Raw genomic sequence first — 72,089 nt, forward strand, 5'->3', positions numbered from 1 at the left:
CAGTTGGGCAGGTCATCCCACTTCTCTGATGCCCTGGGCCCCTTCCATTATGGATGTGGACATGCTTTGTGAGGCCCCTGAGGCCAGTGGAAAGAGTGTTGTTACTGAGATAAATGCAAGTACATTAGAGAAATGCTTTCTTTCCTCTGTTGATTTTGTTGGACATGAGTGTAGCAAACAGACAAATGCAACCACTTCTGCTCACGCTGAATTTTCAATCTTACAGACTTCCAATTGGTTGTCAGAATCTTCTTTGTAGATAAATAGGAAAGAGGGGCTCAGTGCTTGAATCCCGAGGAAGTAAGCCTGACATATATAATAGCCAATGAGACCAAGCTTCTAGGAAATGAATTGATGGAGGGTCTGTAATAAGTGCTGGTCTATATTTGGCAGGTCTCCTGTTTATATGTCTTTCTCCCTGACAAAGCTCAACCCCTCAAGGACAGAAATGTGGACTTATTCATCCTTGGATATTCTTTTCCTTGCAAGCACCTGGCCCTGGCGTTGGCTATAGTTGGTGCTCAATAAATGTTTGGTGAATTAATGGACAAACGATGGGAGAAACATAAAACCAATGAGGTGGAATTTAATTCCACCGCCTGCAAATCAGAATCCAACGGCAAATGGAGGTCATTTTCACCGAGATCTATCTCAGCATCAGTGCAGTTAATCAGAACACAGCAATTTTTTCATAAGTGCAAGACAGATTTTATATATATACATATATATTTTCCCCCACCGGGCCCCTAAATAGCATCCTCTTCAACTAATTTCAAAACCAAATGGGATGCTTGAAACACCAAATCGAATGCTGATGTGGGCTGGCGCGTGGCTAATTCACAAAGGCTGAATCTTCACAGCCATGACAAAGTCAGGCGTGGCCAAAAGAGGGAGTGGAATTGATGGGGAATCCTTGCAATGATAAAAAAAGTGCCTCCAATTTTCCAGCAGACTGTTCTAACCAGGTTCTCTGAAACTGGACATCCACAAAACATGATTCTTCCCAAGTGGACACAAGTTGGCAGTAGATTGCATGGCAGAATTGTAATGGAAGTGAATGTATCTATCACTTCACAACTCAATCACTTTCCAGGAGTCCAGTCTCTTGCAGACCTGGAGTTGGAGTTTCTCTGATGTTCCCTGGTCTGTAATGTAGTACAGTAGCTGTTCTCTTCAAGCATATACAACCCCCACCCACAAGATTGCCCCCTTTGGTGGTTTTGGAGAAGCCCAGTGCAGGGGATGAGTTCATGGGTGGTCTCTGGCCTCAGGTTCTCTGGGCAGAAATCAAGATTTAACCCCTGCCATCAGCAAGGAAGTTGCTAAGGTATCTTAGGAAGGGAGACTTAGCTTCTCTGTCCATTAGGAAGTGGCTATCAAATGAAGGCGATGTTAATTATGTCCTTTCAAAGAGTCGCTCTAAGTATTATATGGGTGCATGTCAGAGAAGTAGCTAGAACATTCCTGAGCATGCTGGAAACATGAGTGAGTTTTTTACTTGTGCACTAAAGTCTTCAGTGGCTACTATCTATGTAGACCATGTTCAATGTGACATTTTAAATAAAATCATTGAACTTCCATGTGTATCTTAGCAAAAATAAAACAACAAATACAATCAAATCATAATCTTGAGTGTCATCCCAAATGACAGAAACTGCTGTCCCCAGGGATAAAAGGAGGTGTAGTTCCACCCCACAAAGCCACACATGTACCATTGAATCTCACTCATGCCAGACTAACAGAAAAGCTAGTACATTTCATGCAGCTGAAAAAAAATTTTTACTTGCCACCTTGAAGGTAAGCAAATAAAAAACAGTGAACTTATCTCTCTTGTCTTCTACTTTTTAATTTGTTATTAAAGCAACATTACATTGTCTTATAGTAAAACAAACATGGACTGAAGGTGGGCTGAGAGAAAATAAAACCCATAAGTGACAGGTTACAGGGACCTAAAATAAAGATTCTATTGAATTTCTGCTTCAGACTCGCAATCCATACATAGTTTTCATACCTCTGCCCTTTGTATGTTTTGGACTTACGAAGGTGCCAGGCTAGGAACCTGTCAAGGATTCCCTGGAGGAAGCCCTGAACTGGGAGGAAGTCCTAAGCATATCCAGATGGCCCCAAGACCAACAAGGAAAAAAAACTATTAGAAAACAGAAATGATGCAAAATATATTGCAAATACAAGCTTCACCTTTTAGTAGATTAAGCAGACAGAATCACTAGATCAGATGGCCAAGAGTATTCAAGAGGGGCTCCTTCCCTTCTTCAGCTTCCCTGGCTGGGACTTTATCAGGGACAGATAATAGCCACATTCAGGGAACATCTTTCCTTGGGAACTGAGGTGAAAGATGCTCCATAGGCCTGTGGGATTCTCACTCTCATTTTACTCTTTTGCAAAGTATCACATCACGTTACATATTTATTTTATTTTATTTTTTGGAGCAATACCTGACAGTATTCAGAAGTTACTCCTGAATTGGTGTTCAGGAATTATTCCTGGTGAGCTTAGGGACCATATAGGATACCAGGAATAGAACCCCAGTGGCTACATGTAAGGCTATGGCCTACCCACAATACTGTCACTTTGGCTAGCCAGATCATGTGAGTTGAGCAATGAGTTTCTCTGACTCTGCTGAAGTGAGAAACAAGGTGAGTTCCAGGAAACTCCTTCTATACATGCACTGGGATGCTATGTGTTCCCAAACTCCTAGCTTCTCTTTCACAAAGTCCTGGATCAAAGAGGTAAAATTTGCTAATATATCCCCAGTAGGGGATAAAAAAAAAAAAAACACTTGAAAATGAGCAAGGAAGTGATTCAACTCAGGATTTGGGGAGTTCATTTCAGTACAGTGAGCCCTGATGTTTCTAGAATTTAATGGAAGCTGAAGGACCCCATCGGCAAGCCCCAGATCCCAGGTCCATATGCATGTATAAAACCGGATCACCCACAGATCATGTTAAACAGATCCAGGAGGTTCCAGTATGTAAACCCCAACTTGACAGATAAAGTATTTGGTTGATCAACCTGCTTCTAGGAATAGAATCTTCTAGAACCTTCCCAGCCATAAGGTTGCTTCCTCTTGACGCGTTGCCCTCCTCATCACCCCTGTCCTTTACAATACTTCAAATTTCTTTCCAGCCTACTCTCCTGCTTCTGTAACCCTGGAGCATAGAGATTTAATTGTTGGTTCAGGAAGGGTGAATTAATCAACTCCATTTGCCTCCTCATTGATTAAGGAAGCAAATCAGGACACATTCTCCAAGGTGTACAGCAGCAGAGATATAGACAAGACAGAATGGGGAGACCTTCCCCCACCCTTTATGAGGTAGTGTCTCCTGGATCTGGCAACTACGCCCAGACTCCTAAATTTAATGATGGACTGTAGGGACTTGGGTGAAAGATGGTATTACAAACAGGAGGGCTTAAAGCTACAATTTCAAAATGCTTGGGGAATTTCTTTGAAAACCAAGATAAATGCAGAAGGTTTTGAACCTTATCCCCCACCCCCAATTTCCTCTGCCATGCTATTTGAATGCAGGAGGCTGAGCTGAACACAGGTTGAAATTCAGAGAATGAACTTGGGAATGGACAGAGTGTACTGGGAACTGCTCATTATCTGCCTCATGTCTGTCATTCTATTTTGCTTTCCTCATTGTATATAAGTGCTTTTATATAAAGAGAATGCCTGGCATTTATTTGTTTATTCAATCTTTGTGGCATATTGTCTACCATAAAAACAGGAAAATGATGCACAGAAAATTAAACAGCATGCCTAAAGTCATGCTCCCAAAGTTGTCAGGATTGGCAAAGACATAAGTTTAATTTCTAGGTCCTGAGTTCAAGCTGTTCATTAGAAAACAGAACTGGCTCTATTCCCAGCCAGAGGGATGTTCTGTTCTTCATTTATTTAAATCAATCAAAGCTTGGAATTTTCCTGTTATCTGTGATTGGTTCTGGCCACACATGTGACCTGAGATGTCCCAATATAGAAGGAAGAACGCTAGTTACATTGTCTATAGGCAGCCTCTGTCAACATTGAGGATAGCAGAACAGAAACAGGAGAAACAATCTGAGTCCTTGTTGCTCTTATCGATCCCTTCATCAATTAGCCCTGGAATCTTCCCTTCTCCCTGAGAATATGTATTATTCAAAACAATGCATTCTCTTATTCCTTAAGCAAGTTTCTGACCATGCCTTGTAGCTAAAAGTGTCCAAATGCAATTAGAGGGATCATTGAAGCATGTTGGAGGAGGCATTGACTAACGATTAGGATGGGCATTTTGGGAAGTTGAGAAGCAGTAGATTGGTCTGAAAAAGTGGTCTTAGTGTCTAGCTCTCAAGTCCTCATAGAAACACTGTCCATTGGGCAGGTTGGCAAGAGTCTGGTTGTCCTATTTACTTCTTACTCTGAAGTAGTTTGCCATTTTGCATGTGTGGATGTGTGCATGGGCCTATCTGAAATGAATGGTGCTTCTTAAAAGGAGTAGAATGAAGAGAAAAGGAGGTTTGGGAATATTTCTCCTGGATCTTTTGAGCTTTTATTAGTAGTTCTAGTCAAAGTTTAGTCACTATGTCAAAAAATTGCTTGTAGATGGTCAGTATCATTTGAAAAAGACAGATGAGCAGCTCCAGAGGCCAGAAATGACCTACTGTTCTCCATTTTTGTTTGTTTCTTTTGGGTTCTAAGGTCACATCTGGAAGTGTTCAGGCATTACTACTGGCACTCCTCTTAGAGATCACTCCTGGAAGAGTTGTGGGGAATGAAATGGGGTACCTGAGAACAAACTGGTGGGCCACATACAATGCAAGCACGCAGTCTACTTTGCTATCACTCTAGACCCTTGATCTTTCTTCTTAGCTTTAGCTTCCAGAAGCAGAGCCTGAGACAGGATTGAGGTACCTGATTTACTAAAAAGGGAGTTCTTGCGGAAAAGATGGAGAAAGAGAAAAGGAATCTAAAGTCTGAGCTGGAATCTGATTCTAGCTTGACCCTAGGAAAAATTCATAGGATTGCACCAAAGAACTGGTCCAGCTGGGGTGAGTCCTTGAATCCCAGCATTAATCTGTTGGTCAGTTCGAGAGGGTGGCAAAAAAAATTGGTGCAACATCTGTGGCATAGGAGCTTCAATGATCTGAGAAAGGGGCAGCTTTGGACCTTTAGCAATTAGCATATCAGCTGGGGACACATGCAGAGCTTCCACAATGGGGAATCCAAAAGGAGCCCCAACAAAATCCACACAGCTTCTGTAGATATATGCTGTGTACTTTGTCCCCAAAACCCCAACCTTTGAGATCCACATGTTGGCACAGGAAGTGTCCCTTGTCTTTTGCTTTCAGCTGCCCCTCCAGGGCAGGGCCATTACCTTGTTTATATTAACAACATCCTAGACCCACGTGCCCTTCCCCACATCTCTCCCTGGCCTGGCACCCTGCAGATGTTTGGCACTAAACAGAAGGTTCAAGACATGTTTGTGGGTCGCATGAATGGAGCAATGAATGGATTTCATGAATCCACACGCTGCTAATTTGGAATTTGTGATACTTTAGAGACAGAATATTTATTGAGTAAAAGTTTGGGGGGAAATACTTGAACATGGGCTTTTACAACTTCTGTAATTCATTACTAAGGAATGCAAAGGCTCCAGTCCTACTCCTCTCCCCCTCCACCCCATGACTTTCCACATCTTAGATTATGTTGAATAACTGCAACTCAAGGAATAGATTTGCTTTAAAAGAAAACAGCAAGCCTCTATTGTAATTAGACCTCTGGGTTAATCTGGGAGAGTTTTCTTCATCCCTGCTGTCCTTCCCTCACTCCCACCCTGGCTCTTTGTCTAAAAGCAATTTCACAAGAGTCTGATAATGAGTGTTTGCTTTACATCGCACTTCTGAAGACTCTTGAGGATGAGTTGTAGGACATGGATGAATTCAAAGTGGGGAGGGGGCAGATTTCAACAATATGCAGGAAGTAAAATGCCAAGGTAACTTGGCCGCAGGCTTAACTGGTCATGTATGAGATACTCAAGAAAGTTGGAAAGACTGGGTTGGACAGTGAAGGGCATTTCTACTCCTGCTCTCTTGGAAAGTGGGTGAGAATTTGAACCAAAAGTGGGATGTACACAGGCACTGCTTCTTCCAGAGGCATTCTACCAGCAGCCCCCATATCCCCTGCCAGCTGGGGAAAGTCCAGTGGGTTTCAATCTTCACAAACTAGAGCAGGAATTCTGGAAACATACCCAGACACCTGGGCTTGGGACCAGCCCTCCGCAGAATTCTGGTGTTGATGAAGTTGGAGACACTCAGACCTTAGAGTGAGGTGCCAGAGCAGCCTTGCTGAATTTGCCCAGGCCCTTTGTTGCTGCTTTTTGCAAAAGGAATGTGGACATCAAGCTCTTGGGCACAGGCCAACCCCACGGCCTGCGCTGTCCTTCCTGTGTTCAGACTTTAAGGCAGAGACCTAGCAAAATAGGAGAAGGGTTGGCATGATCATATATGACCCTCAGAAATTCAGGCTCTATCCTGAGAAACTTCCCCATTAGATGAGCATTCACTGAAGTTTCTTCTCAATCCTCAGGAGTTTAGAAACTAGTGAACATCAAGGTGGGACCATTTTCTGGACTTTAAAGAGACTCAGTGAGAGGTAAGCAGTTGCGGTGGGAGCTATTAAAATAGGAAGTCCCCAAACACTCCCCTGCAGGAAATAGTTCTTTGGACTCTGGTCCAAGTTGAAGGAGACCCATGGGTACCTGGAAGAGGCCAGGTATCCCTTAGTTGGGTGGGGGGGGGAGGCTTATCTGACAGTATCTTCTCTTCTCAAAGTGCCCTGCTGTCCAAGTTCTAAACAATTTCCAACAACCTGTACATGTGGATTTGTCTTAAACATTTTCTCACTCAGGTACTGTGACCTACAGTATTTCTAGTGACAGTTTCCCATATCCATATTCTAACATCACACCCAACACTTATATATCCATCTCTCTCTCCCAAGGGCCCCAGTGATGCCCCTTTCTCTTCATCCCCCTCTTATATATTCAGTGTAGGTGATTTGTTCTCTTAATCTGTACATAGGTACTTTCCCACATGTGAGCTACATATTAGAAGGGTTTTGTGACATGCTTAAAGCACTGCAACGTGATAGATTAGAAGAGCTACTGGTGATTCAGGCTGGGAAGTAATGGAATTTCAGCTGTCTGAGTTTACTTGCTCCACCACCTCAAGTGGCCTCAAGAAACAGGACTGTACACCCCCATACATTGAGCACCCTGGCTTCTAAAAACACAGCTCTCTCTCCTCCTGGCAGCCAAGACCCCTTCTCACCCAGATGTCTCCTAGGCAATGCCTCAGCTGGAACATGAACTGTGCAGACGGGCAAAGAATCTGCTCATTGATCTGGGATTTGTGGATTTTTACCTCAAATTTCTGTTTATGGTTGAAGGTCGTAAGCTATACAAACCTCTATTGATCAGAGCCCTTTGTTTAAACAGTACCTACTGTATTTATTTATGCTGCTCCTCCAAAGTCAAACAAAAGGGCAGGGAGCAAGTGAAACCTTGGCCTGGCATTGTGGCCACATGGCTCGGCCCCCAGCCTACAGCTGTTTCCAATCTTGTTCTCTCTCAGCCACAGCTTCTCAAGCAGGGACCGAAGCTAGCAGGACAAGGTATGTCTTAACCCTTGCATACGATTGCTAACTCTCATCCATGGACCCTCAAAGATGATTCTAAAAACACCACCCCACCCCCCAACACCAACTGGATGAGACAGATAATCCTTACTAATGCAAGGCCTGAGACATTCTCCAACCTTGGACCTAGTGTTGAGCCACTAACAAGCCCAGTGGACTGAGACTTGCCAGAAGTGGTTCTGAAGTTCCCTGAGCACTGTATGGGAGGCCCCCAAACAGCAGATCAGCAATCATATCCTTCAAAGAACCCAGCCATTAAAACGATCTTGTGACAAAGAGAAACATGAACTGAACCCCCACAGACTGTCCTAGATCTCTCTCCAGTCCTCTCTTTACCCTCATCTTCTACTTTCTTCTGAAAACTTCACGTCTTTATATTTTTCTGAGAGTCTGTGTTTCTCTTCTTTTGCAAAAAGAAACTATTTTCTTTTGGGTCTTTGATGCCAGGAAGTTCCTTTCAAGCAATGTGCATTTTTAAAATGAATTTTAAAAATTGAATAACTTCGAAATACACAGTTACAACATTGTTCATGATTGAGTTTCAATCATACAATGTCCAACACTCATTCCTTCACCAGTTCACATTTCCCACTGCCAATGTCCCCAGTTTCCCTCCCCAATGCTTTCCCCCACTGTCTACCTCTCCCCTGTCTGCCTCTATGGCAGACATTACTCTCATCTTTCTTCTCTCTCTCTCTCTATCTCTATCTAATCTCTATCTCTATCTATATCTATATATCTTCCTTTTTTCCTTTTACACACTGTGGTTTGCACTACTGTTACTGAATAGGTATCATGCCTATCACTTTACCTCCTTTCAGCACCCAGTTCTGGTCCAGAGTGATCCTTTTCTACTCTCATTATCATATTGGTCCCTCCTCTGCCCTCACTGTACTTCCCTGCTCTTTGTAGCAATTTTTAAGATGAACAAAATAATGTGTGTAATCTATATGGCAGGCCTGAGAATAACACAAATACCTTGAAAACAAGATCTGAAGAACCACACCCCATTCTCGGTGATTCTCTTTCCTCAGTTCCTACTCTGCCCTGGATCAAGACACAACCTCAATGTCACTGCTCATTCTCTTGTCCTATAAAGTGGATCTTATCAGGTACTGACCCCTCAACTCTGTGTGCGGCTTGGTCTTCAATTTCCAAAATATTAACTCTATACCATCATGATCAAGATCTTTTCTTTGGGGGAACACATTCAGCTATGTTCAGGGTTTACTCCTGACTCTATGTTCAGAGCTGACTCCAGGCCAAGCTCCAGGGATTATATGGGGTGCCTGTGTTCAAATTGGGTCTAATGAATGCAAGGCATCTGCTTGTCTCTCCAACACCTAGGTATTTTGTTTGTTCAACCAACACCTAGGTGTTTTGTTTGTTCAACATTATGTTCCTAAAAGTGACTGTGGTGCCTGTATTTGCCATCCCTGTTTTGTGCTCTATTTTGGGCATTCATTTGACAGACAGTCAGGTACTTTTCCATGATCTGGTTATGAGGTTATCTGCTTTTCTTTGAGAAAGAAATGTTTTCTTATGTTCTGGTCTATGTTTGCAGATTCACAGTGAATTATTCTTGCCAAAATCATGTCCAAGTCTTGAGTTAAAGGGAAGTTAAAGGTCCGTGGATTCTTCCACAATGAGTCTTTCTTTTATTTTTTGAGGTTATTTTGTTGTTTGGGGGCCACACTTGATGATGCTCAGGAATTACTCTTAGCACTGCACTCAAGAATCACTCCTGATGGTGCTCAGGGGATCATATTGGATGCCAGGGATGAAACCCAGGTCAACCACTTGTAAGGCAAGAACTATCCTGCTGACCTATTGCTCTGGTCCTCAATGAGCCTTTCTAATGGCTAAGTTACCCATTGCTGAGTCCCATGGGTGCCAGCCTCTTTCACTCTGTAGTGTTCATTCCCAGCCTTTCATTCTCACTTCCACATAAATGGCTGCCTAACCATCTCCATCTTTCCTTAGCCTAACATGGTGAGGTCTGTCAGTAACATCCATCCTAGTGCTGAATCCTGGCTCTTCTCTGAGACATTGGACCAGTGACATGCACACCCCAAGTCACCACTCTGGGCACTTCAATGGCATTTTTTTAATTATCCTGTGAGCATGAGAAAAATAGTCTTGTCTCATTGTGGGGGATCTCAAGAAGTTCTCTGGCTTTTGAAGGGGGTTCTTAGATCCTTGGCAGCTTCCCAGCTGGTGCCTTTTTCTGCTGATGGTCTGAGATTTAAGTATGCAGCTAGGCACCTGCTGAAGGGGAAAAAGGGCAAAGCTCCCAGGTTGGGGGTAGGGAGGGTCTTCTCAAATCTCTCACTAAGGAAAGCAAGCAAACTCACTTTGCTCTGCTGCTTAGTCTGACAGAAAGGGGAGAGAGTGTCTTGACTCCCCAGCTTTAGTCTGTCTCTCCAGCACATGTACACACACATAGCTATATGAAAGTTGTCAGTGTATTGGGCTGATTTGGTTCTTTCCCAAATATCATGGTATTTAAAGAGCCTTTCTGCCCAGCCAGGATGGATTCTTTGAGGCTGCAATGAGGCTTAGTGTGTCTTTAATCTGCAAGGTTTCCCCCTTTTTCTTGCACCCAAAGGAGCAACATTCCTATTTCCTGTTCCAAGACCTCACCAAGGGCCATGGCCAAAGACCCAGAACTCCTCCATTTTCTGTAGCTCAAATCTCTCTGACATTTAACCTTACTGATCCTCAACCATCCACTCCCCAAACATGCCGTGTCCTCAGAACCCCAGTAAAGTTTGTGGTCTCTGTGTCCCCAGTTGCATGTCTGAGGTGTGTGTAAGCCACATCAATTCTCTCAGTCTTTTGATGTGACCAGGCATTTACCACAAGCTCATTCAATTTCAGCAAGAGGACCAGGCCCTCCATCCAGGGGAAGTAGGAGCCTTGGAAGGAGACAGAGTGGCAGCCACAGCAGCCAACACTATTGGGACCCGCTCAGTCTGCCTGGGAGGTCTCAGAGCCACTGGGGTGGGTCTTGGTGGGTGTCTGTCATGGGTGTTCACATGGAGAGGTTTTCTCTCTCCACCCCCCTAAGCTTCACCTGTGCAAGTCTATGAGCTCAGGTAATGATTACAACACCCAACAATCATTATGACTAATTACAGCGTCGACACCTGCCTTGGAGATTCAAGATGAAAGGCTTCGGGCAGGTGGATACTCTGGCAGGTGAGCAACATGCTTCATCGGGCCATAGACAGTGTGTGCTCAGTCACTGCCCGAGGCCCGGCGGCTCCCACACCCCTCCCAGTTGCTCAGGCTCAAGAGTAGCATCTGGCATTTTCACTCCTCACTCAAAGTTCCACTCCTTATACCCGAGGCTGCCCCATCTCACCTGCCATCTCTACAGGACAGCTCCAAGCCCAAGTCTCTTTCCATACCAGAGTGTGGCCAGGTCATTGGCAGTCTGGTGGAAATTGCTTTGCTCTAGATTCTGTATCCTGTTCATTGTTCCCAGTTCTAACCAAGCAGCTTTGGCTCTCTCAGTCTTGCTTTTCTCATCTATCCTAGTGGGGTCTATGACAACGCCAACATCTTGCAGTGGGACATGTGGCTTAATGTGGGACATGTGATATAGACAGTGCCCAGCTCTGGATAGGCAGTCTGCGCTTTAAGAAAGCTATTATCACGAGCTCACGAGTAGCCACATGTTCTTGGAAACCAGCTCTGGAGAACTGAACAGGCTACAGAGACATGCAATCTAAATACCTAGAACTGAAAGGAGCCTCATTTTTGTGCAGACAAAATTGCGTTCCTGGATGTTCACTCAGTTTGAGGGGTGTTTATGCCTTGTAAGAAACAGTCTGCGTGGGCCTTTGGAATTTCAAAATCCCACGTGTAGGCAAGGAAACATCAGCCTGGAAGAGTAGTTTAAGCTGAACTCACTGAGTGATGGTGATGGTCGTGAATGGACAGAGTCCAGGTAGACTGGAGGGTGGAGGTAGGATCAGGACAAGGAGAGGAGGGGCTGTTTCTCATGCCAGGATATTCAATTCGTCTTAATGAGTCACTCAGGCAGGGACTCAAAGTGGCTTGGATCTTCCAGGTGAGAAGCACAGACCTTGGGCTGAAGTCTTAGGTTTAAGTCTGAGCTTAAAAGCCCAGGTGCTCACCAGCCTCATCCCTTTGGCAAGTGTAAATGCCAAGATAAAGGATGAGGGGAAGGGCCTATGTACGGAGACTGCCACAGGTCACTAGACCACTGGTTCCCATGTGTTGAGCGTGTGGTCAGCCATGCTGAAATCTGCACAGGCCTGCTCACATCTACGTAGTTCCAAAGCCCTTCTGCTTCTGCTGCTGCTGTTTCTGCTATCTTTTTATCTGACTGTGGAAAGAGGGGACAGGTTATGTTGGGGATCCAACCATGGGCTTCATGCAGACAATGCACATGCCCTACCACTCAAGTCACCCCAGCTCTTTATCAGGCCTCTCCATCATGGAGCAGTGATGCAGGCAGCTGTGCCAACATGGCTGGTTCCTCAGCTGATACCAGTACATAGGACAACAGTGGTTTGTTCCCAGTGGCCTCAGAGGAGGGACTATTTCCAGCCTGGAATAGGTGCCTGGGAGCGCTTGCGAGGAGTGACCCAGGCAAAACTCAAAGGTGCAGTCTGCAGCACTTTGGTGGGAGCTGGACATAAAATAGACTTTGGCTAGCCTTGGCCTTGACCTCATCCCTGGTACTGGTGGGGTGACTGTACTACAAGGCAACAGAGAACAGTTCTCTGTAGGTTGCGTTTATTTGGGGGCTCTTGCTTGATCTTGAATCCCTTACCTCAAGGATGAGAAGGGAAGCAGGTGAGGCAGAGCTACAGGAATCTGGGCTGTGATGGACTTCAGAACTGCATCCTGTGGGGGTCTATCTCAACAAGGGGATCCCCTCAATTGCTCCTCACTCCACTAACACAAACCACCATTTTCCCAGTTGTCAAATCCAATTGATTTGCAGTCATCTTAACCTGGGTTCGATCAGGAAACCAGGTCCCCCAGGTGAAAAGCTAGTTTATCAAAGAAGTCACTTAGCCACTTCTCCTGCGTGGAGCAGAGCAGAGATTCCAGCTACTGCTGTCAGTAAATGCAGAGCCCTTCCAGAGGGCGTCTGCAGCAATCATCCTAATTACTGAGTGCCAAGCACCCACTACCTTTCTTTCCAGGATCTCCCCTTCACACTTCTCCAAGAAGCCTTTGAGGTGGATAATAGCTCAATTGATGAGCACTTACTTCCCCTGCATTCTCTCATTAAGCCCTAACTACCCTGTGCCCCATCTATTATTATCCCAATTATTGGGCAAATGAAACCGAAGCTCAGACAATCTCTGTCAGTAGCCCAAAGCCAAATAGGCAGCTACAGAGCCGAGGAGGCCCCGTGGCTTTGATTCAGGGCTGGGTGCCTCTTGCTGCACCACCACTGCTTCTGGGATGGATCCCCCTGGGGCCTTATCTCCTCCCCATGCTGACACTCAGGGCTGAGGCACACTGGGCACTGCTTCTGAGTCTGGGGTGTGGTGGAGGCCAAGGAAGAGGCAGTGAACTGGAGACAGGGAGACTTTGAGTCAGTCTAGAGGGAGCCCTAAGGTTTTTGTTTTGTTTTGTTTTGTTTTTTTTTTTTACAGATTTTTACAGATTCTGTTCTGCACAACTAGAGGGAACCTGAAAAGGGAGGAAGAAATAGGAGCCCACAATTTCTTTAGAAAACCATGACATGAACACTCAGCATGGGCCAGGGTAAAGATGAACTCCAGAGGATGGAGCTAATGAGGAGATTGGGGTTTTCTGCCCCTTTCTTAACATGAATGAAGGAGCTTTATTATGCCATCTCTCCCTTCCACTGTGACCTGGGGTAGATGTGACTGAAGAATGTTCTGGAAATGCCTATGTGGTGGGGACAGAGTTATCCCTAGGAACACCAGGAGGAAGCCCATCTTCTCTGGTCCTGCAGCCCAAGGATCTCAACTGGGAGAGATCTGGTGGGGTGTTCTCTAGTGCCTGGAGCTGGCCCATAACACACTGGCTCTCCTTCCTCCCCTAACAGGGACCCATGACAACACTTTGCTGTGGGAAATAAGGCTGACCTGAAAGGACCCTGCTGGCTCCTGGGCCCTATAGAATGTAGGTGTGCCCTCTTCCTGCTCCTCCAAGCTCTCTTCCAGGCTTCTCTCTCTGCTCTCCCAAACTTCTTCCCTGTCTTCTCTTCCCTCCTCCACATTTCCCTTCCTACCTTTCTCCCTTCCCTCTTCCTTGCCTTCCTCCCACTTCTTTTCCTGCCTTCTTTCCCTCACCTCCTTACTCTCCTCCCTCCCTGTCCTCCTCCCAGCTCCTCCCTGCTCTTTTCCTTTTCCCTACCCTCCTCCTCTTCCTTCCTGTTTCTCCCTCCTCCGCTTTCTTCCTTCTCCCTGGTTTCCTCCCTGCCTTCCCTCCTTCCACCTCCTTCCTGTTCTTCTTTCCCATTTTCCTGTTCTCATTTTCCTCCTTCCCCTCCTTCTTCTCTCCTTCCTTCCCTCAGCTCCTTGTTCTTGCCTCTTCTTCCCATTTGGCAGGCCCAGGTGGTGAGAGCACTCTCTCTGGGGGACATAGTCACTCTCTAGACAACTCATGATTTCAGGGTATAGGATTAGCATCCCCACAGCACAGGAGATATTCCCATTCATACCCCCAAAGTCCTTGCCCAAAGCTTCCAGAAGAGTCTAGGCAGAGAACCAGTGAGACTGGTTCTGGGCTGGATTGGTCCAGAAGTGACCTTTCCTGGAGGGGACTCCACTGCCCCCCTTTTAGCCAGCACAGATAAGATGTGTAACCAGGGGGTGCTGTGAACTTAGAAAAGGGGGTGTCTTTATCAACAGGCTTCCCTGTGTAATCTACATGCTTAGCTGCCCACTTTCATGACCACCCCAGAGCAGGGTCTGGGGGTCTGATCCCCATGCTTGGAGTCCCTTGCTCACTCTCTGAGGGCTGTTAGGCCATTCCTTGGCCCTGAGCCTATGCACTGTTGCGCTCCCAGGCCTCACCCCAGGGCCTCACCTCACCTTCCCTCCCTTGCTGGAGGCCTGGCAGTAGATCAAAGGGTTTTGGGAGAACATTTGGCAGCAGGAGGTGGAGCAGCAGTGAGATGGTACTGCATGGGGTGCCCTGCAGCCCAGCTTCCCGGAGGGGTGTGCCTGCATTTCTCCATCTCCCAGAGAGCCTGGTTTCTGCTTCCTCCCCACCCCCCTCCCAGAGACAGGAGCACCCACTTTCATATCATGGCAATGTGGGATCCTGCAGAATATCCTGGGCACAGGGGCTGCTGCCTCGACTGGATTGGTGGGAGAGCCTGTTGGCCACCAGACCAAGTCAGTAATCTAAGATCTGAGGACAGACACAGAACAGTATGTAAGGGGCTTATCTTGAACATGGCTGACCCAGGTTTGATCCCCAGCACCAGCACCCTAGATGGTCTCCTTAACAAATCCAGGAGTAAGCTCTGAGCACATAAACAGCTGGGTGTGTCCCTCATACAAAGAACAAAGAGAAATAATCTTGACAAACACCATAGCACATGGGGGGGGGGGGTCAGATCTGACCATGAACTTGCCCCCCCCACCCTAATGGTGGACTCTTGAATTAGGCCTATTACACCCACTTCTATGGCCAAGTCTGGGAAACTCCTTCAATCTTGCTCACTTGACTCTAGGTAAATGCAGAGCACAAAGCAATGAAGTCCATGGTGGTCTGGAAATAGAACCCAGAGTTTCTGCTCCTCTGTTGAAGCTTCCCCAATGCTGCACAAGAGCCCGAATTCACAAATACAGCCAGGCAGCAACTGTTTGGTCTTCCTGCTAAATAGCGCAGAGCTCAAAGCTGGGTGAATTAAGAGCAGGTACTGACTCACTGCATGTTCTGCTTCATGTGAGCACATGCAGGCATGTCCACTCCTTGTGAACACGCCACAGTACTTGTGAGCAGATACATGGACAAAAACATACCAAATCCAGAAAGAGGCTCTTCTGGGTCTCTATATTTGAGAAATGCAGAGGCTGCAACAGGGCTATACCATCAACTGTCCTGGCCTATCATTGAAAGTTCATGGAAATTGGACTTTGATGAATCAATGCAAAACAAAACCCATTGTACCATTTCTGGTCCCACAAAGTACTAAAGATCCCCCCCAAACTTGATCTAGTAGGCAAATCCTATAACAAAAATTGAGTTAATTTTTTTGTGTTTAAAATTTGAATAAGTTGGCTCAGTAATAAATCCATAGCCACATAGATTAGACCAGATTCTTCTCACAACATCTCATTTGAAGATATAAAATACATGCACTTTATTTGCTATAGGCCAATAGCTATCTCTTTTATAGCTTGATTGACATTTCACTGATTATTTATCTTGGGAGGTTTGGAAAAGTAAAGAGCCAAAGTGATTTCAGAAATTAAAAGAGTAAAAGTGGGGTTATCATTAAAAAAAAAAAAAGCTACTAAGGCTTAGTTAAAAGTTGAAGCAGTGCTGCTCTTTTGGACTCTGTTTTCATGCAAACACTCTTTCTCTTGGCTGTCCAATATGGTTGTCCAATATGGCTATCCAGTATGGTTGTCTAGGATGGCTGTCCAATATGGCTTTCACTAGCCACTGGATATTCATGTGGTTATTATGGTTATTGTGACTTAATAACATTTAAACACTGTAAATGGCTGACTGTGATAGTGTCACTGAGGGCAGATGTAAAACACCAAAACATTGTAATAAAGTTACAGAGACTACTTTGTTTTCTGGACATATCATCAATGTTAGAAAATTCTAGACCAACTTTCTTCAATGTTTTTTAAACCTTTTCACTCCTGGGGACTAGCAGCTGTCCTGCATATTAGTCCATGGACCAGCAGTTAGAACCAAGATGGTATATTTGGGGTAAATGACTGTTTTTCTTTGTCTTCAAATTTATTTTATCATTGGCCCACTCCCTCTCCCCACACTGGGTTATATATATGTATATATATGTCATTATTATTTACATATATGGATCTAATATAAAGTGAAAACTTACTGTGTAGATATTTATTTAAGAACTTTGCATAATATCTGGTCTTTTCTCTCCGCCTGGCCATTAACATGGTCTGCTATTTTTAATACATGTTAAATTTTGCATTTCCAATTAAGATTTTTATTGAAACTAAAATTCACTATTAGATGGTGTGAATTTTCATTTTCCTCCACTTGAATGCCATAATAGTGTCCTTCATCAAATAATCCACCATTTCCATTCGATCTAAAATGCTTCCTGCCCCTTTAGTTGCCCCAGTAAAATTGCAATGATTTTTATGAGTGTATATGATGTGTCAATTAGATATTTCAAATCTAATTTTATTAAAAATATATAAGCTAGGAGGATGTCTTGGTTTTATAACTTGCCTTCCAAACTAAATACTCCATTAAAAAAGCATAGCCAATGTTAATGGACTCAGTAAAAGCATGTTACAAAAGTACAAATTATCTCATAAGGAAAACAATTAACAAGAGTGTGAAAAGGAATAAAATATAGGGGCTGAAGCAGTAGTCCAGTGGGTAGGGCATTTGTCTTTCCTGCGGCTGAGCTGGATTCAATTCCCAGAATCCCATATGGTCCCCTGAGCACCACCAGGAGTAATTTCTAAGGAAATAACCCGGAGTAAGATCTGAGTGTCTCTCTCTGTGGGCCCACCCCCACCAAAAAAAAAAAAAAAAAAAGGAGTTAAATACACTGGATGAAGCATAGTGAAGAAACTATGACTTGTGTGATGCAAATCATAAAACAACAAGGAGGTATTCATGATGACACAAATATGTAAGTCTATGCAGTCACATGAATCTAAAGAATTCTCTTTTTTTCATGGTGACACTCTTCAACATTATGTCCAGATTAGCAGGGTCTGCATCAAAACCCAGGGACCCTTTCTTTATATATAGTCTCCGTGTCATTTGAAAAGGAGCAAGGTTTCAGCATCTTTGGTTAACTTACCTGCAAAGAGGTATTAGCTTCTGAGCTCTCCTGACAAACATGACCTCCTTCTATATCCCATCAACTGGGAAGGATCTTGACTACCACCCCATCTACCAGGGGAGTTTATAAGTATCGGAGACAGTCATACTCCATGGAAGGAGGAAAGAGAACTCTTGGTGTCTCATGTCTTTCTGGATTCCTGACTTTGAACATCATGGTCTTTGGAAGAAAGGGATCCGGACCCCTGCCCAGCACATTTCTTGGTGTCCATTGTAGTGCAGTGCCCTTTGAAACTCAGGAGTCTTATAACTTGATCAAAGAAAAGCAAGAAAATTGCCAGCAGCACACCAACTGTGTCTGTACCCTCAAACTCAGTGACACTGATGAGGTCATTTCTGATGAAGTATTAAGAAACAGGACTGTCACATCAAGCTAAATGAGTTCCATCAAATGTAGTCACAGCTTGTGTCTCTGGAACCAGAAAATGGCAACCTCGGAAGACACTGTGGTTTGGGGAGGAATAAGTAGCGAGTTGCCAAAGCCAGAAAATTCTCAGTTCTAGGGCACTGAGCTGCTGGGAGGGGTTGTTGCCTTCACCCACATGCCGCATGCTATCAAAGACGGCTGCCTTGATCTAGAATGTTCCCCACATGTGGCCTCTACAGCTTGGCACAAGAGCAAGGAGAGGCTAATGGTGCCTCCAGCCAAGGCTGGCTCAGCCTCAGTCACACAGAGAGTGGAGGAAGGGGGTGAAATAGTGGTTGTAGGGTGCCCAGGTGCCTGGGCTTGTAGTGGAGTAAGAGTGGGGGGGGGAGGGGAGGAGATAATCTGTGACATCATTGCAGCCAAGCTTTAGGCGTTGTCAGACAGATAAGATCACAAACCTTGATGCAGGTGCACTTGGCAGCAAGTGAGGCTTGTTACCTGAGTGGGCTGAGGTTATATGCAGTATAATCCAAGTCACATTCCACGTGTTTCTCCAGTAGCTGGATGATGCACTTTCCTCTAGTTCCCATAATCTTGGCCCAACCAATGGTCAAGGACAGACCCCTGTGGAGATTTCTGAGGAGATTGGGGTCTGAAGGCAGGTCTGAAATCCACATTTTGTCAGCCTCCCCCTAAAGGATCTATGGGCTGGGTCCCATGAATTCTGGCTTTTGAAGACTAGTGTTTGAGTGTAGCTATTCCAGTTCCAAGACACTGCTGGACACGAGGTCTGGGAATAACTTGTTCACCCATCATCTCTCATCACGTCCCATTTTCTCCTCTGGTCTTTTTTTTTTTTTAATTTGTTTTGGTTTTTGGTTTTTGATGCTCAGGGGTTACTCCTAGATCTGCACTCATAAATTGCTCCTGGCTTGGGGGACCATATGGAACGCTGGGGGATCGAACCAAGGTCTGTCCTGGGTCAGCTGCATGCAAGGCAAATACCCTACTGCTGTTCTATCTCTCCGGCCCCATCCTTTGGTCATTTTTATGGGGTGGAGGCAGAGTCCCAAGCAGCACTCAAGGGGTGCCCCGCAGCCAATCCTGTAATAGTTGGCTATTCACAATTCAGTGATAAAATTTGACAATAAGCTGCTTCTCAGGTGCAGAGTCTATGGGGATGGAGTAGAGGAATATGTGTCACTGGGGATCAATGAAATTCAGGGTCTTACTCATGCAGCCCTAGCTCCTCGGGCCCTCCCTGGTTTTCACTTAAATCTGATTAACAGACATGCTTTTGGAGGGGTCGCTGGACGGGTCATTATCTGCTCCATGAACAGAAGCATGTAAATCTATTAAGTAACAAGGTGCTTAGGAGAACAGACACTTCCATCTGGACCTTTTCATTAAACGTGGGGTGTTTCTGGGCTCTCGTGGCCATTTTGAAACATCTTGGGGCCCTAGGCGCTGCTGTCTGTCTGTCAGGTGGCTGTCAGGCAATATTGATTTCCAGTCACCACTGAACAACTTCTAGATTTGCACCAGTGACTAGGCAAGAAAGTCTTCTCCTCCCATTACCAAATGCTCCCCTGAGCCTTTTGCTTCCACGATGAACACACTTTCCAATAAAACTCCTTTTTTTGGTCACTGAATCTGTCAACAGGCCTCCAAATCCCTGAGGGTGAAATGAATTTGAACTCTAGTTTGAGACAAACCCGCTTAAGAGTGTGTTACTCAGAAAAAGCCGCTGGTGCTGTAGCTCTGAGGATCTCTGAGAGAACCCAATATAGGATCTGAGAGTGTGGGCCAACCTCAGTCAAGACAATTTTTCTAGAGTTTGCTCCTGGGGAGACCCCTGTTCTTTCAGACTCCAGTGTTTTGTGGCTTCAAGATGGGGTGGAGACTTAGGGTACAGAATGCTGAGAGAATTGCAGTGCAACTCATAGGGGTGTGGGGCATGGATTTCTGTTTGTGTGAGGGAAGCAAGTTCTCAAGCACTTTAAATCCTTTTTCTTTCCTTATTTTCATTGCTTTAAGTCTCTTATCTTTTTAATTATATATATATTATATACACATATGTATACAGATGCATATATATTGAGTGTAATATATTTTATGTATTTAGTTTGGGGTTATACCTGGTGGTGCTCAGGGCTTCTTTCTGGCTCTGTGCTCAGGAGGTGTTTGGGGGACCCTATGGGATGCCAGATGCTGGATCAATCATGTGCAACGCAAGTGCCCTCCCTGCTGTACTATCTCTCCAGTTTGTTCTTTTCATCTCATCGGCACCTCTGGAATTTACATATAAGAACCTCTATTGCTTCTCTGTATGCCCCGTGATCTGGGTAGGGAGCCATCCCAGAAACAGCCTGTCATTCACACAGTCAAGGTCAGCCCAACCCAGAAAACTAAGGGGAGATGAGGACACACTTTACTCTCTTGTGGATCAGAGATGGAGTGTCCTTCTGACCTGTCCCCAGTCTCAGGATTAACTTTTGGGAACATTCTAGGCACCCAGATGCTATAGATGCATTTTCTAGGGCAAAAATGAGGGTCCCTGTTTCATTGTCTTGCTTTAACTTGGCAGGAGTGCAGTAGGTAGGTTGGTTCAAATTCATTTCACCCCTCAGAGATTTGGAGGCCTGTTGACAGACATTGATCAAAAAAAGGAGGGGAAGTTTTATTAGAAAGGGTGTTCGGGCCCGGAGAGATAGCACAGCGGTGTTTGCCTTGCAAGCAGCCCATCCAGGACCAAAGGTAGTTGGTTCGAATCCCGGTGTCCCATATGGTCCCCCGTGCCTGCCAGGAGCTATTTCTGAGCAGACAGCCAGGAGTAACTCCTGAGCACAGCCGGGTGTGACCCAAAAACCAAAAAAAAAAAAAAAAAAAAAAAAAAGAAAGGGTGTTCACTGAGGAAACAAAAGGCTCAGGGGACAATCTGGTAAATAGTGACTGAGACTTTCTTATTGGGCCACTGGTATAAACCTAGAACAGTATCTGAAAATAAATAATGTCTGCCATGGACAGCAACACATGGGGTCTCTATTCCTGAAAACTGGATATCCAGACAATATTCAGGGTAGATATAAGGCCACAAAAATCTCCCAATGAAGTGTCCACAGGCAGAAAGAACGTTGTTGCTCTGATCTTCAGGACCACAAAACAAGTCTCAGAGAAGCAGACTCAGTGGAGGGTATGTGGACCTGCCTGAACATAAATGGGTTTCTCCTTGTCAATGTTGGGGTGCCTCTAAAGTCTAGTAAACTGCCTGTGGATGAGCCTTGGATGGAGCTTTTTGTGTGGGTTCATGAAGGACACAGAGGGCTACCTCCATGCAATCAGTAGGCACTCATGGAAGGCCTCTCTGGCTGCCTTCACTTATCAGCACACCCTGCAATTCTTGGCCCAGGGCCACTCAACTAAGGGGCCTTAGCCACAAGCACTCCCTGTTTCAGACAGTGGAGCAAGCCACAGTAGGGGGAGCTGCCTCCAGCAGGGGAACATATCCCAGAGTCCCATAGGGAGTTGTGATCCTGAGTCTAGAACCGTTTTTGTTCAGATCTGACTTTGTCTCAAGCTCCCCACCTAGAATGAACAGATCCCAGAGCAGCATGAGTGACTCTGAAAATTTGGCCCACTGCATCACTTCCTGTGCAGAAACACTTGGCTTTCCTACTCCATAGTTCTATTCAAGTACCTCCCTCTCTCCTGGTCCTCAGTGACAGCCAAACATCTATCTGGAAGACAAAACAAATATTACATAGTTATGCATTGGGGCCACACCCAGCAGTGTTCAGAGTTTACTACAGGCTCTGTGCTCAGGAAATCACTCTATAGTGCTCAGTGGATCACATGGTGCTGATTGGATCAAACCTGGGGCTCCTATATGCCAGACATTTACTCTAGCCTATTGAGATCTTTCAAGAACCCCATGATGTACACTGGAAGCCAGACCATCCCACTCATTCTCTTCCAAAGTGGTGTGGAAACCAGCCAGCCATTTCACAGCATATTATAACATATGACTTTGTTTAATAAAACTCTAACCTCGCCAGTGCAAGCCCTTTTCTTTATCCAGAGCGCATGCATGCGGAGAATGCAATTGCGTTTCCCCATATCTTCCTCTTGCATAAGCCAAGGCAGAAGAACCAAAATAATGACCCAGAAGGAAAAGGGGGGGGGCAAATAAAGTTAATCAAGTTCATCATTTAGCGTGAGTGAGTTTAATAGTGCATGAGTTAGAAATATTGGACACACCAAAAATGACGAGCATGTCATAGCTGAAAAGCATTTCCAATGACCTCAGAGTTTTTGTTTTAAAATAATTATTGCTCTTTGCATATGTAATTGTAATGCAAGCAATTTGAAGAAATTCAGTTTCACTCTTGGTCTTGCCCCAGACTCAGGAGCCAGAACCTTAGCTGAGGGGGTACCTGGGAAAGGCAGGTTGGCATGTACCTTGATTTGAGTCCAGTTCACAGACAGAATATGAACTGCACACACACTTCATGTTGGCTGCCCCATGAACACCAGGCCCTTCCATCAGCAAGATGATGGGTTGAAAATGAGGCAACAGAGTGTAAACCAGGTGAAGGATGAAGGGATGAATGTCCCTTGAAAGCTGCATCCACACCAGGATGTGCTTAACATCTTCCTCACTGCTCTTCCACAGACCACATGCCATGTAAGACCATGATTCAGTGGCTCAGAGTTGGCGCTTGGAGTCAGGCCACAAATAACTCCCAAGCAGAGTCTAAACACAGAACTAGGCAGTCCTGCATGCACATAGCTTGGCGCTATCATGATCTGAGGATCAGGCACATGCTAAAGGGGAGGCAGGGACAGAGGAATGGAACAATTCACAGGCCTGGGAGCAGCCAATGGAACTAGGGTACAAGGAGGCAAGGCTGGGTATCCATCTTGACTAGAAACTTGGCAGGACCCCGCACTGTGGACGTCTCCATTAGAGTCAGAAAAGAGTCTTTTTCTTCCTGAGATGCCACTAGGATGGTGCTCTGCAACTATACTCTAGGGCCCAGAGCTGGTGTGCAGGTATAGAAGGGTGAAAGCCACTGAGCTGTGGATGTGGGTCAATTAATGGGTCCCTGAACACTGCAGGAGAGGTGCAAATGGGTAAAGAATGCAACAGAGACCCACAGGCTTGCCTGTGTCTGGAACTGGCTCCTGCCATGGCCAGGAGGAGATGGTACAGTCTCAGAATTGTGTTGGTGCTGGAAGAATTCCAACTGGGAGCTGGACTGGGTAACCCCCAGGTGCCATCACACCCCTGAAATCTAACACTGCTAGTAATGGGGTCCTGGGTCTCATCTAAAATCAGTAGAATTTTTCTCTTCTTTTCTGTCCTTCTTCCTATCACTGTTTCATTCCCAATGATTTGAACTTTGCCTGGAGTTTCTAAGTCTTGAGTATCACATAGATTCTTTACTTAGATTAACTTGGGCTGGTGCCTCTAGGATCACTGTTGCAGTTCTAGACAGTGGCTAGATGTGTGTCTTAGCCAGAAATGATGCCAAGCTATGGAATTATGATGGGAAGACCAGTTTCTTTACAGGGAATCCTGAACAGGAAGACCAGTTTCTTTACAAAGAATCCTGAACAGGAAGACCAGTTTATTTCTGGCGGGGTTGAGTCTTTGTTTTCATGTATGACTCTCTGGTCTGCACCCTTGTTCTCAGAACAGGGCTGATGAGCCAGTGAGACATGGAGCTTTCAAAGCAGGGTTCTTTCGAAGTGAAATAGCAGCAATGGGAATCCGGAGTGGGCTCCCTGCCCCCACCAGCAGGGTTGTCTACACGATTAGGAGTGGTTACATTTTGATTTTCCGAGCTTGCTGCAAATGGGCCTGAATCGGACTCGATTTCCCATCATAATTGCTTCTGCGTGAAGAGTCTTTTTCCAGCACCTTCGCTGCTGCCGCTGTTTTAATGGGAAGACTGTCGATTTGTATGTTAATCGCTTCTTCTGGGTTATTGGGACCTTCGGTGGAAAGGCCCAAATCAGATGCTGGAGCGCATTCAGGGTTTACTATTCATCTCAGAGTTGGTGAGTGTGTGGGAATGTGTGTTTGAGTGTGATTGTGAGTATTTGTGGTTGTGTGTTAATATATATTTGTATGAGTGATTGTGAGTATAGCTATGTGAGTCTGTATGTGATTGTGTGTGGAGAATGCATGTATGTAATTGTGAGTGTGAGTGCTCTGGTATAAGTGTATTTGAGTGTGTGTTAGTGTGTGCATTAGTGTGTGTATCAACATGAAATCATTTCTGCCTCCTTTGCTCCAAACCCTCTTAATGAAAGTTTGAGGAAGGACAGCAGGTGCCTTTAATCAGTACTGGGTGTTAGCGACCCCCATGTTTTCCAGGCAGTGAATGCATTCAAGAGGGGGCTGCCCCACATACACTAACCCAATCACTAGTTCTGCAGTCAGACTTGGCTGTGATTTTTCTCAAACCAGGCAGGTAACACACACAGCCAGATTTTTCCTATTGTTTTACAAGTAGCAATCTGGTAGATTCATTCCTGTACATTTCATATATTAAAATCTGCATTTACAGAACCACAAGCAGATGTGAACTTGAGTGTCATCTGGCTTGTATATCCAAGAGCAGATAAAAACCCTTGATAGAAATTGGGGATGGGTGTGGGGTGCTAAAAGGCATTCCAAAATAGAGGGATGTTTAAACTGAAAATCTACTTTTGTTATTTTTTTAATGGATCTATTCTGTAAGCAAAATTTATTAAAGTGTCATTGCACTAAAACATAAAGGTTTCAGGTGTATGGTATTAAAATTTGATACCTGATATCTTATGATCATCACCAAAATGTCTAGTATGGAACTGCCATCAAAACTTAATGGCCTTTTTAGGACCAGAGCAGTAATATAGCCTGGTTCGATCTCAGCATCCCATATGGTCCTCCAACTCTGCCAGGAGTAATTCCTGAATGCAGAGCCAGTAGTAGCCCTTGAGTAATGTCTGGTGTGGCCAAAAACCAAGCCTAAAACAAAATCACAATGGCCTTTTTTTATAGAATGGGAATGAACAATAAATACATGGAGCCAAAGTGGTCTGGAGTTGGGGACATGTTCCGTGAACTTTAACTAAACCCCAGAGCTATAGTGGCCAAAGCACCATGGTACTGAAATGAAAAACTAATGTTTCTCTCCAGGGTACAGCATTAGGATCCTAGAACCCAACTCACAAGTACCTCAACAGTGAAGTTCTCATGACGTGAAAAGGGTTGAATATCTTGGGCAGAAGACAGAGACAGAAACCAAGGGCAAAGCTTATGTCTCCAGAAGCATTTTTGCAATTTAACTGGTGCCATTGGAGAACTTTCTCTGCCTTCTGCCTCTTGATCCAGAGTTGCACCTGGCACCAGATTATTGAGTGTATGTGACAAGGTGGGATTTGGCTTTATGATTTGCCCATGTGCCAGAACCCACAGTATCTGTGTGTGTCTGAGTGAGGAAAAAGCAGCTTCTCACCCAGGGCATGGACATGTGTGTGCTGAGTACCCACTGACACTCTGGTAGTGGTGACAGAAATGACCTGGGTCACTTCTTTATTCTGAGGAACCTAAGCCAAGAAGCTTCTCCATCACAATTTGGCCCCAGCTCACTCCTGGAGCTGAAACTATAGCACAGTGGGGCGGACTTGCCTTGCATGAAGTCAGCCTGAGTTTAATCCTCATCTTCTCATAGGGTCCCCCAAGCAATGCCAGGAGTGATTTCTGAGTTTAGAGCCAGGAGTAATCCTGAGCACTTCTGGGTGTGGCCCCCAAACCAACAAAGAACCAGCTCCTCCGGAAGCCCCCGAAGCTAAGAGGTGTCCCCCCCCCCACACACACACACCTTTAATTACATATAGAGTGCAGCTAACTGAGCCCAGGACTTGTTCCAAGGGGCAAAAGTTCATCTTCCTGTGACTCAGCCCAGTAGCCCAGAACCTCTTCAGGGGTGACCAGTAGAAAGTTAGAAAATATGCAGTCCCTCCCAGGCCTATGATGTCTGGGGATCCTCTAGTCCAGGACAAGTGGCATCCCCTTTCTCCTGCAAAGAATGGAGAGAGACTGGGCCTGATCCCTGTGGCACTGCCTGGCAGTCCACCTGACTTAGGGCTTTGGGCAGGATATGTCCTTGAGTGTGGGTGTTTCGGGGAAGCCTGAGCCTGTCATGACAGACCCTCCCACCCCCAGACTCAGGGCTTAGTCACTCCCTGTGCTCCCACAGAAGACTGTGCCCATTTCTGAGAAGACATTAGGCAACAGGTTGCCCAGAGAAGGTGAATGCACAGCCTCAGAGAGCTCAGTACCTGGCCCAGAAGCCAGGAGCACACACACTGCAGCCTGCTGGCCACAGACTGAGTGCAGCTGGTCTTGGGGGTTGGAGGTGACAGATGGGGATGGCCATCCCTGTACCTTCAGAGCTTTCTAATTTTCCAGCAGAAAATTGCAGCATCATAGGAAGCCCCTCAGTGTTGGGTAAACATGGAAGTTTGAAGCAAAGAGTTTGGGTTGGAAGCAGAGTGTGAAGCTTGGCATAGAAGAATGCTCAGATACCTTCTATGTTCCATCAGCTGCTGCTGCCCCTATCCTTGTAGGTGATCCAGGTGATCCCTGCAAGCTGGAACCACTTGCCTCTACAACTTTACTGAGGGGTAAATTGAGGCAGGGAGTAGGTAAGCAACTCTGTGGTTCTAGGAGTGGAGATTGTACATCAACATCAGAATTTCGGCAGCCTGAGTGAAGACTGAATTCACAGCCTACATCACATAGACCCACGTGTATAAACAGACATAGAAAAACATACTGACAATATTCGGTGACACAGTGTCTTTATCAGGGGATCAACACATGGGAGAGAACTCTGGAACCTGGATCAAGACTAAATTCACCTACATCACACAAGCCTGTGCGTGTAAACAGATACAGAAGAACCACACAGACAACATTAGGCAACCATGATGTCATTATCAGGGGGTTAACACATGAGGGAGAAATTGGGAACCTGACTCTGGGCCTCTCCCAGAGCCATGGGTCAGAATTTGGGAATCCAAGTCTGGAGTCTTCCATAGTATTTGTCCCTGGAGTGTAAGCTCACACAAAACCAAGGGTAGAGACAGGTGCTTCTTGTTGCTGTGCTCTAGAGTGCTTTGTGTGTGCGTGCATTCTTGCATGGAGCTGTGCCTCCAAGCACCAAGGAAAAAGGGTGAAGAAGAGTCATTGCTAGATACTAGTGAGTTCAAAAGAAAACGATGACCCTCACATGTAGTGACGTTGTCTGTAATCATGAGAACGAGGTCAAAAGGCCTCAATGTGAACAGTCTACAATGGCAAGGAGAGGACCAGACTCAGGATTGAACCAGGATTTAAACCACTGAGTTCCAGTGGTTTAGGACTGGCATAGCTGCAATCAATTTTTAAATGTATGTGCCCAAGTGATCTTGCATGCTCACACATCCACATACATACATATACACACACCCATAAAACATGCCAGAAAAGCACGTAGGGGATCCTTTTTGTTCAGCATGTTTACAGGTGTTATTAAAGGATTTTTTAATTGTTTTTGATATTCTTAACTGTATTGTAGATGTGTTTAGCTCATTCATCATAATTTATAGGTCATTCCCTTATTGGATAGTCAGACACATCTTATAAATGGATCCCAAACCTCTTGGAATCCACTATGCCCAGAGGCATCAAGCACCTATAAACATATACGTTTATGAATATAGGTTTATAAACAACGAATTTGGGTCAGAGAGAAGGTTCAAGGGCTGAGCATGAGTTTTTTATGCTCAAAATTGACTGGGTTAAATCATTAAATCCCCCGTCACCACATTGTAGCCAATACTGCCAAGAGTGACCCTCTCAAGTACAGAGCCAGGAGTAACCACTGAGTACTACTTGATGTGCTCTCCAAAGCAAAATGTAAACATTGACCTCCTATATCTATTTCCCAGCAATGATTTAATAAATAAGTAAAAACATTAGGCACATGCCAATATATATTACTGTGTATCTTATCCAAGAAACCCTTCTAAAGACAATGAGTGGGCTGTCCAGCAACGCTATCAGATACGTAGCCACCCCAGCATAATGAGCTATGCCGCTGCTTGGCTACACCTTGTATTTAAGAAATGGCTAATGAGCACTTAGCACGCGCAAGCTAGGGCTACTACAGAGAGAGAAAACCCTTACAGCAAGGAAATACCAGTTTCCCTGGGTAAACAGATGCTAATCAAAGATGCACACGCACCCAAGAAATAAGGCACCTTTGATCCAGGCGAAGGGAAGTGGGCCTTTGGTGATGAGAAAGCAGATCCTGACCAAATGCAGGCGGGAAGGTGCCCTGATATATCCTTGCGATGAATAAAGTGAAGATAGGATGGATATTATGACTTTGAAGGCAGATGGATAAAAGATGCCTAAATAAATGAGTCTACCAATGAAGACTACCTGTGATTACCTTATATAAATAAAGTGAGGGAGAAAGAGAGAGAGAGAGAGAAAGAGAGACAGAGACAGAAAGAAGTTGAAAAGCAAATGGAATTCAAGTCAGATGTTGGGACAGTGTTTGGTCATTTTATTCTGACAGTGATAGGATTTTTAATGGCTTTGAAATTTATCTATTTGAATGTTGGGAGTCACACCTAGAGGAATTTAGAAGATACTATGGCTTACTGCTCATGGGTTATTCATGGATTATTACTTAAGGTTTATTCATGTGCTAGAGGGCCCATGTAGCATTAGGGATTGAGTCCAGGCCACTTAAATGCAAAGCACATGCTCAATACACTGAGCTTTCTCTCTAGCTACAATTGTTTTGGGGAAGTCCCTTCTAGCTGTGCTCTGCAGACCATATATGGTACCAAGAATTGAACTGGGGTTATTGCACCCAAGGCAAATGCCTTAACTCCTTTACTGTTCATCTAGCCTGACAGTTAATTTTTGTTGTTTTGGAGTCATACTGAGCATGCTCAAAGCTTTCTCCTGGCTCTGTGCTCAGGGATCACTCCTGCAGGGGCTTGGTGAATCTATGAGGTGCCAGAGATAGAGCCCTGGTCAGCCTCATGCAAACCAATTTATCTCTGCAGCTCTCTTTACAGTTAAATTTTAAAAAGAATGCAATCATTCCTTACTCCTTTATTTATTTGTATTTTGATTATATATTTTTACATACACACAATGACATTTTGATAGTCTAATCATGGCCTTTATTACATTATTATTTATTTTTTCCATAATAAATACCTGTGTTTTGAGGCCTTTAAATTAATGCATGACCATTCTTGGGGCACTGACACCAATTTTCAATATGGCCATAATTGATTGACAGCCTTCAGTCAAATCTTCCTACTTCTTTGAGTGTTTTCTTTCAACATCTCTTCTGCTCCTGGTTTCATTGGCTTTCTATTGAAAATACATCAATGCCATAATATGATTAAGCCGGATTCTATGTCTTTTTCTCTCCATTAAGAGAATCAATTGATTGTATTACCAGGAGCCCGAGAAAGCAAGCAAACACTGGAGGGGGGGGGTGTGGAGTGGGGTGGGGTAGGTGGCCAGAGGTGCTGGTCTCTTTTCTGGAGCTTCCCTTTAGGAGTGCAGCCCTCCTCATGCTGTGGCTGAAATTAAAATTAGGCCACTCAGTGCAGTGGTCTCACAGAGTCCATTCAAGTGAGCCCCAGATCCAGTGTCCAGGAAAGAGCTCAAGGTTCCACACACCCAACTCTGCATGCATATGTGGGACAAGGGAAGCAGCACCCCCTTAACCCCCTAACGTGACAGGACTAAGTAAATTTTATCTCTTGCTAAAACCCAGGCTCTAAACCACACAGGGGCAGCTGCTACTAGTTGCCAACTCTAACTTGGGCTTTGAGGGTAACCTAATGGAATAAGTTCTTGTTCAGTGCATGGAACATCCCATCATGTGTACTCCAGGTTTCCCTAGAGCATTAGCTGGATGTAACCAATCTCTGCACCCCTGATCTCCTGGCAATGCGCTTGTGGCACTAAAATTGCCAAGTCTAAGTGCCAGAGTGGCTGTTTGTAAAGTTGGAAGGTTTGAGGAGAGGCAAGAGATAGATAAGCAGGCAGGTACTAGGTGTGAGGAAGTATGTGTGTCCCACAGATGTTGGAACACTTCAGAAAATGAAATATACTGTACACCCACCCTCAGGACACTGGCCCAAACAGAACCCCAATTTCACCAAGACAAATGGACATTTGATAACAGACCATGGGACCACTCTTATCTCTGCTTCCTCCATGTCCTGCTGGTCCCATTTCATCACCTGTAGCTTCTCTGCCCACACACCTGAACACGGTACAAAAAGCCTCCTGTCTGGGCAGGCTGCCTGCATGGGAAAGCCACTCTGTCCCAACCATTCAATCCTTCCATCACTGGGTGTGTGGGCCTTGCCCTACTCCTAGGCTGTACAGATAGACAGTTGGTGAGACAGCCCTGACCCCTTTCAGAGATAAGCATCAGTGTGGACATTGGGAGAGGTGCCTGTTGTCCTCCCACTGGGTACCTCTCACCCAGCTCGATTCCTCCTGCCTTCCACTCAGGACAGGGCTATGCTTCCCTTGAGATTAGGGTTGGGGCTTCTGGCTAACATGGGTCCCTCCAGTAGAGAGAAACAAGACTGAATGTTTGTGATCTTGCCATTTACTGCCATTTACAATGAGCAATTTATGCATCTGTTGAGATTGGAGCGTGGAGGCAAAAGAGAGTAAAATCAGGAATCTTATATTGGTACTCTGTGTGTGTGTGTGTGTGTGTGTGTGTTTGTGTGTGCGTGCGTGCGTGCACGCTCGCATAAGAGAGTATAAACAACCATGTTATAAATAAACAACTTGTATGGTCAAGTTCTTCCTGGGGCTGGATAAATCTGTATATTCATTTACAATTCATTGATCTCATCAGTATCATCAAGAATGATTTAAAGTTTGGTGAGACAAAGTTACCTACTGTTGAGAGGGGCCAGGTAATGAAAAAGTGACCAGTTGAATTCTGTGAAGGTGGCTTGCAGTCTCTGCCGGGCAGGGAATAGTGAGAATAAAGAAATGAATGGGATCAAGGACATATTCCACTTTAGAGTGTCACTAATAATTTCCCTCCCCCCCCAATTTTATTATTTCCCATCTTGTATGTCACATCAACTTGAGGTGTTCATTCAAGTCAACTGCCCTCAGACCAATGTTTTACATATAGAACAGGAACTAGAGAGATAAGATAGCAGGTAGGGCATTTGTGTTGCATGTAGCTGACCTGAATTCAACCCCTGGCATCCTAAATGGTCCCCTGAGCCCTTTCCAGGAGTGATCCTTGAGAACAGAGCCAGGAATAATCTCTGAAGATTCACTAGATATGGCCCCAAAACATAAACAACAAACAAACCATCATACAGAATAAAAATGTCCTCATTTAAGGGGCTGGAGAAATAGAACAGCAGTAGGGCATTTGCCTTGCATTGCAGCCGACTGAAGAGAGACCCAGTTCGATTTCTGGCATTCCATGTGGTCCCTCAGCCTGCCAGGGGTTATTTCTGAGTGCAGAGCCAGGAATAACCCCTGAGCACCACTTGGTGTGGCCCAAAAACCAATCATCCAATGAAAAATAAAATAAATAAATAAATAAATAAAGTTTTTAAAAAGTCCTCATTTCTTTTCTTGCCAATTACTAGACTAGACTACAAGCTATTATTTTTAGGGGAAAGCTTTGTATTATTCTGTCCGTCTGCTTTTTCTTTTAGCCATATCTATTTGTTGAATAAATATATGAAACTGAAAAGCAAAATAATCAGCCTTAAAACCACCGATGCCCCATCAACAAACAGATTCACCAATAAATTTCCAATTTCTGAGCATTCCTGACCACACTTAGGTAAATATAGCCATAACAGTTAGGCATTCTCTCTTGCAGCTGGTTTCAGTCAGCTTTTCCCTTCCTCTTCACCCCTTCTCCAGTATCTTCTGGGTTCTATAGGCTTTCAGTCATCTTTACTAGTTGCATATGGTGGCTTCCCAGTGAGAGCCAATTAAGGGACTATACTGAGGGTTGCAGTGCCAATCAGCTGCTCCTCAGAGCTCAGGGCTTGTCCTCAAGCCAAGGCGATCCTCAGGGTCAAAAAGGATTTGTGTGCATGATCCCAGGGCTTCTCTTTTATGAGTCTGAACACAACATCAGTTGCTGAGGACAAACAAACTCGTTAATGGACTTTCTCCTCCCGAGTCCCAGATGGTAAAAAAAAAAAAAAAACGGCCGAAGCTGAGATGTCAAACCATGTGTGGTCTCTAAATAGCCCTTGATGTTTGTCACAGGAGTTGAGCCTGAGGCCTGGACCCATTCCAGTTGGTAATTGATAATTCCAACTGGTAATTACGTGCTCTGGGTAGTTTCGGTTGGCATTCCGCACATCCTGTCCTCAAATGGCGAGAGGTGTTCCCGGGTTTCATGCCAGAGGTGGCTCCATTTCAAGCCCCATAAAGTTTCTAAATACCTGTGGAATGCTGAAGGATGAAAGATGTGAGCCCCGATAAGTACCCGGGCTTCTCGAAAGAACACCCATTACTCTTGGGTCATGACAATTTTCCCTGGTCCTTAGGTTCCCTGAGAAAGGAAAATGTCAATTAATAAAGAACACACACGTCGTCCTTCCCAGAAATTAACTCATCAAGTCAACCCATATCCTTGGGGGCTACACAACAAGTTGCTTGCAAATTGCTATATTCTTCTATTATTTTATTCTCTGGAATACAAAAAGATGTTTCAGATTACCTTGACACCTTCCTTTGGTCTTTTTTTTCTTTCAACATTTTTTTAGGGGGAGGGCTTTGGGAATACTTGGCAATGCTCATGGGTTAGTCCTGGCTCTGCACTAGGAATTACTCTTGGCTGTGCTCAGGAGATCATGTGAGTTCTTGGGGAGAGAACCTTGGTCAGTTGCATGCAAGACAAACTTCCTATCCTCTGTACTATGGTTATGGTCTTTTCACACTTAATATATATAATATAATATAATATAATATAATATAATATAATATAATATAATATAATATAATATAATATAATTAATATAATATGATATGATATGATATGATATGATATAATATAATATAACATAATATAACATAACATAACATAATATAATATAATAATATAATATAAAATAAATATAATATATAAAATAATATATTTTACTATGTACTCTTGAACTGCAATCTTCTCTTTTTGTTCTCTACCCCAAAATGTGGACCTGGACCAGAGAGAGAGAGAGAGAGAGAGAGAGAGAGAGAGAGAGAGAGAATACAGGTAGCATTTGTTCTGCATGTGTGCAGTCCTGGCTCAATCCACATAGCATCCCCAAGCTTCACCAGGAGTGATTCCTGAGCACAACAAGAGTAACCTTGAGCCTCATCAGGCTCAGAAATAAAAACAAACAAAAAAATCAATCAGGGGCCGAAGAGATAGCATGGAGATAGGGCATTTGCCTTTCATACAGAAGGACAGTGGTTTGAATCCCGGCATCCCATATGGTCTCCCGAGTCTGCCAGAAGCAATTTCTGAGCACAGAGCCAGGAGTAACCCCTGAGCACTGCCGGGTGTGACCCAAAAACAAAACAAAAATCAGTCAGTGCTCTATAATAATATCACCAGAAATAAAATTGAAAATCTTTTCTCTCAATGGAAATCTCAAAACATAGCAAGTTAGGAAGTGTAAGATATTGCTTATGGCAATTGGCCCTTTGAAAACTGGACAATGAACACTGTGCTGCAAACGGGGAGTGCAGCTTACAATTCCTTTCTGTCTGAAGACTGCCCATATCTATAGTAAATCCCTATGCCAGCCATCACCTGTGTTCACTTCCCAGCTGCTGTGTGACAATCCTCAGTGTCTGAGGAGAGCTACAAGCTGTCAGCCCTCCATGCATGGGGTGGCTAAGCTCAGCTCAGTGCTTCTTGTGCTGTTTCTACTGACTTGACTCCTTGGAGCAGATGCCACCAAGTGGAGGGTGGAGCTGGACTTTCCTGAAAATAGAGACCTCTTTCTCAAGGCTCTCTAAAGGTCATTCCTTTCGACTTGACCCCACAAAGTGGTCTTTCTCCAAGTGGTCTCTTCATTTGGGCCAGTGGTCCTCAAACTATGGCCCGCAGGCCACATATTGTATTTGTATCTGTTTTGTTTCTTCATTGCAAAATAAGATATATGCAGTGTGCATAAGAATTCGTTCATAAGTTTTGTTTTTACTATAGTCAGACCCTCCAATGGTCTGAGGGACAGCGAACTGGCCCCCTGTTTAAAAAGTTTGAGGACCCCTGATTTGGGCAGTCAGAACTTGTGACATGTTATCGGAAGGACCCCATGAGGACCATTTCCAGAAATAAATAAATAAATAAACAGAAGCTGCCATTCTTCTCAAAAGCTGGATCTGGGGGCTCGAGAAATAGCACAGTGGTAGGATGTTTGCATTGCATGTGGCTGTTCTGGAAGGGACCAGTTTGATTCCCAGTATCCTATATGGTTTTCCAGCCTGCCAGAGGTGATTTCTGAGTGCAGAGCCAGGAGTAATCCCTGGGCACTGCTAGGTGTGGTCCAAAAACCAATCAATCAATCAATAAAGTTTAAGAAAAAGATCTGGATTTGGAATCAACAACGCATCACTTCCTCTACTTTGTAGAGTTTTATACGAACAATGATATTTCCTGTATTTGTGAAAAGAATGCTGAGTTGTGGGGTTTTTGTTGGGCTCACCTCTGGATAATAGCTACCATATTATTCTTTGCTGTCAATGTCCACCAAAGGTGGCTCATATCACATTTGTTGATTCTGCCTTTCCTGGTACCAATGCTTCTCTAGTCTTGGCCTCTTTCCCCTTTTGTCCTGTGTCACAGTTTGGGTTCTAATCTGCTCTCTCTCCCCAGTATCACATAGCTTCACTGAAAGATCAGGATAATTTCACTTCTCTTCTGATCCGAGTTCTGCCCAACCAGAATTCTACTGAGTAAGTTCATGTACTGAGAGCATGTGGTTTGATTCTCTTTATTTAAAATTATAAGTGAGCAATGGCATATGTTTATGTAAGTATGTATCATATCATAAATATATGGAAAGAGACAGACTAAACTGTCACCAGAGATTTCCTTGAAGGCTCAGAAAAAGACAGCAAGCAATTCTTTAGTTATTAAAGATATTAAAAAGAAAGTCAACTTGCACATCTTTTGTAATAAAATTTTTTCAAACCTGGAGGCAGGCAGAGAGATAGAGAGAGAGAGAGCAATGGGTAAAGTGCTTGCTTTGCATGCATGATCCCTGGCATATGTAAGTTCCTCTGAGCCACACCAGAAATAACCCCTGACTATAGGGCCAGGATTAATCCCTCAATACAGCTACATGTGGCCCCAAAATACACCAAATTAAAAACCTAACCTAATATTAGGGTATATTTTTGGAACTTTTAACACAGACTTTTAAAAGTGATTTAAAAACAAAAGGTCACCTCTATCAAAGCATATTCAGCTAGAACTGCTCGTGGACACAGCTCACATACATTCTGGACAAAAACACATGCTTATCTTTATAGAATAAAGTGGCTGTGTTACACACACATACTCAACAATCCCCAATGCACACTGTTTCCAAAATCCGTACTGTTACTGGGAGTTAAGATTCTCCATGTTCAATTCTCAAGAGCATGAGTAAGGTCAACTTTGCCTTGCCCCATCCTTTCTAACCTACATTTTTTTGGGTAAGGGGGACCTTCTAAATCTTGAAGCCGTGGTATGGTGCTCCTAGCCAGGCTTATAGGAGCCTCCACTGGCACTCAGGTGATTTGCCTCTGCCGTGATTGCCAGCCTCCCAGGATGCCACTCTCCAAATCTTCCTCTTCAGGAGGGCAGGCCGCCATCCAGGGGTCATTCTTTCCCGGCTTGCACAGATTTCTGAGAACATGCTCTTTCTTGAAGTGGTGATGCAATGCAGAAAGTTCCAGGGTGATCAATGACAGCAAAGGCTCTGTCAGGATGTACAGTAATTTGACTCAGCTCGATAAATTGAGCTTCTGGGGGCAGGAAGGAAAAAACACACTACCCTGGTTCTACAAATGCTTGTATAAAGGATACTGTGCATCTCTGTCTCCTCTGCCCCAGCCCACACCCCCTCTCAGCACCCACTTCTTGCTATTACTAATAACCAGGCCAGTGCAATAGATCTTGGTAGGAATGCATCAGGCATATTGAAAAGTGGATTGATCTGTCATCTTCCTGGGCACAATCTTCCTTCTGCTGAATAGTTATGAAGACTTGCTTCCCAGCTGCCTTCTAAGAGTGACTCTTCCTCCTGCTCCTTGTACCGGGAGGGAAAATGTGTGCTCACTCAAGAGGGTCTATCCAGAGGTTCTGAGTTGGATTCAAGGACAGGAGTCCTTGGGTAGCCACAACAGTGTTAGCTGGGACTCTCATTGGAAGGGTGCAGATGATTAAATAAGGCTGGTGTATACTGACTGCTTTTGAGTGAGCTAAAATGCCACATTAATTGCCTCATTTCTTCATTGTCATGAGGTCAGTTCTACAATGAGGTCCAAATTTTAGAAGAGAAAACTCTAAGAGTTAAATACTAAATTAAAAGTGTTTTAGAGTTGAACCAAAATTTGAGTTTGGGCAAAAGAGCCAGCAGAACCCTTTTGTCCATTCTTTCAACAAGAAAATCAAAATGGTCTGAAACCTCCAAACATTTTTTTTCTTTCTTGAACCCTCAAGGACCTCTGAAATGTTACTGTCCCAAGGTATCATATCAGGGAAGTCTTACATCTCTGGGTCATTTCACTCTTTCAATGTCTCATAGTTGGCCTGAGACAGAGGTTTTGGGAAGAGTGGGCACCATTTCCAAATATCAAGAGAAACAGAGTGGAGAACAGTCCAAGTGGACACAGCCTCACTGTACTAAGATCATGGACAGACATGTGTGCTGTGACTATTTCTGGAAACTCTGTTCTATATTAAGTGTGGTGTTTCTCATGTATCTGTCTGATCCTCCCAATGCATATAAAACCACACAGTGCCTCTGTTGTGGGATTGTGACTGATACAGAGATTTGAGGCTTCTGGACAACTCTGGTACAGTACTTAAGGCATAAACCTCATGGTACCAGAGAGCTTTTCTCTAGACCCAACTCACGCATAGTATCTAGAAGTAGGTCATCACTTGATGCCCACTTGGCACTCAGCCTGCCTCTGGCATGCACACCTTCATCATTGTATGAAACAAAGGGGTAACTTAGACTTGTTTCCCCAAGATGCTCAAATTATATGTGATACTTTCCATAGGAATGAAATAACTAGAGTAGCTATGGCTTTGGTTCCCTACACCCTGAACTCACTAGATGTTTCTTTCTTTTAAATTTATTTAATTTTATTGAAACCATTGTAATTTAGAAAGTCCTTCATAATTAGGTTTAAGACATACAATGATACAGGGCCAATTCCGTCACTATTGTTGACCTCCCATGACCATGTTGCTGGAGTGTATCCCAACCACCACCCTTTGCTCCCCTAACAATGCACCTGAGACCACTTGGTTCCTGGCTCCCATCCTTTCATTTTTGTGTTTCTCCTCCACTCAGTTTCTTTTCTTCTCCTCCTCTGGAGCCAAGGGTGTTTGAGACAACTCCGATTGCATTTCTTCATACAGTTATTCCAAATACCACATATAAGTGATATCATTCTGTATTTATCCTTCTTATTCTGGCTTACTTCAGATGCAGATTAAAAGAGCAGATTGATGTTTGTCTTTATGCATTGCAGTAAAAATGGTGTGTCAGAGATATGGAGTGGCTATGAGAAAGGTGGTTACCAGACTTCAACCAGATATAGACCACGGAGATAGAGCATTAATGAACAATTCAGTTCACTGCCTTGACCCTTATGGGCCTTCTGAAATATCGGTTAACCAAGGATGGGAAGTCTCAGGTCTCTGGGCCATTCCACTTATCCAGTGGCTCATGATTGGTCTGAGACAGAAAATCTAGAAGGAGCAGATCCAATTCCAGGAACAGGGAGAAGCTAACATTAACATCTACTACCTTTAGGTGTCCAGTCCTAGATGTGGTTTTGCTTGAACAAGACTTGAGTAAAAAACTGAAATGATCTGAAACCTTGAAAGGTGCCATCCATTCTTCTCATTTTACAGACAAGGGCCTGAGGCCCAGAGAAACAGAGAGGCTAGCCCAAGTGAACACAGCCTTCCAGTACTGGGGTTGTGGACAAGCCTTGTAGTTACTACTTATGGAAGGAATAGCTGAGTCAAAGTAAATGACTGGGCTCCATTCATTCTTTAATTTTTCATTTTCTAGTTTGATTCACTATTACCCATTCACAGGTCTCAGGCTAGAATGATGTCACTTCACTGCAGGAGATTGTTTCTCAGATTTTGGCCTCTCAGAGTGATATCCCTGAACCTGCAGCATTATCCCCTAACTGGGAGCTGACTAGAAATGCAAGTTCTCAGGCCCTCCCAACTCCACTAAATCTGAAACACTGAGTAGGCCAGCAAACAGCAAGCAAGCATTCTTTATCTGGGGACTCAAGTGATGGCAGCGCTGTTTAGCTATCACTCAGGAACTACACTGGAACATGGAGTTGAGGGTTCTCATAGCTACTCTTCTCAGGGAATATTATCTTAAGTCCTTTAATAGTCCCTTCTATTCTCTGGGCAACCACCATTCTACTAGCAGAGTCTTGTTCAGAAATCACTTCCTCACAACACCATCTAGAGACAGTGGCTGTGCCTATCCATGCCCATATTGGCCTCTGCATTGCTTCTCCTCATGCACTGATCGCCTAAGGCTGCTGGGTTTCCATGGCCCATTTTTCTTATTGAACTCTGAAGTGGCTATAGGCTGAATTCAACAATACTGCTTCAGAGATGTGTAACTTGTCAGTCAATCAAGGGAAAATTTCTAATAGTCACCCCTCATGGACCCTTCCTTATCTTCTCTGCCATAGAGATGACCAGTTGTCTCCCACCTTCTCTCTGCCTCTATGCTCATGTCTCTGTGCCACTTTCTCTTCCCTGACCTCCCCAAAGGACCTCAACTCTGGCCCCCCAAATCCATCTTGGATCTTAAACCATTGAAGGTTTTGTCCTGGCCCAGGATATGAACAGCTTAGCATTTCTTCCTGAGTAGAGGAGACAGTTGGTAAATAACTACTGATCTGGAAAAAAATAACCATGAGACAAGTTGATGTCTAAAAGTCCAGCAAACCCCATTATTAATAATTGACTTTATCACATGGTCAAAAGAACCCAATTTTCAGGGAAGAGGCCAGACATGTCTTTTCAAATGAGGGTAAGAGATGGAAATCGTTCTTCCCATATAACCAGAAATGGGGATGGGGAATAAAATAAAAGGTCAAGCGAAAGTAAGTGCTTCAAATGCATGTAACTAAGAATTTACCCACTAAACAAGAAACCCAGCTCTAAAAGAACTAAGAGAGTTAAATTCTGGGGGTGGCAGGGGGGGGTCTCTGCCCTTGTGGGCAGGGAAACATATAAAAAAAGTTTTGTGAAGAGCTTCTAGGCTCTTCTGAGCTGGTTAACTAGATACTGCAGTCTGGAAGGCTTCCTAGAGGCACAAGAATATTCTGTGCAGGGCTAACAGAGAGAACAAAGGCCTGAGCTCAGAACCACACATAGTGTGTAAGCTCTTAAGGAAAGGGGCCTGAACAGGAGAATGTCCATGGGTGGTGGGTAGTAAGGGTCCGAGCTCCAAGGCCAGGGATCTCCACTGCCTTTCCAAGAGTTGAGACCTGAACTGGGCTGAATTGGGTGCTTCCTTCTCAAACTTGGTGTGTCTCAGAACCCTGTGAAAATGCGCACATCTGGGCTTCACCCCTAAGTTCCAATAGATCTGGAATATAGCCTGAGAAGTTCACTTCTAGCAAATTCTCTGGGACACGTTGACAGGGCCGATCCGGGGGTGATGAGCACCTTTTAACAGCAAGGTCATTCCCACTATGTCCCTGGTAGACCAGGGTTCAAGCTGAAGACTTAGGAGCACAGCACAGGGTGGGACACCACTGGTGGCCCAGAATGGGGTGCAGAAGGCCTGGGGAAGATGCACAACTGCTTTCAATTCTAGCCAGGAGGGCATCAGAAGGAGGCCCTCACCTAGCATACCTTCTGAGCAGGATATTGGAGATCTGGGGACCAGTCCCAATGAAAGGAGTCAACTCCTGATCTGGGACTCCCATCCTGAGAATATGTGCAGGGAGGAGGGAGTTGACACAGCCTTTGGGGGTGTAGACACCGCCCAGTGGGGTGGTTTTGGGGTTCACATCAGGGGGCGTTCCCTCAGTAATGAGACATCTGAGCCCCTTATTAGGCAGCTGTTAACATCTTCATCTGAGTTTGCTCCCCTTTGAAGTGCCAGTGAGGGAGCTTTATTGTTTGGGGATGAGGGCCTGGCTGCAGCTTGTCAGATGCTAATTAGTACATAATAAGTGCAATTTGAGGTACAGGTTGAAACCCCAGTCTCCTCCTAGAAAAATTGGACACTGAGGGTGGAGCCAGTATTTCCTGGGGCAGGAGGAGGGAGAAGGATGAGGGCCAGGGGTATCTTGTAGAGTTTATGTTCCTCCTCCCTGGGGCAGGGATTGGGACAGGACCCCTCAAGGACATAAAAGCCTCCAATACCTATCAGGAGCACTGTGTAATGGGGCACCCTCAGGGCCAGTGCATGCCTCCAATAATTACTGGGAGCATTGTGTAATAGGGAAACCTTCAGGGCCAGCACACACCTCCAATACCTACCAGGAGCACTGTATAATGGAGCAACCCTCAGAGTCAGCAAATGTCTCCAATATCTACCAGGCCTACTGTGTTGGAACCAGCAAAAAATCTTACATATCTGCTCCTGTCAAGGACCCTTCACTCCAAGTTCAGACAGAGATGACAGTCCTCTCTCTGTGTGTCCCTAAAGGCTGCATTGGCTCCAAATCAAGCAGTCTGGAAGGAGCATAGAGAGGTGCCTCTTATGCTTAGCAGAGGATCTTCTGGAGTGAGCTTTGATCCTTTTGGACTTCCCACTCATAAATTGTTCAAGGCACACTTTTATTCATCCCATTCTGTCCCCAACTATCCAGTTAACAAAGCTCAGGGGTCAGGGAAAGAATGAGGCTGCATCCCAGTAAGGTGAAGTGGTTCTGGAGAATGCTACACCCCCCAGTCTGAAAAATCCTGTGAATTTTGACATAGATGTGTCTTGTGAAATGAGACCCCATGCCCATAGTGGCTGCTCTGTGAGGTGCTGGGGTTCTTTGTGGCTGCCATTTCACAAAGTTTGTCCCTCACAAGAGCACACATCATTATCCTTAACTACAGACAGTTCCTTTGGCAGTGAAGTTGTGGGAGGAGGGGATAGAGGTGGGGTTCTTGGCCTCTGTAGTTGAGCCTGGCAGCCTCACTGATGCTGCTTCTCTGAGGTCAACCCAGTCTTAAGGGGCTCCTAGAAGATTATGTATTTACCCAGGGGGGAATGAACACAAGGTTGTTCTGCCTGAAACTGGGGACCCCCAAGAAAAGAGGGATGGGGTTTCAGAGTGCAGGACCTGAAAAGTTGCCCAAACTTAAAGGTGACTCCCCAGCCTGTTGAAGGTGAATGGTGGAAGTGAGGACTATCCCTGCCTTGAGTGGTTATTGGGGTCCAGTACATGGTCATCAGCTCATCTTGGTATCTGGCAGGTGTGGCCCGTGAAACCTGGTGCTCCAGGAACGGGAAGAACATATCTCCAGATCTCATCTACCTGCACAGTTCTTAGCTGGGCCTCCCCAAGATAGGGTGTGCAGTCACATTCCAGAGCCACCCTCCCCCAGGTCAAAGGCCCTGAAGTCCTCCAGGTTCTAGGTGCACTCAACCTCTCACCTGCTCCCCTGAATTTCCAGGGACCCAGACTTTGCCCTTCCCCACGATCAACACTGTGGACTTTGCCACCGCTGCCAGGTTTGACCTCTGAGCTCTTGGAGCATAAAATCTCTAGCATCTTGTTTTTGTGGTTAGAGTTCATTCTGCCAGCTCCCCTATCCCTGCCCCATATCTCCCCAACCCCACAGCTGGCCCAGGGTCAACATGGTCTCCTAGAACTAGGCAGGACAGAGATTAATGACCCTCAACGGACAGGGAACTTGCCCTAATATATGGCTCAAGCTCTGGGATTAGTGATGACTTCTGCAGGATAAATGATGGCTCAGGTTAGGCTTGTACCCCACTTGGATCTGGCTGGGCCCCCCAAATCCAGTGTGAGCACCTCAGTGACTGATAGGCAGCAATCATTTGGGGTGGGTTAGATATGAGAAAGTAGAATCATTCTACTCTTTTCTTTTGGCCCATGCAATGCCTGTCCCTGTCTCTGTCTTTATAATAGTGAACGTTTCCAGCATCAGCACTGCCAGGCACCTCTAGTGACATCCATTAGACACCCTCCCCCCACATAAGGCCTTTAGAACCTTCTGTATTTTTAGTTCTTAGACCATGGTGACCCCTGAACACCACTTCTCTATGTCATCCTGTGTTTGAGCCTGTGCAAGGGCAGAACAGAGAAGGCCACAGCCCCCATCCTGGGTCACAAGGCTGCAGCGATGAGCAGTGGGATTGGAATCTGCCTGCCAACTGCAGAGCCCACGCTCCCTAGGCACTGCCCCTTGGGGGGGGGGGTAGAGCCTCTCGCCAGTGGTAATTGTTCTGTTCTCTGGACTCAGTTTTCTGATATGTCAAAGGAGTTTTGTAACTTCAGTTTCTTCCTTCTCAGGGGTGGAGGAAGAGGGAATGTGTTACTTGGTGAAAAATGGCCTGCTGAGGAGGAGAATGACAGTGCCCACGTGCACCCTGCTGGAGAAGTGGCAGCCAGGCTTAGGCTGGAGAGGTGCCACCCAACAGGGCAGGGAAGGAAAATGAGTAGAAAGAGCTTTTTGGTCCTGGTGTCACACCCAGCGATGCACAGAGATTACTCCCAGCTCTGCACTCTGGGATCACTCCTGTCAATGCTCCTGGCAATCACTCAGGGATCACTCCTGGCAATGCTCAGACCATATATGGTCTCTACCCAGGGTTCAACCCAGGGATTGAACCCGGGTTGGCTGCATGCAATGCAAGTACCCTCCCTGCTGTACTATGGCTCTTGCCCCCCAGATTTTTTGCATGCCCCCTCAAGAAATCTGGAAAGCAGGCAGAGCTAAGATAATTTCCAACTGTATGTGACATAGTGTTAGAGAGGCAGGGAAAGGCAGGGAGCAAGGGGCTCAGCTCAGGAGTACAGTTGCTTCTGACAGTGCTGGGTAGAGTCCAGGGTGGTCACCTGGTCCATAGCCTCCAGAGAGGACTCTAAAACTAGCAATGAAGGGGCTCTGCAATCCTGACTGAGAAGAGAGAATCATTTCTAAGCCTAAGCCTCCCCATGGCTCCTTGACCCAACCTTCACCCATGGCTGCCCCCTCCCTTTCTTCTTGTGGGATCCACATCCTGGGCAGTGAAGAAAGTGGGGGACCTTCTTGCCACTTTACACTGTGGGAGTTCAAGTGACCCGTAACTTGATGAGCAGAGTTCATAGATGGTACCTCCCCAACTGTGGCACATAAAAACACTGGATACTGGGGTCCCTCCTGGCACCTCAATTCTCTTTCCTGATGAGTGGAAGCCAGTGTACCCCAGGACCTAGATCCCACAGCTCCGTGGCCTGCTGGGACCCTAACACTTGATTCTGTTCTCAGCACCATGTACCCGAGTGGTGGTTGACATGTGGAACTCTTGGTGTGCCCCAGGCAGGCCCCCACATTTTCCCAGATCTGTGTGGGCAGCTACAAAGGAGCTTTTGTGGGTAAACAAATACAGAATTGAGAAAATAAGGAAGGGGTCGTTATGTGAGGAATGTGAATATTTAGAAAATGCTGGGCACTGGATGCACACAGGGCTGTTTTGTCCTAGGCTCGCTGTCAGATGGCCTGGGACATGGGGAGACGAAAAGGAAAGGGAGAAAGAGGGAAAAGACTGTGTTAGTGGGGACAATGTTCTTATGGGGTGGGAGATTTCCCACAGACAGAGATGACAGCCATAGAAGTTGAGGGCCCAAAGCACTGGCCTAGGGTCAAGAATCCACATTCTATTTGCAGTAAAGAAACCCACCCAACACTGTTTTCAGTGTTATTTTTCCATTGTTTCTTCATCGTCATCATCATCATTATCATTATCATTTTTCCTAGTCATTCAAGAGTTCCAGATGGTATGAAAAAATTAATTTGAGGAACAGAGGACTAGCACACTGGGTAGGGTGCTTGCCTTGAATCCTGTATTCAATCCCCAGGACTCTATATGGTCCCTCAACCTTGCTAGGAGCTAACTTCTGAGCACAAAGTCAGAATTAAGCATGGACCACTACTAGGTCTGACAACAAACCAACAGTTTCTGAAATGGGGCAAGGGACACTCTGATTACTAGGGCCATGGCAGCTAACAGTGCTAGAGCACTGGGTAAAGACAGAGATCAAAGGGGTCCATCAAGGAATGACTTGGGTACTCCCATGTGATCACAGAGTGGAAAACATGTACCAGTTCACCTTCTAGGCTTCCTAAGTCCAATACCATTAAAATGCCTTTCCTCAAGAACCAAAACATGCCTTGATGTCTCATTTGGGCAATGAAAGAATTTTCTTCTGTCACTAAGTTAAGACATCATGCAATTCCTAACTGACAACACCATGAATTTTTTGGGGAAAGATTGGGAGATCAGAAGTCAAAGTGAGTCTCTAGGGGCCCAAAGCAAGATGCCTCTGGGGTCCACGGGGGCCCATTTCTTCTCCAAAGCCTCTGGGGGCCTTTGGCCTTTCTTGTCACATGGTTCTCCTCATCTTCAAAGCTGACACAGCAGGTGAGGGATTTCATAGAAGTCACTGGGACATTGGCTGCTTCCTGTGTCCCTCTTCCCCTTGAAAGGTTCCTGTGATTGACTAGGGAGTGACTACCTGGAGAATTGCTCTATTTTAAGATCTGCTGGGTAGCAAACTTAATTCTGCCTGTAACCTGAATACCCTCTGGCCCATTGAGGTCCCTGCATCTCCAGGCTCCAGGAGGAGGACTAGTGCTTCTTTGGGAGAACAGGTGTCCTCTGTGACCCCACTGAAGCAGCGCTCTCACAGCCGGACCAGCTGACTCCCTCACTACACTCTGACCTCCCATCAGCTTCTTCAAAGAAAGGACATAGTTGGGACTGGTGTGAAACTGCACCTAGAATCCTCACTTGCTCTCTCACCCCCAGCGCTCCTAAAGCAAAGGTCCTAGGCTCTCAGGACAAGAGGAGATTGAGGCACTGAAGGTCAAGGTTCATTGGGAGCTGTTCCTGGGAGTGCAGGAAGAAGCATTATTTAGAGTGAGCCTTTAAGTCTCTTGGGAGGGCTGGATGAAGGGCTGGGACATTAACTTAAGACATAACTAGAGCTCACTGGGGCCTTGACTTAGGCTGTGATGGTACCTGGCGCCAGCTTTCTTGTTTTCCTGTACTTTGTACTGCTGGGAGCCACACACCCAGTTGGCACTGCTCTGGAACCACGTGGGAGGGCAAAAAGGCAGAGCTAGGTGAGGAACCCTGGGGACAGAGAACCAGACCTTAGGTAGCCTGACCAACTAGTGGTGAGCTGGAGCATTTCTCTTGGTTCTGCTGAGGATCCATCTACAATGCTTGTGGTCACAGGTCAAATGAGAGCTGTTCTCCAATTACTTGTCAACTCTGGATATTTCTGGAGGCAGGGAGGTACTCTTGGCATCAAGGCAAGGCAACAGCTCTCACAACCAAAAATTGTCTGGATTCCAATGTTTGTTGTGTTGAGATTGCACCTTGTACCTAAAGAAACCAGAAATCTATGAAGAATAAATGAGTTAAGCATGGTACTTAGTGTGCAATCCAGTCATATTACTACTGCCTATTAGGTTAAGCCAATTGACAAACCTACCTCTCCTCTGCTTAGTCTCTCCATTTTTATTCTGAGCTTCCTTCTTTTGATAGCTACTCATTGGCATTTGCACAAATGCCTCAGGAGATGGAAAATGGGTCCTCCCTGCTGGGTAATGGAGGGATAGATTCTCTGTATCATTTCTGATATTTGTGCCTTGCTTTGCTCCTCACACATTCTCCTTGCTGGGATGAAGGCCAAATACCATTATGAATATTACTACCTCAATTAAAACAATTGTTACCATGTATCAGGCACTTTATATACATTATTTTAATTTAATATTTCCTATAACCCAGAAATGCCATTACTATCCCCCAGGCGGCCAAAGCTCCGAAAATATTAAGTTGCTTGGCCAAAATTAAATGGCTAGAAGAATGCAACAGCCAAGTTTTATTCCATAACTACTCGAGGCATACTCTGAACTCTATGTTTCCACAGTGACTCCCTGAGATTGGGGAGAGGCATTGGGAGAAAATTGTGGCCACTTGGCCATGGGGTCAACTCTAAGAACTAAATGATGGCTTCTTTTTGGGAAGAAACTCTCTCTGTTGCTTCTCTCCAGTTCTCTAGCATTAAAGGGAGGCATTAGCTGCCTCGTCAAATATATTTGATTCAGGCAGATAAATGGTATTAAAGAGTTAAAACCTCTGATTATCAGCAAAGTGTCTTTCAAGTGGTATTAAACATTCATCTTTTCCCTCTCCCAAGCAAAGACTCTATGTTTTCACCATCCATAATCAAGTCCAGCCTTGGAAGAAATGGTAAAATTATAAACATGTTACTTGTGATGTGTGGCCATTTAATGATGATGCTATTGAACAAGGAATCCAGGCGCATGTCAGATGTGGAGTGGAGGTAGATGGCTGTAGGAGGAATGGTCTTTCTAGGAAATCTGTCTTCCTGAACTGGATATGCAGCCTTTACTCCTCTTTGCCTCCAGTGTGTTAAAAATACATCAGCTTCTTCACTTCTTACAGTCATTTCATTAGTGTGCCTCTTGCTTGTGCTAAGATTTCTCTAGCTAAATGGACTCATAAGAGATCATACCTTGAGTATAAATTTTTGTTATTGGTTGTTGACTTTTCACTGGGGTGATGAGGAGGGAATAGGCAGGACAAAACATCGAATTTCTGAACCACTTCTGATTTCATCATCTTCAACAGGGCAAAATAAACCAGCTGTCTTAATATTAAAAAAAAAAAAGAAGCAAATGAATGGCCAGAAATAGATCAGTGGTCTGAGTTCATGCTTTGCATTTAGGAGGCCTGGGTTTGGTACCTGATGGTGCCCTGAGCACAGAGTTAGGAATAGTATAGTTGCTGAGTACCTCTGAGTGTGGCCTCCAAAAAGGCCAGACTGGTGGCACAAGCCGTAAGGTGTCTGCCTTGCACGTGCTAGCCTAAGACAGATTGCCATTCGATCCCCCAGAGTCTCATATGGTCCCCCAGGAGTGATATCTGAATACATAGCCAAGAGTGACCCCTGAGTGTCACTGGGTGTGGCCCCAAAACAACAACAACAACAACAAAATTGAAACAGATGATTAAATGGCTTAAATTGTCTTGGGGATTACAAAAAATGAATTTATGGACTTATATTACAGAAAATTCTCCATACTAATAACTGAACTTTCTAATAACTAATAACTGGGCCCTTTAGTATAGCATTTCTCAAATAGGGGACATCGGGTCTCTATTCCAAGAGAAACACAGGTGAAAAATCACATGAATGGAGGCCAGTCGGTAGGTGGATGAGCACACCTGAAGAAAACAAGTTCAGGAGAGGCTATGATCATGGTCATTTATTTAAAGGTAGAGAAGCTCTGCATTGCATATTTACCATTTCTCTAAATCATGTAGTCTTTTTTCTATGAGGTATGATTGACAGGCCAACATCTCCATCACACCTGAAAGCTTCTCAGATCTGCAGCCTTTAGGCTCCTCCCAAGAACAGCTGAGTCAGGCTAGAGACCTGGCAGAGAGCCCTTGGGGATCCAGGTGCACCTTAAAACCGAAAGTGAATATTCCATGAGGGAGGGGTGACCCAAACTCAATTCCAAAGAGTTTATTCCCAGAGCCTCTCCTCCCCTCTCCCTGGACAAAATCAAGAACCAGAGTTACCACAATATAAATATTTATAATAAAGAACAGGAGAAAAAAAAACACAGGAGAAAAAATGATATTACATTCTTTTACAGAGCCTAATTTCATCAACCCACACAAAATTACTGACTCAGAACATATTGGCACATTTTCTTCCTTCCTTCCAGACTTGTGTGTGTTGATACATTCTAAAATCTGTGATCATATTGTTTGGGAATCTGACTGGATGGTTTAAAACAACAGCAACAACAATAACAACAACAAACATAACCCTGATCTGGCAACTCTTTGAAGCAGTGAGTTCTGTACAATCAGGAGAATTCAGGATTGGTAGAGTCAAATAAGGGAAATGTGGGGGGCCAGAGAGATAGCATGGAGGTAAGGCATTTGCCTTGCATGCAGAAGGATGGTGGTTCGAACCCCGGCATCCCATATGGTCCCCCGAGCCTGCTGGGGGTGAATTCTGAGCCTAGAGCCATGAGTAGCCTCTGAGCACTGCTGGGTGTGACCCAAAACCCAAAAACAACAACAACAACAAAAAATAGGGAAATGTGGCCTTCTCTGCTAAGGTTGAATCCATGCAGAGAAAATGATCCAGCAAGTCTACTCTGAGGTACAGCCTAGCAGCAGAGTATACACAAACTGGTCAAAACAAAGCTCTTTGAGAACAATCCTAGCAGTGCTATGCATAATGGCTAAAATGGGAAAGTCCCCAATTGCTCATCAACAGAAGAATGGCTAAATAATTGTCGAATCTTAGCACAATGGGAAGGAGATGAAGAACTAGTTCTGCACAACAGCATGGATGAGTGTTAGCAACAGTCAGCTAAGGCAGCTGGGAACCAAAATTAAAAAATAAAACAGAACACATAGGTGTGGTTTCATGATCCTGTCAAAATATCTAGAATGTACAAGATTGTTTCTCAGAGGCGAGGACTAAAGAGACACTGGGAGGCTTCTGGAAGCCTGGGAATGTCATCTTTTTTTTCTATTCAGGTACCAATTATATGAGTAAATTCTCTTTGTGCAGTCTTTGAACTGTATGCTTATAATTTATGCACTTTTCTAGTCTATAATGAGCCCTACTTCATAATTCCTATTTTGAAAACTGGTCACAAGGACTGGAAAGATGAAGCTTATGCTCTGGATGTGAGAGACCCCTTAGTTCTATCCCCAAAACCACATGGTCTCCCAAGCAACACCAGTAGTTGTTACCCCGAAGCACAATGCTGGCAGTAGCTCTTGAGTTCTGCTGAATGCAAAATCAAAACTATAGCAAAACAATCTAGGCCTGGAGAGTTTAATGGGCTCACCTCAAGCAAAAAAGTCAGCAACACCAACAAGAAAAAGGTGGAAGTAACATTTTTATAGACTCCTTTTGTAAACTCTACATCATGTGCATCTAGTTGATAATATTACCCAGTTTATCTACTTCTCGATCCAGATTTTTTTCTTTCAGTTGTTTTTCTTTTAACCCATTTCAATAACACATCGACAACTACTCTTAGATGTAATAGACCCTTATCAGGTGGAAAAGTGGTTAAAGGTTGATTTCCTTAGGATTGATCCCCATAACTGAAATAGAAGAGATTTAAGACGCTTGATTCCAACTTACAGAAAAAAAGGGAGTATTGATCATTATTTTTGTCGTGGGTTTGTTTGCATAAAATAAATGCATACCATCAAGGTACAGAGCAATTGGAACTTTCCAGCATCTCAGAGGATAAACATTTGCTCAGGCTATGCCATGGCGGACACCCTCAAGGGAAAAAATAAACCAACCACAACAACAACAACAAAAGAATCCAAACCCACCAAGCTTGTTTTATTTTGGAGAAAAAACTGATCTCAGTGAGAATGCATGGTTCTCACTTTGAATTGCTTCTCCAGGGTTGGCTTTTCCAGTATCAGGAGGAAAGAAAAGTGCCTATATGCTTGGGAACTCAATTTCCCAATTCCGGGACAAGCCCCATATGCCCTGCCAAGTACAGAGCACACTGCGAGGCAGAGATCCCCACACAGAGCACAGGCAATTTCATGCACGAAATGGCTATTTTGCTCTGTTTGCTGAGCTGAAATCAAGGTGCACGCTAGTGGCTGACAGCTCTTTAGCTGGAACAGCACAAACGTGCCGCTACACGACTTGAAAACTGTTTGGGAAAGATTTGCTTAGTTTTCCAAAAAGAATGATCAGTGCTCCGCTAGAGTGAGGCCAGCAGCGAAAGTGGAGGAGGACCTCGCAACCAAAGAGATAGGAGCCTGCAAGATTCGAATCTATGCTGTATATTCACGCCAGGTAGATTGGGGGGCAAGCTCAGGGGCCAGACTGTGATGGACGCTCGAACACTCCATGAGTCACCCGCCATCTGACAAGTGGAAGATCAAAACCAGAAATAGCAGGAATTGATTTAAGATACCCACACAGAAGAGCTTTCAGAAGCTAATGATCATGCTGGGGACCATGACTCCTGGCCCCTTCATTCTTCTAAGAAGATGGTGGTGGGGGTGGTAGAACTAGAGAAAAGATTTTTCGGAAACCCAATCCAACTAATTTTCTTTTTAATTTTTAAATTTTAGTGAGGAGATAAAGGTAATTCTGAGCCTTTCGTTGGCTTTGCACAGGGCAACAGGGATGATTTTTGTTCTGTAAGACAAATGCCCAACCCACTGTACTGAGCCATTACTCTGGCCCTTCCTCTTGAGTTTTTTTTTTTTTGATAGATATTGATAGCTACTTATTTTGTCGTAAAAGCATAAATTCAGAAAGCTAACTCCTGTTTCAAGCTCTTTCTAACCTGTGTGACTTTGGGGAAATGTGCCTTATTTACATCCTTCTTGCCTTCAGTTCTCTTAGCCACTGACTTGTGGGAAAAATTCTGCTGATTTCCCTTCTTTCCCCCTCATGGAGTCGAGTGAACTAATATTTTCAGGGCAAGAGAAACTATGTAGAGAGTCTACTCAAGAACCTAAGTAATGTTGCCTCAAATGATTCATATGAAACTGACTTGGAAACCTTTGCAATGTCCCAAGCCTTGGTTTTTCCTGCTATCAAACAGGTGCAATAAATTCTCATGACTTCTGTGATGTTGAAATGAATGCCATGAGCAAAAGTAAGTTCCAGAAAGCCAGTTCACTTTCCTCTCTTTTACTACAGAACAGTTCTTGTCTATGATGAGGACAATTCTGTGCATATGCAGGTGGCTCTTAATAGGAAGAAAGTTTCTATCAGCTGAGATGACCTGGAGAGTTTTCAATGAGTCAGACTCAGATTTGCAAAGGGAAAGGCCTGATGTTCTTATCACCAATATTGCTGTGCTGGGAAACAACATGGAAGAGGAACAGGACATCACAAGAAGTTAGAGGGAAGGCTGGGAAGTGAAGGCAAGCTTTTCACTGCTTGAAGAATCACTCATTCTCTCTCTCTCTCTCTTTCTCTCTCTCTCTCTTCCCCCCCCCCCGATCAGTAGAAGCAAATCCACTAATCAAACAACTTCACAGGAACTCTAGGCATGTTTATTGCATGAGTTATAAACATGTTCCTTCAGTTCTAGGAGTGACCCAATGGATAAGAAATGCATAAAAGATAGTAAAGAGGTTAGGGTGATTTTTCGTACATCTGCATTAAGGTCCATCAGGCTCTACCAGGAGTGATCCATGACAAAAACTAACAAAACAAAACAAAAAAAATGAGTAGATAACAGTGCAAATTCCTTTCAACTGAAAGATGGATGTTTCTGCATGAGCCAAGTTTTAGGGGAGGAAGAGTATCTAACATATATATAAAAGGGTTAAAAAATTATCAGGGGTTGGAGCAAGTAGGATGTTTGGCTTACACATGGCTGACCTGGATTCAATTCTTGGCATTTTGCATAGTTCACCAAACACTGTTAGGAATGATCCCTGAGCACAGAGTCAGGTGTGTGACCCAAAAACGCAACAAAAAAAATTCATCAAAATCCAAAGTGTAAATATGAAACAAGGCAGCATTCTCATATAAACCACATTTTCATCAATTAAATGGGATGTGGGATATATGGATTTTCTAAAATTTCTGATTTCAGTGGTTTCTGTTCAAGCTTTCCTGTCCCTGCCCCATCTATTCTTCAACCCAGTACCTAAAACCAAATTTTGGCAACATATTTACCCTTCTGAACACAATTTTCCCTTACTGGAAAGGGACTATTGTTATGTGAGCATGTAAGACTTGCTAAAATGGCACTGAGTGGATTTGAATTCTGGCTTTCTTTCCTAGCTGTGGATTAATGGACCCCTGACCTTCCCTCTCTGTGCTTCTATTTTCTCCTCTGTAAAGTTAACATTGATGCTGTCTACTTGGACTTATTGAGAGTGTCATTTAGGATATTTGAAATCTTCCCAGCATAGTTGCTGATACATTGCACATGCTCAATACATGAACAATTTTCAAGTTGTGATTATTGCCATTAGTACATGACCCCTGGGAAGAGGGAACGTACAGTATTGTTCCTACACTCAATATGCTATTTTCTTTCCACATGGGTGTTAACTACCCTAACTCTTTTGGTTTCCCCATCTGTGAAATGGAGATAATCACAGCATGCAGGAGTTAGGAGAGGATTAAGTGAGGTAATGTCTGTATAGTGCCCCGAGCCCGGAGAGGACTGAGCAAATGACAGTATATTTCTTTCTTCTTTCTCAAATGCTCAGCGTCTTACTCCGAGGGAAGAACAGCCAATTTAGAAGGGATTTTAACTTCACTTGTTTTTGTTTACCTTGACAACTAGTGAAGTCAACACCCAGATGACCTCAGGACTCTGAAGCACAAGTTGGATGGAGAAAGAAGAGAAATGCTGCAGCAGCAAGTGAACCTTAGGATGTCTTCACTGGTAATGGATGTCTATTTACAGTTGCAGGTTTCATTATTTTAAATATATAACTATTATATGTGTAATTTACCTGATTTTTCTTCAAAGCTCATATTTGAAACATATACACAAGCAGACATTCACATGTATGTGCATGTAAATCTAGAGCTGATGTTAACGTGTTTCCCATTGCTGAAACTGCAGTTCCCTTGTGTCATGAAAAGTTTTCTTATTTTGGGTGGGGTGTCCTTCTCCAACAATGCTCAGGGGTTTCTCTCAGCTCTACATTCAGGAATCATTCTTGGCTGTATTCAGGGGACTATATAGGATGGTGGAGATTGAACCTGAGTTGACTATGTGCAAGGGCCTACTGTACAATGGTTCCAGCCCCCCTAATATCATGTCAATTTGACTATATCAAATAAGCTAGGAAACTAACTTGTACTATGTCCAGGTCACCATTTTTTTCAGACATGGGGTCTTCCTTGCTGGGATCTGTAGAATGGCTGCAGATGTTGTGATATGGTGTTGTTTCCTCTTTGCCAAGACCATGGGTCTGACTATCCCAAACTGGGAGATCTAGTTTATAGTTCTGATGAGTGATCTTGGGCAAGCCTTTTTGCCTTCTGGTACTCCAACTATCTCATGTGGAAAATAAGGGGCTGATGACCTCTTTAAACCTCTCCCTTTACCTGAGCCCAAGGGAGAAATAAATAGAAACCTGGGAGCTTGCCACTCTTGAGGAGAGCTGGATAGGTCCTTATGTGAAACCTGTCCTGTCATGATCTGCTCTGCTTCCTTCTTTGTCCCATCCTCAGTCACCGTGTCTGCAGAGAAATATTCAAAGAGCAGCCATGAGGCTGGAAAGAGACAAGAAACTTAGCATGGAGTCTACTGTTCAGAGATTACCCCCATGTTGCTCATCAGTACTCTAAATCTACCCTTTCATTGGCCCCAGTCTCTGACAAGAAGGGAACAGTCTCAGTGCTTTCCCTCCATCCTCTCCTGGGCTCATGAGGGGGAGTAATGGGGGGGGGGGAACCTCGAGGAGGGACAATGCTGATTAAGCCAATATTAGGAATTCTGTTTGGGGAACATGCAATTAGGTCACTCACAGCCTACTGGCCCTTCTCCACGTGCTGCAGATCTGGCATTTGATACCAGCCTGAAGCTGCCTTCCTGCATCTCTCACAGCCGGTTTTATTGATCTCCTTGTTCTAGCAGGGGCTGGGCAGGAAGCGAACTAGATGAAGCATTAGCAAAGGAGAAGAAGGCTGGGTTCCCTGTATCATGGTATTGCCCCCAGAATCAGAAAATGGAGGAAAGGTGGGAGGAATTCAGGGTATTAACTTGGTTCCTGGCTTTTTGTTTCTCTCTGTCTCTCCTTCTCTCTCTCACTCTCTTATTCTCTGGTGCTCTCTCTCCAATCAGTTTCCAGCAGGTAGCCATTTTTAATTCTCCATTTATCTTACTTGACCAGAGGTCATGTCTGTTTGCAGGGCAAAGATTAGGGAAGTGGCAGATAAGTGGCCGATATCACCAGTAATAAATGAAAATGAGCTTCAGGCTCAGTCTAATTAAAAATGTATAAATGCATATTGTATTCCCCTCTTTAAAGTTTACAGTCATCCTTTGGAATCTTTGAATGCCATCTGACTGGCTTTCTCAGTCATCTCCTCTAATAAGGAAGGAGAAGAAGAGGGCGGACTCAATTGAAGACACCCGCATTTGGGTCAAATCACAACCAAATCACAGGGAGGGCTGCACGTGAGTTTCTTCCTTGGCGCCTGCTGGGCTGTGGTAAGGGGAGGACTTTCCAGGCAATTCCATATCTGTCTTTGCCGTTAGTTATCAAGCTATGGATGACTCAAGGTCCTGCTCATTTGCAGCAGGAACTTCACAGGCAGGAAGTGGCAAACCCACAAAGCAAGCCCGAGTCAGTTTCTAACAGGGAGGGAAGGGTGCTTGGGGCAGGGTGTCAGTGGCCTGGACACTAAGCCTCTGCTCTGGTATTAATAAAAATTTTTCTCCAGATGACCCTCCTGGTCTGTTTACCCATCAATACCCCCAGTGTGTGTGCATGGGGGGTGTACACTAAGCCATGCATGAAGCTGCGTTGTGCTTGGCTGTCTCTTTCCTCTAGACCAATTGTCTGATATTGTTTCAGAGGATGGGGCTGGGCAAGAGAAGGAAGAACGGAAGGCAGGAAAGAAAGAAGGAAGGAAGGAAGGAAAGAAGGAAGGAAAGGAAAAAGGAAGGAAGGAAGAAAAATAGGAAGGAAAGGGGATGAGAAGAAAGGAAGGAAAGAAAGAAGGGAAAGAAAAAAGAAGAGATGGGAAGAAATAAAAGGAAGAAAGTGGAAGGAAGGAAAGGACAGAAGGTAGAAGGAAAAAAAGAAAGAGATAGGAAGAAAGAACGGGAAGGGAAAGAAAAAGAGATAGGAATAAAGAAGGGAAAGAAAAAGGAAGATATAGGAAGAAAAAGGTAAGGAAGGAAGAAAGGAGAAAAAGAAATGTGAAAAGAAAAAGAAAGGAAGGAAAGGAAGAAGAAAAAGGGATGAAAAAAGGAAAAGAGGGGCCGGGCGGTGGCGCTAAAGGTAAGGTGCCTGCCTTGCCTGCGCTAGCCTTGGGCGGACCGCGGTTCGATACCCCGGTGTCCCATATGGTCCCCCAAGCCAGGAGCAACTTCTGAGCACATAGCCAGGAGTAACCCCTGAGCGTTACCGGGTGTGGCCCAAAAAACAAAAAAAAAAGAAAAAGAAAAAGAAAAAAGGAAAAGAGAAAGAAAAAGGGAAGAATGAAGGAAAAGAAAAACGAAGAGATGGAAGGAAGGAAAGAAGGAAGGGAGGAAGTAAGGAAGAGATGAAGGAAAAAGGAAAGGAGAGAAGGAAGGAAGAAGAGATAGGATGAAAAAGGAAAGAAAGAAGGGAATGAAAGGAAGTGATAGGAAGAAAGAAAGGAACAGAAGGAAGGAGGAAGGAAGGAGGAAAGATGAAAGGAAAGAAGGAAAATGGATGAGAAGAAAGCAAAGAAGGAAGAGAATAAAAGAAGGGAAGGAAGAGGGGAAAGAAAAAGGAAGAGATAGAAAGAAAGGAGGGAAGGAAGGGAAGAAGGAAGGGAAGGAAAAAGGAAGAAATGAAGTAAGGAAGAAGAGTTAGGAAGAAATAAAGGGAAGGAAGAAGGAAAAGAGAAAGGAAGTGATAGAAAGGAAGGGAAAGAAGGAAGGAACAGAAGGAAGGAACAGAAGGAAGGAAGAAAGGAAGGAAGGAACGAAGGAAGGAAGGAACGAAGGAAGGAAGGAAGGAAGGAAGGAAGGAAGGAAGGAAGGGAGGGAGGGAGGGAGGAAGAAGGAAGGTGGGAAGGAAGGAAGGAAGGTGGGAAGGAAGGGAGGAAGGAAAAGGGATGGGAAGGAAGGAAGGGAGGAAGGAAAAGGGATGGGAAGGAAGGAAGGGAGGAAGGAAAGGGAAGGAAGAAGGGAAAGAAAAAAGGAAGAGATGGGAAGGAAGGAAGGAAGGAAGGAAGGAAGGAAGGAAGGAAGGAAGGAAGGAAGGAAGGAAGGAAGGAAGGAAGGAAAGCAAAGATGATATCTATTTTCAATGTGTAAGTTTACTCTCAGGAGGCATCAATGGGTCATTGTGACTATGCCCCCATTTCACAGGTGAGGAAATCCAAGGCTTCTTCTCACAGTAGGAAGACACCTGCTTTGGGGTTTGCTCAGCTTACAGGGACACAGATTGTGAGGTGCTATTGGGAGGCCCCTTCCTCCTCCATTTCTTTAACGACTGGCCCATAGGCCTGCAGAAGATCCAGGCTTCAGAGGCTGCTATTTCAGGGTCATTCCACACTTCCCTTTTCCCAGGAAAAGCTTTCTGAGAAGAACTAAACCCGCTTCTTGCTGGTGGTGGTACAAGCGTGCGGCACTGAAGTGGTTACCAACCATTTTGTTCAACCAGACTATTTACAAGTAGTAACGGGGTATCTGTTTCCTGTCATCTCCATCATATATCTTAAGGCAGAGAGATTGGAAGCCCATTACAGTCTGATATCTAATCAATACACACCGTATTCCTACAGCAGGAAGTAAAAGAATAGGCCCTTGGGAACCAGAGTTCAAATTACTCGACTGTCGATTCCAGATAGCGGCTAATGATAGGCCGAGCCTGGCTGGGGGATGGGCAGGGGACGGGGAAGAGGTGAGCAAGATTTAATGGGATAGTTAATTCCAAGACCAGAGATGGACTCACTTTGGCCTCGCTTTCAAAATACACAGACTCGGCCCCTCAGAAGACAGGCTGAACAGTGATAGCCCCCAGCACACCCTGCAGGCTTGCAAAAAAGCCATTGGTGTCCTATGTGTGTTCCAGTGTGTCACTGATATCCATACAGAGTTCTTGTCATGTAACATAGATGTTTCGGAATCCCAGCCTACATCAGACACGCTATCCTCAAGAACCTGGGGCCAAGAGAATAAGCAGATGTGTGAAAGCACACACCTACACTCACACTCACTTCTACAAGGGTTATTGGTTCAGCCTGCTCATGTCTACATGTTAATGGCCTATGTTAGCAGGAGTAACGAGGTCTGCCTGTCTCCAAGGAATGGCCACATTTCTGGGAAAGATATCATTGCCAGCTCAGAATAAGGGCCATAAAGCTTCATTCAGGAGCATATGGACCACTATCCTTGAATGGGATATGTCCCCTACTGATTCAGTGACCAACACAATCTCAGAGCTTCATACACTTGCTTGGTGCCATGTAGAGAAATAGACACATGTGACAATTGCCAGGATATGGTGAAGTCACAAGACCATGGTACGATCAAGCACCATGGCCCTTTCTCCAGGAAGACCAGAGAGATTGTTTTCTTGTTCAGATAGCCACCAGCTCTTGTGCTGGTATTTGGGAGGGTCTAGCATGAGTCATTTGGGGGTTGCGCTGCCTGGGGGCATTAGCAGTGCTCACTCTCCTCTGTTTATGTGCAGCTAGCTGCTCCTGAACTGGCCACTCAGCATTCAGTCTTGTAGCTCAGTAGGGATTGAGAGAGGCAGTGACTTGCGGTGGAGGGAGAAAAGGGTAGTGAGCTTCTGCCGCCTCTTGTTCTTAGTCTCACTACCCATGGCAATTGTGCTTCACCCCAGAGGTAGCTGGAGCCTGTCTCAGGATTTCCAAAGGACTTCTTGGCTTCCTTGCAAATGTTGAACTAAAGACAGGTGATGCCACAGACCCATATTCTGGGCCCCCCTGAGTTGCAAGTTGGGAGTCAACCATCCCTCAGGGAATAGTGTGGGCCCCTTCAGAAACCCTGGGTTCTGTCTGCTTTTTCTCATGTCTATTCCTAGGGCTTGTAATTGGTGCCAAGAGCCATCACCTAGCTGAGTTCTGATTTCTGTGCCCCATTCCTACCTTGTAAATACCTTAGGTGCTTTGGTTGAAAGGCTTAGGCTAGTTTCCTAGCTAGGCCCTAGCAGTCCTCGATGGTGAAACAATGGCACGCGTCCCAGTGGTGGCACGCGAAGGCCTTGCAGCTGGTGTGCGGGAAGGTCCTCAATTAAGATATGCGACGTGGTGGGAGGCGAGTGTGCTGGTGTCTGCTTTGCAGCAACACGGTCGGACTGGCCATTGGAAGGACCGGGCATTGTGCAGCAGTTTGGGCACTCAAGGTTAGCCATCACTGCTAGCTCATGCAAGAAGCAAGGCATAAGGTGATGATGGATGGCTCCCCTATGAACCTTCTCTGTTTCTCTGATTCAATCTCCAAGGAACTCACTTTCCACAGCAGATAGCTTGCACACGAAGCAGCAATATTATGGGATGCATGTACACATAGAATCATGCACCTATGCACTCATGGGCACACATATGCATGCCCACACTCATGTGTCCACACTCATACAGACAAATACACATTCATGCCCACACATATACACACTACACACACGAACACACAGACACATTCATTCCTACACACATGCACACACACACACACACACAAAAACTCACAGCATACATATATGCATGTTCACACACATACCCCAACTGGACTTTTGAAAAGTACAGGCTAATAACAAAGTTAGATAAGACATTTCATCCATTCTATTCCCTCTCTATTTCTTTCAGTAGACCCAGTTCCAGCTTAGGAGTAAATGACAAAAATCAAATTTCTCTGCTATATCACAAGCTCAAAAAGAGAGAATTTTTCATTGGAATTTAAGAGTCTTTCCTCTGATAGCTTGTTACATCAATATACTGTAAAACTCATTAAGAGTCTGGTAGGGCTTAAAATGATTCACTCATTTGAGGGAAGGTCTTTCATTTTCCTGACGAAAGAACAAGGTGCCCACTACAGGACAAAGCTGGGGGCATAGTATTTACTCCAATAGGAAGCCTTGTTTAGGCCAATGAAGACATCCAGCCGGAGGGAGTCTTGATATACTTCACTTTAATTCCCTTTATTTAGCACAGAGAGAATTTGACCTAGAACTTGAGGATCAACTGGACACGTTTCCTCCACCACCACATGGAGCCTGCTGGTGTGACTTCCCTGGAATGATCTGAGTCCAACCATTTGCAACGTCCTCCTCTGCTCTCTGCCTTCCTCTCCTCTGCACCCTCAGAAGTCTTGTCTTCCCCCACCTGCACTCCTTCAGTCATAAAGAATTAAACATCTACCTTGAACTGAAATCCCATAGGCTTTTGACTTTCATATCAATGACATGCAGGTTTGCTCTAGTGGAAATGGTTCCAGGTTTATGTATGTCCTTCCAAGGTCCTAAGAGCCCAGGTCCATTAAGGACAGGGTCCGTTATTTTGTCCTCCAAGAGCCAACAATATTATTTCTATTTGCTGAGGGTTTCTTTGATCTAGTGTATGTGAAAATGCTCTTCTCCAAGTCACCAAGAAAATTACAACAGAGAAAAAGGCAACTCCAAATGAAGTGGTTTTTGATTAAACTCTAAAAGCTCCAAATAACACCTTTCTCTCTTGCTTTGTCTCCCAGCAAGAAGAGAGGTGATGCTTTTTATTCTATTTCCAAAACTCTTCTTTAGTCTAGGTTTCCTGCTACATGTTATTTTGCTTCCTGTCCTCACCCCTCCCATGATTCATAGTGGTAAGTAGGAACCATCTACTCAACACCCTGGTCATTTCCTGTGTCTTGAACTTTTACCTCCATCCTGATAATTTTATTATTTTATTATATCTGTGTTGATCATAAGTCCACATTACATTTTTGGAAATAAGTGAAATGGGAGGGAAGGTTGCCAGACTTGCTGTATAAAAAAACCAATGTGCACACACGTAATAGTTCTGTGCAGGGAATACTTAAGTAGATGAGGTCTTGATAATTATGTTCTTAGTGTAAATTATGTAATAGCTTTGGTTAGTTTAAAATAGTTACTTTTTTTCATACAAAGGTCATTTCCTAACCTTTGTTATAAAATACGAGAAAAGGGCAAAAGAAGAAAAAATAATCTGTATAGTCTTTGTCCCTCGGTTACAGTTAAAACCATAACATATTTAATACTATGGTTTTGTATAACTAGGACAATAAATATGTTCATTATAAATATTTTCTGTTCTTTCTTATTAAAACACATTTTAATGCTTTGGCAAAATAATTCACAATTTGTGATTAAAAATCTAGTTGACAGAATATATAAAATATAGTTCCATATCCCAATCTTAATTATTGCAAAATAATAAGAGCATATTTAGCCTCACTTTAAACAACTAGAAACAAATTATATGTTTGTTTCCATGCATAGAAAATATACACAAGTGAATACATGAAGATGTTTCTCTATCAATGGTCTTTAGATATCTGACAAGCACCATATAAATATTATTTCCAGAAGAAGATAAACTCGATGATTTTAATATCTTATCACTGGCAACCATTTCTAGAATGGAGCACAGAGACCAAGAATCTTAAACAGACCCAGTTCAGTCTTGGGTGACCCAAGAGAGAGAAAGAGACACAGAGAGAGAGAGATGCAGAGAGATAGAGACAGAGAGAGACAAAGAAAGAAGTTGGATATAGAGTCCATGAATTGAATAGCATGGCAATGCATAAAGGACATGCCGAGGAATTCTACATAAAGAAGCCCTCTCATTCTTTGGTGGACAATTAATTTGTCCTTGAATGAGAGGAAATATCCAGGAGAGGAATAGACAAAGCATATCTGGAGCTCACACAGAACTGGAAGTAGTTTGCTTTCCCATCATCTTGATAAAACATGGAGCAGTAAGGGAATCTTCAGAAAGTTACTGCTTTAGAAATGGGTTAAATGAGACTAAATGCTAATCAGTATAAGAATTCAAAAATCAAGCTCAAAAGGATCCAACTAATTATAAATATGTTTAGAATTAGTTTAAAACCAATCAATGTTTAGCCTGGAGTCATGTGCCCAGCAGAATCCAACAATCTATAATGTGTGATATAAATGTGGTTAAAAATGACCAAAACCCAAGAGAAATATTAGTCAGTAGAAGAAACCAGAAATAACACATAAGATAATTTTATCCCATTCTTGCTTTAGATAGCAAAGAAAAATATAAGACATCTAAAATAGGGAAAGAGAATTTTTAAAAGATTAAAATGGAATAGATAGATACAAAAACAGTTTTTTAGTGAAATACAATAAATAAAAAATGAAACACTGAAATGTATTAACATTGAATAATTAGAAAAAATAACAATTTTGCTGATTAGGCAAGAAAAAGATATCAAGGGAATCCAGATAGGAAAGGAAGAAGTCAAGCTCTCACTGTTTGCAGATGACATGATACTCTACTTAGAAAACCCTAAAGACTCTACCAAAAAGCTTCTAGAAACAATAGACTCATATAGCAAGGTGGCAGGCTACAAAATTAACACACAAAAATCAATGGCCTTTCTATACACCTATAGTAATAAGGAAGAAATGGACATTAAGAAAACCCCATTCACAATAGTGCCACACAAACTCAAATATCTTGGAATCAACTTGACTAAAAATGTGAAGGACCTATACAAAGAAAACTATAAAACTTCGCTCCAAGAAATAAGAGAGGAGACGCAGAAATGGAAACACATACCCTGCTCATGGATTGGCAGGATTAACATCATCAAAATGGCAATACTCCCCAAGGCATTATACAGATTTAATGAGATCCCTCTAAAGATACCCATGGCATTCTTCAAAGAAGTGGATCAGGCCCTTTTGAAATTCGTTTGGAACAATAAACACCCTAGAATAGCTAAAGCAATCATTGGGAAAAAGAATATGGGAGGAATTACTTTCCCCAACTTTAAACTTTACTACAAAGCAATAGTTATCAAAACAGCATGGTATTGGAATAAGGACAGACCCTCAGATCAGTGGAATAGGCTTGAATACTCAGAAAATGTTCCCCAGACATACAATCACCTAATGTTTGATAAAGGAGCAAGAAATCCTAAATGGAGCAAAGAAAGCCTCTTCAACAAGTGGTGTTGGCAAAACTGGCTAGCCACTTGCAAAAAATTGAACTTAGACCCCCAGCTAACATCATGTACAAAGGTAAAATCCAAATGGATTAAAGACCCCGATATCAGATCCCAAACTATAAGATATATAGAACAACACATAGGCAAAACACTTTAGGACATTGAGACTACAGGCATATTCAAGGAGGAAACTGCACTCTCCAAGCAAGTGAAAGCAGAGATTAACAGATGGGAATATATTAAGCTGAGAAGCTTCTGCACCTCAAAGGAAATAGTGCCCAGGATACAAGAGCCCCCCACTGAGTGGGAGAAACTATTCACCCATCAGATAAGGGGCTAATCTCCAAAATATACAAGGCACTGACAAAAATTTACAAGAAAAAAACATCTAATCCCATCAAAAAATGGGGAGAAGAAATGGACAGATACTTTGACAAAGAAGAAGGACAAATGGCCAAAAGACACATGAAAAAATGCTCCACATCACTAATCATCAGGGAGATGCAAATCAAAACCACTATGAGGTACCACCTCACACCACAGAGAATGGCACACATCACAAAGAATGAGAATAAACAGTGTTGGCGGGGATTTGGAGCAAAAGGAACTCTTATCCACTGCTGGTGGGAATGCTGTCTAGTTCAACCTTTATGGAAAGTGATATGGAGATTCCTCCAAAAACTGGAAATCGAGCTCCCATACTATCCAGCTATACCACTCCTAGGAATATACCCTAGGAACATAAAAATACAATACAAAAACCCCTTCCTTACACCTATATTCATTGCAGCACTATTTACCATAGCAAGACTCTGGAAACAACCAAGATGCCCTTCAACAGACGAATGGCTAAAGAAACAGTGATACATATACACAATGGAATATTATGCAGCTGTCAGGAGAGATGAAGTCATGAAAATTTCCTATACATGGATGTACACGGAATCTATTATGCTGAGTGAAATAAGTCAGAGAGAGAGAGAAAAAAATGCAGAATGGTCTCACTCATCTATGGGTTTTAAGAAAAATGAAAGACATTCTTGCAATAATAATTTTCAGACACAAAAGAGAAAAGAGCTGGAAGTTACAGCTCACCTCAGGAAGCTCACCACAAAGAGTTTAGTTAGAGAAATAACTACATTTTGAACTGTCCTAATAGTGAGAATGTATGAGGGAAATAGAAAGCCTGTCTAGAGTAGAGGCGGGGGTCGGGTGGGAAGGAGGGAGATTTGGGACATTGGTGATGGGAACATTACACTGGTGATGGGTGGTGTTCTTTACACGACTGAAACCCAAATACAATCATGTATGTAATCAAGGTGTTTAAATAAAAATATATATAAAAAGAAAAAATAACAATTTTGCAAACATTATAATCGAAAGTAAACAAAATTAAGAGCTCTGAGGGAAAAAAACACTCTCCAAAAAGACATTCCATTAATATGCAGAGTATTTCAACATGCAAGCTCTAGGAGTCACAGGAGGGGGATACAAAAATTTTGATAAAAATGTTTTAAAAAAGTACTTAAAACTATAAGCCCATACCCTATTGAACAAAAGAATCAGACTAACCCCAGAAGTCTAGTCTTCATGTAAACCGCACCAAGGTACATCAAAGTAAAATTGCGTAAGTCCAGAGATAAAAGGAAAATCCAGTATCTAAAAGAATTATGTTTTTGTACAAAGGAAAAGAGCCACAAGATGATTTTTGTTAAAAATTATGTAGAATAAAATGATAGGAGAGATTAGTTTGATTAAACTTATTAGAGTATAAGAAATAGTAGGTATGTAATTAGATATAGAAAACATTTTTTTCATCTAAAAGAACCATAAAAGTAATTAACTAAAGCAAAAAATAATTTGCTGTGAGATTTAGTATGTCTATAAAAGTAAAGTTTTTGTAGTACAAATAGAACAAAGGTAGGAGAGAAATAGAAGTATATTTTGTACCCCGGGGGGGGGGTCTTCTTTTCTACACAAAATAGTACAATTATAGCTAAATGAATTGTATGGCTAGCTAAAGTTTTTCTAGAGATGATAGAGACCAATTTTCCAAACAATAAACAAAGAGGTAAGTAACATTCATAGTATGGATAAAATAAAAGCTTCAACTGTTCAGTTGGTATGAAACAAGAGGAAGAAAAAATGGAGGATTTCATATACAACAAATAGCAAGATGGTGGATGAAATAAAAGTCGTGAATATTCAATTGGTATAAAACAAAAGAAAAAATGGATAATTTAAATATACATTAAGGAGCAAGATGGCATCTGCCAATGAAAACTCAATGATAGCAGTAATTTCAATGTAAGTAACTTAGACCTCAATTAAAGTCAGAGAAGTCAGAGTATCACAACTGAAAAATAAGCCCCAACATACCAATTCAGAAAAGCAGAATACCCTAGGACCTAGGATGTAGTGGTTCAAGTGATTTGAGGGCTGGGAAGACTAAAATCTGTAGGACATAGATATAAAGAAGAAATGCTGTTGCAATCTTGAGTCTGAAAGTAATCTGGAGACAGAACCACTATTTCTTGAAGGGACCTCAGAAGCTTTTTAAGGCCTTCAGCTCACTGGATGAAACACTCATGCGTTTGGGAGGGTAATCTGCTTTACCCAAAATCAAAAGACTAAAATGTTGATTTAATCTAGAGATTATCTTCACAACATTTAAACTTGTGCTTGACTAAATATCAGTACCATAGACCAACCGAGTTGACATCTACATAAACTTTGAAACTTTGAAATATCACTTTGAACTATTTTCATAAGAAACCCACTTTAAATATAAAACAGAAAAGTTCAAGTAGAAAGATGGTGGGACCAGAGAAATATGCAGAGGGTAAGATGCTTGCTTTGCATGTGGTCAACCCTAGTTAAATCACCAGCATTACATAAATCCCCAGCGCTACCAAGAGGGCCCCCTCAAATTTTAAGACCCCAATTTGAAGAAAGTGAAAAGATCTTAAAAGACATACAAAGATGTCACTAATCAAAACAAAGCTAGAAAAACCGTATGAAATACAATACTAGACTTCAGAACAAAGAATATTACTGAAAATGATAAAAAGATATCTTAGATAACAACAAATGCACTGTGGTTTACAAAAATAAAAAAATTGTGTCTACCATGGAGGCAGGCGGGGGTGTGGGAAGAAAGCTGGTAGAGAGAATTGGACATTGGTGAATGGAAGGATTGGTATTGGAACATTATATACCTGAAATTCAATCATGAATAACTTAGTAATTGTGTAATTTACAATGATTCAATTTAAAAAGAGAATGAAATGCCTCCAACTGTCATAAAATCCTACATATATGCATTATCCAGTGGAGAGTTATAAATTACAGAAAGCAAAAATATGATGCAACTGAAGTGAAGAACTGACAATTCCAGGATTACACTGGGAGATTCCAAGAAATAGCAGTAAATAAAAATTTACAAAGATGAGATGGACAAAAAATAAATAAATAAAACCACTAAGAATACAGAAATACAACAAAGCTATCAACTAATTTGTCCTGTGCAACATTTACAGAACACTATACCCATTAAGTTTATAAAACACATTCATTTTTGTGCACATCGAATTTCATTATATTCTGGGTCATAAAAAGGATTTAATTAATTTAATAGAGTTGGAATAATATAAAAATATAGAAGCATTAAACTAATCAATAATAGAAGGCTATGTGGAAAGTTTCCAGATCTTGGAAAATTAAAAATTAAATAATTAACCTGAAGAGAAAATAGATACTTTGAAATAGATTAAAAGAGTTAATCAAAACTGGAGAAATGCAGCCTAAGCTGTACTTAGAGGGAAAATTATACCATAACAGCTCTTATTAGAACAAAAGATGGTCTCAAACAAGTGATAATAGTTCTACCTAAATAAGTCAAAGGAAAAGCAAACTAAAACAAATAAAGTGAAGGAAAGAAATAACAAAAAGTTCTCATCGGTAAAACAGAATAAAGAAAGCCAAAGAAAATAGGTTCTTTGTAAAGATTATTAAATCTAATGCATGAAAGCATGCGAGAGAGAAACAGAGACAGAGATGGATTCCTCTCAAGTAGTATATAGAAAGTGATCATGACAGATCCCGCAGATATTAAAGGGATACTAAGAAATATTAGGGACAACAACTTTATTTAATATATTTTATAAACAAATCTTCAAACTTCTCAAACCCTCTCAAAAAGAAGCAGTCACCCAGCATTTACTATTGGTCAACTAATACAACCAGATCTATTAATGCTGAATTTATGCTAAAGAACACCAATATCATGAAATGAAATTTAAAACACAGCAATATTTTTGCTAGCAAAGTTTACTGTTTAATACTTTTCTGTTAAAAATATATGAAGATTGAGAGGAAAAGCTTGTAAAACGAATGTCAAATTAAAGAATTATTTTACCACCTTTGAGAGAGACACATGGATTATAACCCTAAAGTCTTACAATTCAACATTGAGAGGACAACAATTTTTATTTAATAAAAAACTAGGCAACCTATTTGAATAAGTATATCCAATGAGGAAAGAAATAGAAATAAAAATATGCAATTAAAATATATTTAATACCATTTATAACTAGGAAAATGAAATTAAAACCACAAAAGTTACTCACAAGAGAGTCTGAATTTGAAAAGTTAGATAATACCAAATGCTAGTGAGAAGGTGATGCCACTGGAAGACTCATACAGTGGGAGTGAGATGGGATATGAAAAGGAAAAGAGGCTTTGGGAAAAACACTGGGCAGTTTCCTATGGAGGTAAATACAAATTGAACCCTAAAGCCCAGGACTCTCATAGTTTGAGAATTACCAAAGTGAAATGAGAACTAAGTTTACACTAGGAGTGCACTATACTCCTTATAGAAGTTTTCCATAATATGACCACAAGAAGAGGCAATCGCTGATTATATGGGCAGCGATTTCTCTAATAGAATGTGACTCAGCATAAAAACACCAACTTATTGATAGACTCAATACCATGCTGAATGTTCATGACACAGATGGTGGGGAGATGCAAAGATAGTGCTTGTAAGGATTGTTTATGTCTAATTCTACGTGAAATAACTATCATGAAAAGTAAAGCAGTAAAAAGGACAAAATGCAAGGGACAAGAGGGTACTTTGGGATGATGGACATGTCCTCTCTCCTGATTGTAAAAATAAAGACATACCAAAACTTATCAATTATATTCTCAATTAAGATGGGGTTTCATGTAAACATTCCTGCAATAAAAGTTGATGATAAAAGCAGTACTTGTCAATGACCTAGAAATCTAGAATGAAAACTAAATTCTCCATTGAAGAACATCCAGAATGCTCTCTAAAATATCTCTACCCCTAATATACTATTATAAATTTTGTAGCATCAAATAGCTGATGTCTGATAGGTAACATATATTTGCACACAGAGTGACTCACCAGTGTATGAAATATATTAATGTCTTATCAGGATTATGAACCAAATTTTATACAACGTTTTGGCTATTGATAATTTAAGTTGCTAACAATATTTCCTTCATATGATGTTTTAATAAATAAAAACAATAATAAATAATAAATAACAACAAAATGTTTTGGTTTTTGAATTTTAGAGCTTTCATTTTTATGAAAAATGCAAAAATTAGCAAAAGAATAATCTATAAATCTTTGGATGAAATAACCCCTCAGTTTTCTTTTTCAGGAAAACCTGGTCCAATCATATAATTGTGAATTCCAACCTCTCCTGATAGAAAAAAAAGTCTTAGCTAATACTTGATATGTGCAGAAATACTCCTAATCAAATATGTCTATTGACTTACCTAATCTCTACATCAAGCTTACTTCCTCTATTGAACAGAAGATGCAACAGAGAGGTTAATTGACTAACTCTAGGTTACGCCGTGAGGAATGACAAAGCTGGGGATAGGATCCATTCTGTGTCCCTTTGAAATGTCTCCTAAAATGTGTTGGCAATTCCACCAAGATTCCACCAAGCAAGCTACTATACAGGTGTGTGTGTGTGTGTGTGTGTGTGTGTGTGTGTGTATGTGTGTGTGTGTGTGTGTGTGTGTATGTGTGTGTGTGTGTGTGTGTGTGTAGGGGAATAGATACATCAACTTTTCCCTTCTTGTCTTCCTTTCTTGAGCACTAAACTGCAGTGTGGGATTAACATATTATTAAAATGGTACTCATAATGGGCTGGTCAAAATTCTAAGCCAAAACCCTCAAGTGGCTGCCCTGGAGATCCCTCAATTTTTTCTCTGCATAATGATGTATCTTGATGGCAGAGAGGTGCTTCCTCCTGCATCCCACACTCAGATATACAGTTTGGTATCAGGTACTATTCACCAGCTAGAATGGCCTGCCATTCTTGACATTATAGATATGATTTTGAGCTGCTCAGAGCTTCAGAAATCTCTTTCCTCTTTTTTCCTTTCTTAGCTAATCTCAACCACTCTTGTACACTTTATCTTCAAACAGAAATTCCAGTCCAAATCCTTCCCGAGATCTTCAAATCACTGTCTTCTTAGTCTCTCCTGTTTGAAGTCTACAATCATCTTGATGTCTTTTTTTCCTTTCTTGAGCCTCCTAAGCAGTGCTCAGGAGGCTGGGGGATGCCTTTCCCAAAAATTCTTGTTCATCCCAGCCAGTGGTTCAGGGCTAAGGCCTTAGGATGCAAAGCTGTTTGATCCCTGAATTACCAAAGAATATAAGGTCCATATTGGGGGCATGTAGGGCTACACCCAATTTGCCTGGGGCACCATGTGCTGCTGGGGCCTGAACCCAGGTCAGCAACTTCCAGGCACACACCTTAACCCTAATACTACCTCTCTGGCCCAATTGCCTTAAATTTTATTAAAGTCAAAAAGAACTCTCAATTTCCTTGTTCTGCCCCTTGTCTGGCTCTCTCCTATCAGCCCTAGAGCCTTGAATGGGACCTTTTGGTTCTACTGCTCAGGGAGTGTGAATGAGGGTTATTAGGAGAGTATAATTGGACCTGACACTCCCCTCTCCTCACCTCCATTCAGACATGATCCCCAAATTCCTGACAGCTCTCCAACCTATGTTCACCTCCCTTTGTTGTAATACTCTCACCTCTTTCACCCCATCACCCCATGTCTCATCAGTAGTTAGTTGATTGATAGGTCTTCTCCATTGTCAGTGCTCTTTTGGCAGATCAAATCATCTTTCTGGATCAAAAAAATCGAACCCCAGCACTTGCTACCGAGAACCCATCAATGACTCCCTTGGTTGGGAGGATGAAATGGAAATTCATGGCACCCTCCATATATGCCTCTTTGCTAGAATTCTTATTTTCCCTACATCCTCTCCACACCCCAAATTTCTCTTCTTCCAGGGAACATCTTTCCCCACTAACTGTGTACTTCACCTTTAGTCCTTTGTTTAATAACCACTTTATCAAGGTTCCCCTTAACTATACTCCTTCCCCAATATCCAGGCCAAGCCACTTACTCACATGTATATCCTGTACTTAGTCAAACTCCTACCTTTTCAATGATCAAACCATTCTCCTACCTACTTACTGATGGCCTGACTCTCTTAGTAGACTTTAAGGTACATGAGGAGAGACAAAGGCAACAGGTAGTAAAGGCCTTTGTCCTCAGTGTTTTCCTTGATGGTGCAGAAGTGAGTGTGGCCTCAGGAAATCCCTGTGAGGCCTGACTAGCTGCTCTATTTCCTCTGCAGTATCTACTTTTCTAAAGACCCTTGGCTTACCATTGCTTTCTGTCCCTTACAGGCACCCGACTTCACTCCTCACAGCCAAGCTGCTACTAAAGTAGGAGAACTTGAACTCAACCCCTGTAGAAAGGAGATTAAATCCAGAAAACAAGAACTACTACTGAAGAGAATCCAGAAGAAGACTGACTTTATGACAACTAAGCTGTTGGCTTGGCTTCCTCAAATGCCGTGGAATTTTCTTTCTGTATACAGCTGTGTTTATAGAAGGCAATATCATGTATGTAAATAAATTCAGATGCCGCTTGGGTTATTTTAAAACAATCAGTCTCACACTAATCAGCTTACTCAGAGACATAATCTTACCCTAAAAAAGTGACAAATCGGTACATAGTGGAGCTGAGGCAAAGGCACAGAGACCAAGAGGCACAGTGATGTGGTTAGTGTGGCAATGGAAGCCCGTGGCAGGATTTGGGGACAGGCATTCCAGAGGCATCAAGGAGAGGCTTGAGATTCGGGCAGTGCCCCTGATCCTAGCTTCATGGAGGTGGCAAAGGATAGGCAACCTATTCCAGGTTTGCTTCTATTCTCAATTCCCTAAAAGAATTGCATCCTTTCCCACAGCAATGCTTAGTCCATACGATTCACTTGGGATCTATGTCACCTTCTCTCCTTCCAGAAAAGTCATCAGTATTTCAGAGTTGCCACCCATGTCCTCTATCTTATTGGGTCCACTCACCTGATGATCTGTCTTATATTACACTGTAGTACATGATCACTTCATACCATTAATTTCTAAAGGTTATTACACACTGATCATGTACTCCATGCTTTCCAATACATAATGTGTTGATACCCTATTGACCAATAGGGGTCCTGTCATTATACTCCCCTGCCCCTATTCTCCTGTTTCAGAGGTGAGGAAAGGGAGGTGAGGAATGTCTGCTAAAGTTCAAACAGCAGTGCTCAGGGCCTACTTCTGGCTCTATGCAAAGGGATTAGTTCTGGTGGGGTTCAAGTATGCTAGGGTTCCAATCCAAGTAGGTCACAAGCAAGGTGAGCTCCTTACCTGCTATATTACGCACTAGCCCTTAAATTCTTCCTATTCTCACACTGCCATTTCACCAGCTGGCCTCCAACGCAGCTTTCCTATTCTCCATCTAAATCTCTGAATTAGAATGGGAAAAGTTGCTGAGTTTAGGAGGCAAAACTGATGCTCAAAAAGGCAGCTACGTTTGTGATTTATGATTCTCTCGGTTTTCTGAAAAGGAGCCAGCTGAGTCCACCTTCCTTAAGCTCCAAATGCCCTGTTCTCGAACTGCTTTCTTTCTAGCAAATGAAAACAAAACAAACACCATGTCTGAGCACTCACTCACTCTTCCCCGACTTATTTGTACAAATAACTTTGTCTGGAGGGCAACAGCCAGCACATGCCAGCTGAGCAGCAAAGCGCTGTGTTTGTTTTTAATTTTTTTTTATAATGGACACCATGTGGAATACAAAAAAAGGCAAAGAAGGAAAATCTGGTTACTTTTGAGAACTTTGTAGTCTAACTGAGGACGCATAAAACTTATGAGTGAAAAAAAGTGAGAGAAAACAAGTGACTGCTGAGGCTTTGTACACCTAATACACAGGGCACGGCAGTGAGAAGAGGTGTCTTAGCCTGTCTAGGTGAATGATTAGGGTTGTATACACACTGCTACTGGGCCAACTGTCCACACACCAGAGCCTTTTTCTTACTGGCTTAGGAGATACTTCTTTATTGTTTGGTCATGGAGGAGGAAAGGAAAAGATATGTATAGAGGTCTGGGCATGCCTGGTCAGTGCCTGTATCACCTTTTATCCACTTCTCTGCCA

This window comes from Suncus etruscus, chromosome 14, assembly GCF_024139225.1.
Source record: "Suncus etruscus isolate mSunEtr1 chromosome 14, mSunEtr1.pri.cur, whole genome shotgun sequence".
In the NCBI taxonomy this organism is placed as follows: domain Eukaryota; kingdom Metazoa; phylum Chordata; class Mammalia; order Eulipotyphla; family Soricidae; genus Suncus; species Suncus etruscus.